Source organism: Sciurus carolinensis, chromosome 8 (genome assembly GCF_902686445.1).
Source record: "Sciurus carolinensis chromosome 8, mSciCar1.2, whole genome shotgun sequence".
NCBI classification, from domain to species: Eukaryota; Metazoa; Chordata; class Mammalia; order Rodentia; family Sciuridae; genus Sciurus; species Sciurus carolinensis.
In genome coordinates this window covers 7,192,993-7,251,658 of record NC_062220.1, presented here as the reverse complement: position 1 = coordinate 7,251,658, position 58,666 = coordinate 7,192,993, and the positions used below count along the sequence as shown (strand labels likewise).

The 58,666-nt window shown below is 44.3% G+C and overlaps 11 non-coding genes across 11 annotated transcripts; all 11 read left to right on the top strand.

Annotated features, from left to right (window-relative positions):
• Positions 1 to 1,151: 1,151 nt before the first annotated feature.
• Positions 1,152 to 1,223, top strand: Trnac-gca (transfer RNA cysteine (anticodon GCA)). The gene has a single exon. It is a non-coding gene; the product is annotated as a tRNA-Cys (tRNA).
• A 14,107-nt stretch (positions 1,224 to 15,330) lies between these two features.
• Trnac-gca (transfer RNA cysteine (anticodon GCA)) lies at positions 15,331 to 15,402 on the top strand. Its single transcript has one exon. It is a non-coding gene; the product is annotated as a tRNA-Cys (tRNA).
• Positions 15,403 to 20,865: 5,463 nt separating this feature from the next.
• Positions 20,866 to 20,937, top strand: Trnac-gca (transfer RNA cysteine (anticodon GCA)). The gene has a single exon. It is a non-coding gene; the product is annotated as a tRNA-Cys (tRNA).
• A 946-nt stretch (positions 20,938 to 21,883) lies between these two features.
• On the top strand, positions 21,884 to 21,955 carry Trnac-gca (transfer RNA cysteine (anticodon GCA)). Its single transcript has one exon. It is a non-coding gene; the product is annotated as a tRNA-Cys (tRNA).
• Positions 21,956 to 25,360: 3,405 nt separating this feature from the next.
• Positions 25,361 to 25,432, top strand: Trnac-gca (transfer RNA cysteine (anticodon GCA)). The gene has a single exon. It is a non-coding gene; the product is annotated as a tRNA-Cys (tRNA).
• A 5,966-nt stretch (positions 25,433 to 31,398) lies between these two features.
• Trnac-gca (transfer RNA cysteine (anticodon GCA)) lies at positions 31,399 to 31,470 on the top strand. The gene has a single exon. It is a non-coding gene; the product is annotated as a tRNA-Cys (tRNA).
• A 946-nt stretch (positions 31,471 to 32,416) lies between these two features.
• Positions 32,417 to 32,488, top strand: Trnac-gca (transfer RNA cysteine (anticodon GCA)). The gene has a single exon. It is a non-coding gene; the product is annotated as a tRNA-Cys (tRNA).
• Positions 32,489 to 40,261: 7,773 nt separating this feature from the next.
• On the top strand, positions 40,262 to 40,333 carry Trnac-gca (transfer RNA cysteine (anticodon GCA)). Its single transcript has one exon. It is a non-coding gene; the product is annotated as a tRNA-Cys (tRNA).
• A 10,536-nt stretch (positions 40,334 to 50,869) lies between these two features.
• Positions 50,870 to 50,941, top strand: Trnac-gca (transfer RNA cysteine (anticodon GCA)). Its single transcript has one exon. It is a non-coding gene; the product is annotated as a tRNA-Cys (tRNA).
• Positions 50,942 to 51,890: 949 nt separating this feature from the next.
• On the top strand, positions 51,891 to 51,962 carry Trnac-gca (transfer RNA cysteine (anticodon GCA)). The gene has a single exon. It is a non-coding gene; the product is annotated as a tRNA-Cys (tRNA).
• Positions 51,963 to 55,379: 3,417 nt separating this feature from the next.
• Positions 55,380 to 55,451, top strand: Trnac-gca (transfer RNA cysteine (anticodon GCA)). The gene has a single exon. It is a non-coding gene; the product is annotated as a tRNA-Cys (tRNA).
• The last annotated feature ends 3,215 nt before the right edge of the window (positions 55,452 to 58,666 follow it).

Sequence of the window (58,666 nt, the reverse complement as noted above, 5' to 3'; positions counted from 1 at the left end):
CTGACCTGCCCCTGGGACTTGAACCCAGCTGTCTGGCCTCAGAGTCGCTGTCACTCTGCTACTGCCAGCTGCTGGGAGCATGTCCTGGACTTGAGCTGTCCTGGTGTCGGTTCTTTGATGTGCCAGGATTCCTGACTCTACTCTGATTAATTCTGGATGGGCTCATTCTGCATCATTCTCCATCTGTGCCACCTGAACCTTTTCCTAGGTTGTGGTTTTGTGGAAAGGGCTCTGAACTGAGTATGGGGCCAGGAGGGTTAGGCCGGACTGGGAGGGCCCTGAGTGTGTGAGGGGGACACTCAGTCACTGGAGTTTGTGTTTGTGGGGACCTCAAAGAGGGCCCAGTATTTAGCCATGAGGCCCCTTCTAGCATCCAGTACCTCTCAGGCTGCAGCCTGCACCTGGCCCTGAGGCTGGGAGGACACAGGCTGAGGGCATTTGACGAGGGAGCCTGTGTGTGGTTAGGCAGCAGGGTAATGAGTTTCCTGTGACCCAGGCCTGGCATTTGCCCAGAGCACCTGTCCTGAAGTCCAAGCACATGGATCACAGGTGGGCTGGGTGTAGGAGTGAAAGCAATAATGAAGCCTCACCAGGATAGGAGGGAGTATAGTTTGGGGTTATAGTATCTGACTGCAGATCAGGTGGTCCCTGGTTCAAACCCAGGTTCCCCCTACTTACTCCTGTGTCAGACTTATTCTAAAAAGACCCTCATAATTTCAACTTCCTCTTTAGTATCCACAGGATAAACATTTTTACCACAACCAGCAAATGTTGAGGCTTTACTATGGGTTGTTCTAAACCCCAAATATGAATTAGAATCACTTGAAGTGTCTATAAAAGTGCCATTTCCCAGGCCCCATTCCAGACCAATTAAATCAGAACATCTTACAGGGAGAGGCTTGTCTCTTCTCTTCCTCTTTTCTACACATGGAAGGAAGACATGATTCTAAGGTGGGGACGACATTTTGGATCATGGATTGTGGGGTCTTGGTATGAAAGTCATGCAGGTAGAAGAACCAGAAGATGGTGTGTGGCCTCGTAGGAAGGATGTACCTGATGGCAGAGTGCTGGTCAGTGCACATCTGAAGGTGGAGAAATCCAGGGTGTGACCATCCAGGTTTAAGGTGCTGATTACACACTCCTAAGCAGCAGGGGGTATAGCTCAGGGGTAGAGCATTTGACTGCAGATCATGAGGTCCCTGGTTCAAATCCAGGTGCCCCCTTGCTAGAGTCTCTTTTCCATGCCAAAGAGGAAAGTTTCTGAGTAGCAAATAATAAGGAGTCGACATGGACCATGTCATCCATATTGACCCTAATCCCGTAGCCATGTCCTAGGCAGGAAGTGCAGTGTGCTCATTTGTACTCTGGATTCTGCTCAGGTGACACCTCTGTTGTCCTCTGTAGAAGGAGACAGCAAAGGGCTGGATGTGCGGCTCCTCCAGGTCACATGAGGTCATGTTCTGGCACAGGCTGTGCTATAAGGCGATGACAATGCCACTCCCTCACTGCGTGAATGTCCAGCCTTCTAAGAGATCTGTGGGGATGAGCAGCACAGCTTCCTACATAGTCAAAGTCCTCTGTGTAGGTTCTGTAGGAAGCTTCTCCTAACCCCTGGGCACGGGCTCCTTAACCCTACTCTCTCAGGACTCTGCTTAGTCTCCTATTTGGTATCTTTGCTAAATTTGCTCCTTTGTCTTCTATCCAACAAATACTCATTGCATACCAACGTTCCTGTTCCGTGTTGTGTTCAGCATTGTAGAAAGATGCAAAGGGAATGCACTTCTACCTTTTCCAGCTTGAGCAGTTTTTTTTTTTTTTTTTGTGGTAGTAGGGATTGAAACCAAGAGTGCTTAACTGCAGAACCACATCCTCAGAATTTTTAATTTTATATTTAGAGATGGGGTCCTCCTAGGTTGCTTTTGACCTCACTAAGTTGCTGAGGCTGGCTTTGAACTTGAAAACCTCCTGCCTCAGCCTCCCAAGTCTCTGGGTTTACAGGCATGTCGCCGCACTGACTGAGCACTTTTTTTCTATTGTGATAAATGTAAGTAGCTTCTCCAATCCCTCTGCATGGGCTCCTTACTCCCTACTCTCTCAGGACTCTGCTTAGTCTCCTGTTGCTTCTGTGGAAATATTATGGATATAATATAATATTGTCATGAAGATCAAGGACAATGCCTTTTTTTTCTCTGTGACTTCAAGAGGGTCCAGCACCTAAGAGGCTCCATGATCATTTGCTGAGGGAAGGAGCAATGCAGTGAAATAATGGGCCCCCTCTTGAGGCTCTCAATATGGAGAATATGGAGGAGGCTCTCCCTGGGCTTGGTACAAGGTCCACTGAAGATCAGTATCAAAGTCTGATCGCCACTTGTACACTTGCAGGAAACACTGGAGCCAGGTGTGCTCTCGAGATGCACATGTGTTGCCTCCAGCACACTCTGAGAGAGGAGGTTGAGGGGGACTCATTAAAGTTGGAGATGAAATACGTGAAGTCACATTTCAGTGGAGAAAGCTGGCAGGTTCTGTAGTTTTACCACCTTTCAGAACTCTTAGTTTATGTAACTTTTGCCAACACCATTGATGCTGCTGCAATTGTTAGTACTATGGACGGTGTAGGGACAAAACACCATTGATGCTGCTGCAATTGTTAGTACTATGGACGGTGTAGGGACAATTGCTGTTTGCTTTAGTGCCAAATCTAGTTCAAGGGTATTTATTATTTTTGCTTTTGGCAATTGCTGTCACCACCAGTATTGTTTTGTAATTGTTGGTGTTGTAGATTCCATAGGCACTGGGCACGTATTTTAATGCTGTATATTGTTTGCTTCTGTTGATAGTGTTTGTTTTTCCCCTTTTCTGTGAGGTCCAGGGATTCTACTGGCACACTACAAATTCACAGAGTAGAGGTTCTCCTGCTGAGCTACACACAGCCAGGAGGCAACAATCCTTGTTTCCCAAATAAACTAACCATGGTCAAACTTCAGTGATACTTTAAAATAAAAATAAAAGAGACAAAAATTTCAGACTAATGACTAGACATCGAGTGGAGATGACTGTGGGGGACCCACAGGTCCCACTCATAGCCATCCATTCTTCTAACAAAAATAGAGAATGAACACTAAGACTGGAAACTCCACCTAGCAGGGATTTCAATTTAGATAACTTCCATTGCCCTTTAGTATATAAAGGTGTTAAAGGAAGAAGATCAATCATAGAAGGTGTACCTAACATACCCTGCTATATGCAACACAACTCAAAAATCCAGAAGAAGAACCCCACTCTTTTCAGACCTATGAGGAAAATGGAATCCTCAAACTCTGACACAACATACACTGTATCAAAATACACTAATCATCACCAAAGAACTTGCAGGGGAAGTGTACTACAAAACCCATTTGGTAATGAAAAAATTCACATCAACATTATATTCCAGAACATTTTGGCAAGAGAGGATGGGTCCCTAAAAGGGTTAACGAATAAGAGTGTAAGAAAAATTCATCCCTATAGATTCATGAAACCCTATAGAGGAGTACAACAAATATGAAAAAAGAAGCTAAGATGTAGCTTCCTAAAATTCACCATTTACCAGCAAAAATGCCGAAGTGGATGAAATACCAGGTAAAGAATTCAAAAGAATGTTTATATAGATGATCAATGAATTCCAAGAGAATAGAGAAAAACTACTGAATGAATTAAGGAAGTCAATATAGGACATAAATGAGAAATTCAATAAGGAGACAGAGATATGAAAAAGATTCTAACAGAAATCTTGACAATGAGAAATGATTAAACGAAAGGCCAGTAGGAAGTCTAATAAAGTAGACCATGCTGAGGACAGAGTCTGAGAGCTGGAAAACAAAATGGTCAGCCTTGAACATTCAAATCATATTAAAGAAAAAAAGTGAAATAAGCTGGACGGTAATATTCAAGCACCCTGGGCAACATTAAAATTTCAAAATTAAGAAGCATTGGAATTGAAGAGTATTGTGAGATGCAGGCTAATGTTATAGATAGTATTTCTTTAGGGAAATAATAGAAAATTTCTAAAACTTAAGAATGAGATGGACATCCAGATACAGGGGGCATTCAGAATCCCATATAGATAAGATCAAAAAAGATCTTCTCCATGACGTGTTGTAGTGAAAATGAGTAACTAAGAGAAGGAGAATAGAATTCTAAAGGCCTCAAGAGAAAAATGTCAGGTCATATTTGGGATCCACCCACCAGAATTACTTCTGTTTTCTCAGTACAAACTGTAACATCAGGAAGACTTAGAACAACGTATTTCAAACCCTACGAGAAAATAGGTGTCAACCAAATAACAGTGAACCATGATCACTATCCTTCAGAATTAAAGTCAAAATAAAAACCATTCAAGATAGGCAGAAACTAAAAGAATTGTAAGCCAACACTACAGATAAATTTTAAGAAAATACTCCACATAGAAGACTTTAAAAACATTAAAGAAGACATTAAAAAAGACATTTCAGAGCTAAGAAATGAAAAAATCTCATTAGAAACTTGTTTAAAATGATAACAAGAACAAATTAAATATTAGAAATAAATAAAACTGGCATGAGTTAATAAACATCTCTCTATAATAACATTGAACGTATATGGTTTCAACTCACAATTAAAACATGGAGTTGCCTAGAGCTCCCATCTTGAAGAACTCGTAGATCACAGGTAGTCTGAGTGTGGCTGTTGGAATGGAAGATATTAATTAAGCCTCATAGACAGAGGAGGGGAGAGAGCTGAGGGGTAGAGCATTTGACTGCAGATCAAGAGGTCCATGTGTGCCAAGCTGGGAGAGGGCACAAAGGCTTGGATTCCATCTGTGCACTGGAGAACTTGGGGCAGTATATGCCTCTTTATCTGCTGTTGGTATTTATACAGTTCCTGCTTCTTCATTATTACAAGTAATTCTGCAGGGAGCATTCGAATAGAAATTATTGACCAGTTACGTGATTGTGTTCTTTGGAAAGATTTCGAGAGATGGAATTGTGAAGTTAAAGCATAAGCATACTTCTCTATCTATTCACATACCATTAATGTCTTTTGGTGAAGCTTTAAAATATTGTAAACACACACACACACTAATATATATATATATATATATATATATATATATATACATTTATTCCTAGGGATCCTATACTTTTTTAAAAAAATTTATTTTTATTGTAAACAAAAGTGATACGTGTTGTTTCTCTGTTTGTACATGAAGTAAAGGCATACCATTTGTGTAATCATACATTTATGTAGGGTAATGGTATTTGACTCATTCTGTTATTTTTTCCTCCCCCCACCCCTTCCACCCCTCTTTTCCCTCTATACAGTCCCTCCTTCCTCCCTTCTTGCCCCCCTACCACCCCCATTATGTGTCATCATCTGCTTATCAGCGAGATCATTCATGCTTTGGTTCTTCTGAGATTGGCTTATCTCAGTTAGCATGATATTCTCCAATTTTATCCATTTGCCTGCAAATGCCATAATTTTATTATTCTTTATGGCTGAGTAATATTCCATTGTGTGTGTATGTATGTGTGTGTGTGTGTGTATATATATATATATATCACAGTTTCTTTATCCATTCAACAATTGAAGGACATCTAGGTTGGTTCCACAATCTGGCTATTGTGAATTGAGCAGCTATGAACATTGATGTGACTGCATCTCTGTAGTATGCTCATTTTAAATCCTTTGGGTATAAACCAAGGAGTGGGATAGCTGGGTCAAATGGCGGTTCCATTCCAAGCTTTCTGCGGAATCTCCATACTGCTTTCCAGAGTGGCTGCACTAATTTGCAGCCCCACCAGCAATGTTTGAGTGTACCTTTTTCCCCACATCCACGACAACACCTTTTGTTGTTTGTATTCTTGATAATTGCCTTTCGAATTGGGGTGAGATGGAATCTTAGGGTAGTTTTGATTTACATTTCTCTTATTACTAGAGATGGTGAACATTTTTTCATATATCTGTTGATTATTTGTAGATCTACTTCTGTGAGGTGTCTGTTCATTTCCTTAGCCCATTTGTTGATTGGCTTAGTTGTATTCTTGGTGTAGAGCTTTTTGAGTTCTTTATATATTCTGGAAATTAGTGCTCTATCTGAAGTATGAGTGGCGAAGATTTTCTCCCACTCTGTAGGCTCCCTCATTGCATTGCTGATAGTTTCCTTTGCTTAGAGAAATCTTTTTAGTTTGAATCTATCCCAGTTATTGGTTCTTGCTTTTATTTCTTGTGCTATGGGAGTCCTGTTCAGGAAGTTTGATCCTAAGCCAACATGTTGAAGATTTGGACCTACTTTTTCTTCTATACTATGCAGGGTCTCTGGTCTGATTCCAAGGTCCTTGATCCATTTTGAGTTGATTTTTGTGCTGGATGAGAGATAGGGGTTTAGTTTCATTCTGTTGCATATAGATTTCCAGTTTTCCCAGCACCATTTGTTGAAGAGGCTATTTTTTCTCCATTGCATATTTTTGGCCCCTTTGTCTAGTATGAGAAAATTGTATTTATTTGGGTTTGCGTCCATGTCCTCTATTCTGTACCATTGATCTACCTGTCTATTTTGGTGCCAATACCATACCGTTTTGTTACTATTGCTTTGTAGTATAGTTGAAGTTCTGGTCTTGCGATACCCTCTGCTTCTCTCTTCCTGCTAAGGATTGCTTTAGCTATTCTAAGTTTCTTATTCTTCCAGATGAATTTCATGATTGCTTGCTCTATTTCTGTAAGGTACGTCACTGGGATTTTAATTGGAATTGCATTGAATCTGTATAGCACTTTTGGTAGTAAGGCCATTTTGACAATATTAATTCTGCCTATCCAAGAACATGGGAGATCTTTCCATCTTCTAAGGTTTTCTTTAATTTATTTCTTTATTGTTTTGTAGTTCTCATTATAGAGGTCTTTCACCTCTTTTGTTAGATTGATTCCCAAGTATTGTATTTTTTTTGAGGCTATTATGATTGGGGTAGTTTTCCTAACTTCTCTTTTTGAAGATTCATCACTTATGTATAAAAATGCATTGAATTTATGAGCATTGATCTTATAACCTGCAGATTTAAAGTCAAGAATCACATGATTATTTGAATAGATGCAAAAAAGCATTTGATAAAATACAGCATCCCTTCATGCTCAAAACACTAGAATAAATATAAATAGGGATAGTGGGAACATTCCTTAACATTGTAAAGGCCATCTACGCTAAGCCCATGGCCAATATCATTCTAAATGGTGAAAAACTGAAAGCATTCCCCCTAAAAACTGGGGAACAAGGCAGGGATGCCCTCATTCACCACTTCTATTCAACATTGTCCTTGAAACTGTAGCCAGAGCAATTAGACAGACCAAAGAAATTAAAGGGATACGAACAGAAAAAGAAGAACTCAAGATTATCCCTATTTTCTGATAACACGATTATACACTTAGAGGAACCAGGAAATTCCACCAGAAAGATTTTAGAACTCGTAAGTGAATTCAGTAAAGAAGCAGGTTATAAGATCCTATACTTTTTATATGATCTTACATGATATCTTCTCAAATAGCTCATTTACTTTTTTAATTCATGTGTAGAAATATATTTTATTTTATATCTTACAATTTATTGAACTTAATAAGTCAAATAACTTTTGGTTAATTTGTGTTTTCTGTGTAGATCATCATAGTATCTCTGAATATTTGGCACTTTGTTACTTCAATTTAAAAAAGTATTTTTAGTTGTAGATGGACACAGAACATTTATTTCATTTATTTATTTTTATGTGGTGCTGAGGATTGAACCCAGTGCCTCACATGTACCAGTTAAGTGCTCTACCACTGAGCCACAACCCCAGACCCTTCTACTCCATTTTCAAGTCCTTATTTATTTATGTTTTTTGCCTAATTCACGAGTTCTGGCTTTCTATACAGTGATACATTGAAACAATACTACCAGGCATCCTTGTCTTGTTTCCAGTTTTCAAGAGGATGCTTCCAGTGTGTGAGGGATGTGTATCACTAATTATGAGAGTTGCTGGAGTTTTCTTGCAGATGGATGGACTTAAAGAGAGCATTTCTTTTGTTTTAAGAAGAGGATTCTTAATAAGTGGGTTTCTTTATTTCCCTCCTTGCTCCTTCCCTTTTCAATAAAAGAGGATACTAGTGCTCCGGAGACCAGCAGGGCAGAGTGCCTGGAGAGCGTCACATGGCCGTGGCCTGGTCCTCTCCGCCAGCAAGGAGGATTGTGCCAGAGCTCTGGGGAGCGTGCATGCCTGAGTTTGGAGAACCAGACCCCAAAGCAGGAAGAGAGCTCGTCTGTCTGGTGCCTCCTTAGTTCACTGACATTTATTCTATACTTAGGTGTCTTTGCTAATTTTGCTCCTTTGACTTCTATCAAACAAATATTCATTGCATACCAACGTTCCTGCTGAGTGTTGTGTTCAGCATTGTAGAAAGATGCAAAGGGAATGCATTTCTACCTTTTCCACCTGGAGCAACTTTTTTTTTTTTGTACTAGGGATTGAAACCAAGAGTGCTTAACTGCAGAGCCACATCCTCAGTCCTTTTTGATTTTATATTTAGAGTCGGGGTCTCCCTAGGTTGGTTATGACCTTACTAAATTGCTGAGACTGGCTTTGAACTTGAAATCCTCCTTCCTCAGCCTCCCAAGTCTCTGGGATTACAGGTATGTGCTGCTGCACTGACTGAGCACTTTTTTTTAAAATTCATGTAAGAGGGGTGAGAGGGGTTGGGGGGCAAAAAAAATAACAGAAGAGCACTATTTTCTTTTCTTTATTTTAATTTGTTTTTATTGTAAACAAATGGGATACATGTTTCTGTTTGTACATGGAGTAACAGCATATCATTTGTGGAATCATACATTTACATGGGGTAATGATGTTTGATTCATTCTGTTACTTTTCCCTTCCCCCCCACCCCTCCACCACTCGTTTCCCTCTATACAGTCCCTCCTTCCTCCATTCTTGCCCCCCTCCCACCCCCCCATTATATGTCGTCATCCGCTTATCAGCGAGATCATTCATCCTTAGGTTTTTTTGAGATTGGCTTATCTCACTTAGCATGATATTCTCCAATTTCATCCATTTGTCTGCAAATGCCATAATTTTATTATTCTTTATAGCTGAGTAATATTTCATTGTATATATATAACACAGTTTCTTTATCCATTCATCAACTGAAGGACATCTAGGTTGGTTCCACAGTCTGGCTATTGTGAATTGAGCAGCTATGAACATTGATGTGGCTGTATCTCTGTAGTATGCTGATTTGAAGTCCTTTGGGTATAAACCAAGGAGTGGGATAGCTGGGTCAAATGGTGGGTCCATTCCAAGTTTTCTAAGGAATCTCCACACTGCTTTCCAGAGTGGCTGCACTAATTTGCAGCCCCACCAGCAATGTATGAGTGTACCTTTTTCCCCACATCCTCTCCAACACCTGTTGTTGCTTGTATTCTTGATAATCGCCATTCTAATTGGGGTGAGATGGAATCTTAGGGTAGTTTTGATTTGCATTTCTCTTATTACTAAAGATGGTGAACACTTTTTCATATGTCTGTTGATAGCTTGTACATCTTCTTCTGTTAAGCATCTGTTCATATCCTTAGCCCATTTGTCGATTGGGTTATTTGTATTCTTGGTGTAGAGTTTTTTGAGTTCTTTATATATTCTGGAAATTAAGCGCACTATTTTGTATTGTGATAACGTTATTAAATGAAGCAGCTTGATGACAGGGAGAAGTGGCCATGCTCTGACTGCCATTACAAGTCTCTGTGTGTCTGAGTCTTGGTCTCCTTTGCAGAGTTAGAGTTATCACGGTATTGCCACCACCTCATGTGAACCCGTGGGACACATTTTTGAGTTATATGTGGCCTTTTGATCTCAGTGTGGCCTCAGCGTTGGGTGTTTGGCCAAAGGCAAAATTTACTTCCTAGGGCCTGTAGGGCTGAGCCTCTGGACAGGGGTTTGACCACAGAGAAGAATCTCTGGTTCATCCTGTGCTGACCTTGTGGTCTGAGGCCCTTCGGATCAACTGGGGTGGCTTCATGGGTTCCAGCAGGGCCAAGAACTTGAACTATTTTATTTTGTCTTCCCTCCATTGAATTAAGATCCTGCCAGAAACCAAGAAGCAACTGAGGTGAGGAAAAGGAACAGAGGGAGGAGTCGGGGAACAAAGTCCCCCTGTCCATCCAGTGGAGTAGGACTAAGAGGTGAGATGGATGCTGGAGAAGGTTCAGGGTCTGTGGGCTTACTGAGGGGAGGAAGGAAGGAGGGAGGCAGGAGGGCAGCTCTTAGCAAAGACTTTTCAGGAAGATGCTTCTGTTATGGTTGGATATGAGGTGTCCCCATAAGCTCACCTGTGAGACAGTGCAAGAAGGTTCAGAGGAGAAGTGATTGGGTTGTGAGTCTTAAGCCACTCAGTGATTTAATCCCCTGAAAGGGATGAACTGAGTGGTAACTGAGTGGTAGGGTGTGGCTGGAGGAGACTGGAACTGGTGTGTGGCTTTGGGTATGTATTTTGTATCTGGAGAGTGGAGTCTCTCTCTGCCTCCTGATCACCCTGATGTGAGCTGCTTCCCTCTGCCACTCTCTCGGGTCATGATGTTCAGCCTCACTGCAGGCCCCAAGGAATGGAGCCAGCCTTCTATGGACTAAGACTAAGAGGCAGAGGAAACTGTTCCCCTCTGGGCGGCTGGGAAGCAAGACACCAAGAGAAAGGGCTGGGGTCCCAACACCTTCCAGGTCTTAAAGATGCCACCACCTCCCAACAGTCCACAGGGAGGGGACCACGCCTTTCCCTCATGGTCTGGTCAAACAGCAGCTCTCCCTGGAGGCTGAGCCACAGGGTCTTGATGCCTGTTCCTCTTTCTTCACAGTTAGACTGGCTTCTAGCCTCCTAGCAGGTCAAGCTCCATTCCTGTCCCCTCTTTGGGCCATTTTAGCAGGTCTTCTTATTCCTCAGGCACCTGGAGGGAGGGTGGATGGAGGAGTTAGCACCTTCCTTTGATTTTTTGTTGGCTCTGATTCCTTGAGAGCCACTGCAACTTGGAAATAAGCTGTCTGAGAACTTGGTGGGCGTGTCCCTCTGCAGAGGGTGCTCACTGCAAGAGATGGTGTGGGTGTGTTGCTGCAGGGGACCGAGGCAAGATGATGGAGGAGTCCTCAGGACTAGGTGTGACCAGTGGTCACCAACTGTGACATACCAAGGTGCTGGATGTGGAAATCTGTGGTTGGCTAGAAATCCACACAAAGTAGATGTGTCTTGACTCTTCATGTTTCTCCCCATCCCAGCGGGACCAGAAGGCCCCCTCTGCTGGGGTCAGGCAGAGGCCAGGACAGCGCAGGTGAAAGCTCTAGAAGTTGTCCAGCCTCCTCCTTCCTAATTAGCCTCTCCACAGACTCTCCCTTCCGCCCTGGGGTGGGAGGTGGGAACCTGATTTGAGAATGGGAGTAGTACTGTAATTGGAAAGATCCAGATTTGGGAAATGGTTATCATTTCTTGAAGCCGGGGCTTTGGAGAGAAAATTCAGACCCTGCAGATAGGTGAGGCCTAGGCCTGGCGACCTTGCTGAGACTCTGCACGGAGGCCCCTTCCCTCCCCCACCAGCCAGCCCCTCTTCCCAAGGGCACCCCTGCTGGGTCTCCAGGAGCTAGTGTCTCAGGCTCCATCACAGGGGGGAAGGTGTGGGGAAGACAGGGAAGCAGACTTTCCTTGGGATCTAGAAATGATCAGAGAACGAGGACCTCTGTGTAGCTGGGCTGAGGTTCTGGACGTCACTCACGCAGCTTAGGATTCAGGCCCAAGGTCCCCACCTTTCCAGCAAGAGCTCATTGAAACCCCTCCTGATCAATGGCCTAAAATGAAATAGAAACTTTGGAAGATAAAGTTGAAGCAAAATGAAATGAAAAGAAAAGGAAAGTGTAATAAAAGAGATAAAAATAATGAAACTAGAAATTGAAACCAGTTTGTGTAAAAACCAACTAACGAGCTGGGTGTGGTGGCACATGCCTGTAATCCCAGCAACTGCAGAGGCTGAGGCAGGAGGATAACAAGTTCAAGGCCAGCCTCAGCAACTCGGTGAGACCCTGTCTCAAAATAAAAATAAAAATCAAAGGAGTTGGGGATTGGCTCAGTGATAAAGTGCTCCTGGGTGCCATTCCTGATGGAAAACAAATAAACAGACAAACCAGAAACCAACTACTGAGAGTCACTGAAAGAGAAAAAGATGGGTGGACATTATTCAAGAAAATTACCCAAAATGAAAGGATGTGGGTTCCCATGAGAAAAGATCTCTGAGTACTCAGCACAAAGAATAAAAAGTGACCCACCCAAGTACATCACAGAGTACTTACAGAAGCCCAGGACTAGAAGGAAGATCTAAAAAACTTGAGGAGGAAAAAAACTGGTGACATACCAAGGACAGGGAATCACGAGGGCACTTGACTTTCAACAGCAACACTAGATCCTAGAGAAGATGAAAAACCTCTCACAGTACCAAGTTCTCTGATTTGTAACTAGAGATCTAAGCCCATCCAGACTTACACAATTGATCATCAAGATATTACACATGGTCTTAAAAAATTTGTTTCTACTTGTTACAGAAAGAAATTGTAAGATATCATTGGCCAAAAGAAGGAAGTAAATTAAGAGGCATTTGAGACTTAAGTCCTGGAAAGAGGGAGTCCTGCACAGGAGAGAAACGGAAAGGAAGAAAGTCCTGGTAAGGGTGAAGGAAGCCCCAAGGGCCTTGATGAGACTCTACAGAGCAACCAGGCAAAGCTGGATGGCTACTATCAAACAGGAAGTGGAAATGTGAATGATCTGACACTTTCACAGTGTGGAATGTTGTTTTGAAGGGTGTTTATAGGGAAATTAGAGGTTGTGGGAAAACTTAAATGTTAAAAGATGGCTAAGGAATTGAAAACATAAGGCTATCACTAACCTCAGAATAAATAAAAAGATCTACCTCAATTCTTAGTTCTGCTAAGCACTACATGAACACTATTAATAATCATCATAAAACAACATGTGAGATAATTAAACAAGAGTCGAGATACAAATACATTGGAAAGTGAGAATGGAAGAAGGCGAGTTGTATACTCATCTGCCTGAGTCAGTTAATGATATCTAAACCTGAGGAAATTAGACATAGTGTATTAAGTTTATTTTATTGATACTCACAGGGAACACATTAGAAGAAATAGCCTAAAGCTTGGGAGTGACTATTTCTGGGTGGCAGGAGAAAAATATGAAGATTTGAGGGTTTTTTACAAACAACATTTGACTTAAAATAATTGTACACCATACTTTGAAAGAAAAAAAATATGTGACATTGCTAGGGGTATAAAGGTGAAGATCGGAGTAGAACCTTCTTCTAGGTTTCCAGAGTTCCCTGGCCAGTTACAGAGGCCCTGTTTGTCCTCCACTGTGTTGTCTCTATGATGCTTCTTGGAACTTCTCCATGGTCCAAGTCAGACTGGGACGGTCAACGACTGCCATGCTTAGGGTTGGATGCATAGATCCACAGGCTGGAGAAACGTCTCCAGATGCAGGTACTGCGAGTGTCTCAGAAGCGGTTAGTCAGGATCCCTTCGAGTTGAGGTTTTGTCATGTGTAAGGTGAGGAACTCAGATGTGTCCATCCTAAAGCTCTGTCGCTGCTTCTCCCGGCTGCTGCTGTCCCCACAGACTGAGGAGCAGCTGCGTGTGCGCGTGTGCTTGCAGACGTGGGAGCAGCGATGGGTGCAGGACCCTGGGACTGGAGAGGACCTTCCTGAGGTGGGGCTGTGCAGGAGCTGTTGATGGTCTCTCCAGCTCTAGAGATAAGTAGGAACTTCCCACACGATGTCGGAAAGCTGGGAGGGAAGAGAAGGGAGAGGGTGCTGACTGGACCCTGGAGACAGCAGGGGTGTGATTCAGGCCAGAGCTGCGACAGCAGAGCCAGAGGGCGCCTGCTCAAGTGGGAGGGCCCCGCGGGCTCCTCCAATCGCAGGACCCACTGCTCATCTCCCACCTCCTTCCCTGTCATTCATTCCAGCTGGGATCCTCCAAGGACTGGAAGCGGCAGGTCAGCCCCTGCCCAGCTGCAGTGGGCATGGGTCACTGTCTCTCGACCCGCCCTGCACTCTGGTGTCCCTCATGTTCCACACATCTGGCTCCCTCCCTGCGTTTCCTGATTCCTCCAACCCTATTGGATCCTCAGAGAGAAGGCGGGGACTGTCCTGCAGAATTCTTCAGGGCTTCTCCAGGGCAGACTTCTAGGGACAGAGAGTAACCCCAAGCTGTCTCCTTCATCCTCCTGCCCACGTTAGCAGTTTGGTGCAGTAGCTTCGGGGTCAGACCTGGAGAGGCAAATCACAGCATCCAGGTTCTCTATGTAGGGAAGACATTTCCATTTGATAAACTGCTTTCTCCTCTGCATGGGTCTACCATAGGCTTGTTGGAAACTCAAAGGCCAAAAGCCTGGCTTAGATGCTGTGTTAGTCACCTCTCATTGCTGTGACCAAAAGTCCTGAGAAGAATAACTTAGAGGAGGAAAAGTTTGTGTTGGTTCATGGTTTCTAAGGTTCAATCCATGGTCCGACAACTCCATTGCTCTGGGCCTGAGGTGAGGCAGAACATCATGGTGGAAGGGCAGGCAGGGTAGAGCTGCTCAGCTTATGACAGCCAGGAAGGAGACGGGGAGTCATAAGGAGGAGGAGCCAGGGACAGCATAGGATTCCCAAGGCTCTCCCCCAGTGACCTACTTCTTCTAGCCAGGCCTCACCTGCCCACAGTCACCACCCAGTAACCCAAATTGTTAATCCATCATATGGATTAATCCACTGGTGAGGTACAGCTCTAATCTAATAATTTCACCTCTGAACATTCCTGCATTACTGCTTGAAATTTTCAGGGGACATTTCATATCCAAACCATGATGGTGCTCTAACAGGGAAGAGGGGGATTCTGCAGTGTTGTTGCTACAAATGCCAACTGTCAGAGCTCCATGACAGCATTACCTCCTTCTGTCTTCACTGAAGGAGGACAAGCTGGGGACAGCAGGAGGGCGTGGATAGTTTTGAAGACAGTTGTCCAACTTGTGGGTTAAACCAGAAAATCAATGGGAAATGGGCTGGGGGATCTGCAGGCAGCTTATCTTCTTTGGTTGGTGATCCCACTCAAGGATATGCCTGGAAAGCTGGATGTTTGTGGGAAGGTATCTTGCAAATCCAGAAGAGGTTTGGCCTCTTCTGGAAAGTCAGTAGTGAGGATGACTATAATATAACCTTGCCAAGCTGAGTATTAAAACACAAATAACATGTATTAACTAGGTGACACTGGTGTAACAGGGGGTATAGCTCAGGGGTAGAGCATTTGACTGCAGATCAAGAGGTCCCTGGTTCAAATCCAGGTGCCCCCTATTGACATGTAATTTTGGTACCTGACTCAAGTGGCCCAGAGTGAAGTTAGGAGTCCTCCATTAGTTGGAGTTTCTAGGTACAACCCTAGAGCTTCCCCCACTGGGTTGTAAAACATGGGGCCACATTGAAGTCCCCTTTTAATGTAAGACTTACCTCCTCTTCAACCCCACTATAATCACCAAGGACCCAAAGTCTACTTTGACTTGGAGTCCCACCTTGTGAATAAGGTCCACACATGGTACATCTCAAAAGCTGTCCATGGAGAGCCCTTCCCACCTCCCTTATCTCCCCTCTTCTTTTAGTTCTCCACATTCCAGGCTCACAGTCCAGAGGAAATGGAGCTTGGTTTGGTCCAGAGCTGGCCAATGCACAATGAGATGAGTTTCTGAATTCCTGGATCCCACTTGGTTGGTTAAGTCTGAGGACAAGGGCAGAGACTGTCCTAAGGAGAAGCACAAGGAGAAGTTGGAGACCTGAGGGAGGCTGAGAGTGACAGGAGAGCTGATGGGACTAATGACATGTTAAGTAACTCAGGCTGACTCCTTACTTCCTGGTGGGTGAGCAGGATCAGGGCCTCAAAGGCGGTTTCAAGGGTTCCGGACGATGAATCGGACCACCGTCAGGGATTGGTTAACAACAGTTCCGCGAACATGATCAGCTCGTGCTTGCCATATAGTCCTATGGGACTCTCGCCTGTGTGAACCCCGTGCCTTGCTGACCTTTAAGCTGATTGGTTCCCGCCTAGACCCCATCCTAAATAAAAGCTGTGTGACTTCCTCAATAAACGAGTTCCTGTTGTGACTGGTCTCCTTCACGTGTCTGATTGTCCTCCGCCAGGAGGGCTGGGAGTGGGCGGTCAGTCGGCCCTACCTATCCTGGTCTGACCTTGTTGGGGAGAGTCCCCTTCCCTGTCGCTGGTCGAGAAGGGCAAGGGGGCTTAAGACCCCAACAGAGAGCTGCCATCCAGTTAGGTCATTCCTCACTAGATGTCATCTGCTGATCAGGTGCCAGCAATGTTCATTGCATACCTCTGGTAGGAGTGGGAAGACCTCGAAAGTTCCTTGAGGTGTCCGATTTTGATTGTAAGCATTTGAACCTCCAGAATGCTGGCTACTGGAAAATAGGAGAGGAAACCACTACTCAGGGCAGGAAACATGGTGGCTATTATAAGCCAGAGGCAGAAAATATACTTGAATTTGCAGAGTTGGGGGAGGATCTTGAAGGGCATATTGTGAAATACGTGAGCTACTTGGGACAGGCTGCATTTGACAGGGTGCTACAAGGAAGATTGACTTGGGAAGAGGAAGGATTGCTGTATAAGTAGGTTTCAGAGGCCGTGTACATAGTGCAGAGATGGCACACTCAGAAAAATGAAACTCACATCGAAGGTGAGGCCATATCACTTTAGGAAAGAGACATTTCAGAGCTTTCCGAAAAGATAGACCCTCAGAGAACACACCAAACTCTGTGGCCTGAATGCCCTTTCTTTTCTTCTTTTTAATTTAATTTTTTATTTTTTTGGTACAAAGGATTGAACCCAGGGTGCTTACCCACTGAGTCACATCCCCAGTCCTTATTTATATTTTATTTAGAGACAGGGTCTTGCTGAATTGCTTAGAGTTTCAGTAAATGGCTGAGGCAGGCTGTGAACTCACGATCCTCCTGCCTCGGCCTCATGAGCTGGGATTTGAATGCCGTTTCTTAAGACCATTAAAAGAAGTAAGGTGGTACCAAGTAGATGCTTCAGTTGGAGAAAAATGTTCTAGAGAGATTAAGGGTGTTGTTCCACAGAAAATATAATGTACCCAAATATTTATAATTGAACTAGAGAGAAAGCAATACCAAGAAGAAGTATGATCATGACTTTTGGAGAATGGAATCAAATATGTAGAAAATGCACCAATTTTTTTTTTTTTAAGGGAGCTCTGTTGACAAAGGCATTAACAACTTGGACTCAGCAGCTGAGACTGTCTGAGAAGCAGAAAGACCTTCCTGGGCCTCTAACATTCCACAGATGGAAGCAAGATGAAGAGTCTGCTCCTCCACCAAGACCACATCTTCTACAACGACCTCTTCTGAAATGCACAAGAAGATGATGGGAAAATACAGATTCCCAGAGGCAGGACTGAGGGTTATGTAGAACAATGAATTGGGAGCTACCCCCAGCAGAACCAAAGTCCCGTCAGGGAACATCACTGAACAAAAGGATGCTTGTTGTTCCATGTCACTAACATTTGGGGGCTTTGTTCTGTCCCAGGATTGTGAAATGCTGGCAAACACTGAAATGGGTATCTGGAAGGGGACTCCAGGTGTAGCAAAAGGTGACAGAGGGGCATGGCCACTTCTGCCTGACAATGGAGTATGAGCCAGTACTGTGACCCTGTGTGCTTCCCATCTGGTCTGATCTTCAAATGCAAAAGTTTATTGCAGGAAGTCTGTTCCTGTACTTCTGTTTGTGGTGGGCAAGGGACAGTAATCTGGTCTTTTAAACTTGTAGATCTCTGGATTAGGGAAGCCTCCCTTGGATTCAATGTCGATCATAAGATCTTGAACTTTATAGGATGAGGCTCTGGGGCTTCGGATAGAGGTGAGTGAATTTTGCCTGAGTCTGATGGAGAGGGCAGATTGTGGCAGGTGAATGTGAGGCCAGTTCCTTGGTCATTCCTGCATGTGGCCTTCTGCCATGCGACCTTTCAGATCTTCCATTATAGAGAGGACCTACCTGCCTGCCCTGGAGTTTGGGCTCACATCTGGAACTTGTATCACCGCGGAGCTGGTGGCGTGTGAAGTAGCTTCCTAACATCCATGATTCCTACACCTGCCACCCCAGCACCCACCCTCTAGTGAACGAGGAAAGAGGAAACTTCAGCGAATTGTAGAAATTCAGATTTGGCGGATCAGGATAGAGAAGAGCCTATCAGGCAGCTGAGTGTCCTCTGGGTGATGAAGGTGAACTTGCAGTACTGTGAAATTCTTGGATGTGGTAACCCCGGTGAAAGCTGCTCAGGTGGGACCCAGTCAGGTGAGGGGGCAGTCATGGGTAGAAAATTTGTGTGGATAAAATCCTTGTTTACAATCAGGGTGCGTCCTGGAAGCTAATTCTTGATTCCAAATCTGATTTGGAATTTTGCTTAGCACTCAACCTCATCACAACCCATTTAGGACTGTGTCACTGTTATCCAGTAAAAATCACTTATTGAGTACAAGTCAGGGGCCTATTGCTACTGACCTCTGTGTCTTTTTGAAGATCTTAATTATTTGCTCTGTGAAGTTTACAGTAGAGTGACACACTGCATCAGGATCACCCAGACTGAGTTGCATCTGAGTCTGATCTTGTTCAGACTCTGGATCACCCCTAGTAATTCCGATTAGTAGCACTTTGGAGGAGAGTAAGAACTTCAATTTTGGGGGCCCAATCTCCTATTAACACCCACTATAACATCCAATGATTCTAAGTGTGAGAAAATTATGTCGTGACTTGCAACATGATGTAGATAAAGGACATTCCAGGGGTGAGCAGCATGGATGTGCAGCTGGTGCCTTCAGCCCCTGAGTGAGGGACGGAGCGGGCAGGGCTGCAGCACACACAGTGGCCAGGTGGGTGGAGCATGGCACTGTGGGAGTGTGGCCGGCTGGATGAGCTGTGGGTGAGGAGAAGGAGAGGGTGACCAGCTCTCCAGGCAGAGCACTGTGGGGTGGTGGAGGCCATAGGGAGGCCTGGACTCCCTGCAGTGAAGCTCAGCACTGGAACTCGCTCATTAGGCAAAGGTAACATCCACAGTCCAGTTGAGTAGGGCAGTGGTATAGGTTGCAAAGACCAAGGACGACACTGGTAGAAGAGACACGAGATATGACGGTCATAGGAAATGCCTGAGGGAAGGCCCAGTGGGGATGGGCTGGGCAGGTGCACCTCTGTTGCTCCTGGTGCTTCTGGAGCTTCACCAGAAGGCAGTGCCTCCGTCCCTCCTGATGCTTTGTCCAGGGGCAGTCACCTGCACCAGCACTTCCCTCCCCATGGTGCTCTGCTCTACCAGTTACTGCAGGCAGGGGGTTTATAGGCTGGGTACAGAAGCACCCTCAGCTTGGTGGCCTGGTCCCACTGTGCCAGGCACCCCAAGGAACTTGAAGTGTGTGCTAGAGAGCTGCTGCCTGCAAACAGCCCTCACTTGCCCTCATTCTCATCAACTTGAGGAAAACCTGTGCCTCCAAGATGATATGTTCTGGACATTCCGGTGGAAGTTGGCTCTCATTGTTCTCTTAACTTGGCTAGGTTTTTGGGACTGCAAAGGGGCATTTTAGGAACATGGTGTTGTCCTATCTTCCTTTTCCTTCAGGAAGACATAGCAATATCAGATCCTTTGAGAAAAGCATTTGACTGATCACAGGTCCCTGATTCAATTCCGATTCTTCCTACATACTGTTAATTTTGATCTCCGAACATGGCATTAGAAAACAGTTTCCTGACCCCTCCAGGGTCCCCTATTCTCAATCTTCCTGCAAGGAGGGACCACAGGGTGAGTAGGTGAGTTTGTTCTGCCCTTCCAGATCCTGGGGAGGGACCTCCCCAAAACCTTTCAGACCTGATGGTCTCCCATTACTTTTCTGGGGTTGGTTTCCTTTTAGATGTCATTTCTTTGAGAGAGATGAACCCTCTGTGCACACACTGAAGATCTCCATGCTGTAAGCTTGTGAGGAAATGGCTGCCCCTTCCTTTCACACTGACCACACATTGGCCATCTCTGTGTGACTCTAGAGACTGGAGATCTCTCTGTCTCCCCATTGTAAGGACTGAGTCCTGACTTCAGGTTTCTTCTGTCTGAAGCACTTAGGGATTCTGCAGATGAAGAAAATGAGGGGAGGAATAGGAGAGAAAAAGGGGCAGTTCATGCCCTGCCCAGAGCATTTGGTGCCAAGAGGCCTAGATGTGGACTCCAGTCATGACTCCTCAGCCATCAGATAGCTTTTTTTCTGGCATAATTATAACTTTTGTCATTTTCTTTCAGATCTACACATGAAAAGGCACAAATAACATAAATAGGTCCAAATGTAAGTCAGCATCATCCAGGGCACTTCTCAGAGTCACACATGATGCCGAGGTTTAAGAGTTCCCAGGGGAGAAACTAGGAGTTTTGCATTTGCCTAGAGCTAGTCCCACCCTGACCACCAAAGGGTCTGTTGAGCAGCAGGTCTGACTTCAGCAGCTCTATTTGCTACAGTAGGGGTTCCTGCTACAAATATCCATGATTTTATTGTCACTGACTCACCTGGAAACTAGGGAAGAAAGGGTACTGACCATAAGTAGAGGTGGCAGGCAGGTGTGTAGAGAGGAAGGGGCGTGGCCTAGCAGGAAGGAAGTATATGATGAAGGAAGCATATGACCCTGCGAAGTGCATGTCTCCAGGTACAGGATCCAGGGTGTGGTCATCTAGGTATAGAGTGCTTAATACGCACATGTAGCAGCAGGGGGTATAGCTCAGGGGTAGAGCATTTGACTGCAGATCAAGAGGTCCCTGGTTCAAATCCAGGTGCCCCCTTGCAAGAATATCTTTTAGAAGCCAAAGAGAAAAAATTTTAAAGTAGTAAATAACAAGGAGTCACATAAAGACCGGGTCAACCCTATTGAGAATGATCCACAGCCCTGTCCTGTGAATAGCTGTGTGTTCACCTGTGCTGTGGATTCTCACCATATCTGTGTCATGGTCTCCACGAAGACATCAGAGGGCAGGCTGTGAAGCTCTTCCAGGTCATGGCTGGTCACGCTGTGGCACAGGCTGTCCTCCAAGGCAATGACCATGAGGCGTCCTCATCACATGAACACCCAGCCTTCTGAGGTCTGTGGGGCTGAGGAGCCCAACTTTTCCTTAGGCAAATCCTCCTTGTCATTTCTCCAGGAAGACCCTCCTGATGCCTGAGCATGGCTCCTTTCTCCCTGCTCCCTCAGGCCTCAACTTAGCTTCTATCACATAAGTGGAAACATTTTGTTCCTGTGTTTTTCTCCTGTTTAGACCAAGATTGTTTGAAGAACAAGGACTGTATCTCTCCTGTCTCTCTGACCTTAACATGAACGACATAACCAGTGCCTAACAAGCTCCATGATTGTTTGTTGAGGGAATGAGTGATGGAGTGAAATAACAACCCCCTCCTTGAGGCCTTGGAGTATGGAGCAGGCTCTCCCTGGACTGTGTGTGAGGTTCCCTGAAGACCAGGACCAGCAGCTCTTGTCTGATCACTGTGTGGACTTAGGGAAATGCTGGAGTCAGGTGTGCTTTCCAGGTGCAAAGATGGTTCCCCCAGCACAGTGTGAGGAGGGAGGGGAGCTGGGGTGACTAGTTAAGGTTGGGATGAAAGAGGGTAGGGCAGACTTCAGTGGAGAAAGCTGTCAGATGCTAGAACATGCAGAGAAACCTGCAATATAAATGACAGGTAGCCTGGGTGTGGTGCCCTGGATGAAAAGGTGCTAATGAGAGGTTCCATGTAGGTGGGGGTATAGCTCAGGGGTAGAGCATTTGACTGCAGATCAAGAGGTCCCTGGTTCAAATCCAGGTGCCCCCTTCTTTACCCTCTGTCCTGTTTTGTAGCTACCTTAAACTCTTCTTCTTAGGAGGGCCCCAGTTGACGTTGGAAGACCTCCATTAATCGATTGGGAATATCAGAAATGACCTAGAGCCTCCCTCTCAGAGTTGCATGACATGGGACCACACTGATATCCATTTTATACGTATGGCCACCCTCCTCAACCCCATTATCAGCCCCTAGTGCCCATGGGCCACCTTGTCTTGGGAATCCCTCACCTCTTGAGGACAGTGTACACACAGGTCTCAGAAGCCACCTGGAGAACCCTTCCCACATCCCTGGGCCTCCCCTCTTACTCTCACTGATCCTCCCCACCTTCATCCTGGGCTCACCGGAGAAATGGTGCATGTTGGCCCAGAGCTGGCCCCTGGCTGATGAGATGTGTTTCTGCCAAGACCTTGCTGAAGGACAAGCACCAGCTGGAGGTGAACACCTGAAGGGCCTGTGTATGTCAGCAGAGTCACCTCCTTTTGGAGTAAGTTGGTCACTAGGGCCATTCCTGTGGGATTTATATTTGTCTCTGGTGACCAGAGCTCCCTCACTCTCTTTCTCTCTCCCACTCTTTCTCTCTCCTTCCTTCCTGGCTGCCATGTCTTGAGCTGCTCTCCTCTGTCACACCTTTCCACCATGATATCCCACCACATCTCAGCCCAGCATGATGGAGGCTGCCAGTCATAGTCTGAACCTCTGAAACCATGATGCAAAATGAAATTTTTGTTCTCTAAATTGTCCTTTTGAAACTTTGTTTATAGTGAAAAAAACTGTCAAAACTATCTCCACACTAGAAATACATGAAATGTCTATCAATAGTAGGATAGATAAATAAATCATGGTATAGTCAGACCATGGAACATGAAGCAGGAATTAAAAATAATGAATCATTTCCATAGTGGATAAATGTGGATGGATCTTATTGACATGAGGAGGGTGACAGAAGCCATACTCAAAAGAAAACGTAGATTGGGAATTCATGTAGATTCAGTTCCAGAGCAGGTCAACATATCCACAGGGATGGTGAGTGGTTAAGTCCTGCAAGAAGGAAAAGGGGGGAGTTCAGAGAATCCTCTTTGTGCTAGAGACTTCCTGAGTCTTGATTCAGGTGGTTACATGTGTAGGCATGTAGGTAAAAATCCATCAAGCTATAAATAAGACTCATGCACTGTACTATATGAGCTGTATTTCAATAAAAATAAATACAAATGATATTTTAATTATATTTTTACTTCATGAATGTCTCATCTGATTCATTCAAAATATGTATTTGTTCATTTTGATAGCTTTTGATCCTTAATTCAGCTTCCATTACCTCTGTATTGAGAAACTGATTTATTCTAATAATTTCACATGTGTGTTCTCTGCAGGTTGAATTCTAACGTTTATTCTTTTTCTTACTCAGTTAATGGAGTCAATTCCTGGTGAGTCTATTTGTTCAGCTAATAGTGTGTAGAAATTAGTATATGCCAGTGCTGTTGGATATTTTCAATGGATTAAGTCATCTAGTCTACACAGCAGCCCATCAAGTGTGTTCTCTTGTTCTCCCCATTTTACAGATTTTCAGCTGAGGCAAAATAGGGGAAGGGACCTATCCCTGGGGTTGAACCCAGGCTGTGTGGCTTTAGGGTCCAAGCTGTCAGCATCTGTGTCACCTGCTCCTGCCAAGCTGCTGGGAGCATGTCCCAGTTCTTGAGCTGTGTTGATGTTGGTCAGTCAATATTTAGAGATTCTTCAATGTTCCTGAAATTCTCGGAGGGGATCATTCAGCATCATTTTCTATGTGTATTAGCTAAGGAGGAACCTGGAAGGGGTAGCATTTGTTGTAGATTTTAATTTTGAGCAAGTTCCTTGAACTGAGTATTGGGTCAGAAGGACGGGGTTGGATTGTTACCAAGTGTGTTAGAATAGACCTCGATCACTGGAACGTGTTTTACTGGGGACCCACAATGATGGCCACAGCATTGGGCAGTGAGGGCCATTCTAGCAGCCAATGGTTCTCCAGGCTGCTGACTGCACCAGTCCCTGAGGCTGGGAAGACATGGGCTACAGGTATTTGAGGAGGGAGCCTGTCTGTTGTTAGCACAGTGATGAGTTTCCTCTGACCCAGGCCTGATAGCTGCCGACAGATCCCACCCTTAAGCAGCGACTCACAGGTCACAGGAGGTCTGGGTTGATGGACTAAGCATTGCAGGGACATGGTGGTGGCTGTCTGCCGCTGGGGTGGAGCTGGAGGAGTAGGCCACTGGGGACATCACTGGAGTTTAAATTTAATTCCTGGAGGCTCAACCACTGTCTCTGCGTCCTGCCTCCCATGAACTGGACACATTTCCTTTGCCACACTCTTCCTGCATGCTGTTCTGCCTCACCTTTGACCCAGGATATTGGAGTCAGATGGCCATGGACTGACCCTCTGAATTCACGAGTCGGAGATGAACTTTTCTTCCTCTAAGTGACTCTGATCAGATTCTTTGGCCACCATTCTGATTTAGATATGAGATGTCTCCCTCAGCTCCTGTGTGAGGAAATGCAAGACAGTTTAGAGGTGAAATGACTGGGTTATGGGAGCCTTAGCATGATCAGTGCCTTGATCCCCTGATAGGGCTTAACTGGGTGGTGGCTGTAAGCAGGTGGTGTGTGGCTGGAGGAGGTGGGTGGCTGGGGACCTGCCTTGGGGATGTATATTTTGCCTGTGGTGGGGGAATCTCTCTGCTTCCTGGAGTGATGTCCTGACCCACTGTCCTCCACCACACCCTTCTGCCATGATGCTCTGCCTCACCTCAGGCCCTGCAGAATGGAGCCAGCTAGTGATGAAATGAGACCTCTGAAACCATGAATGCCAAATAAACTTCTCCTTAAAATCTTACTCCTCAGGTCTTTTGGTCTCAGTGATGAAAATCTGACTAAAAGAATCACAGTAGTGAGAAGCTGACTAACATAGGCCCAGATTAAAGCCACAGCCCAAACCCGTCTATGAGTCAGATCCTGCAGGGAGCTGATGGAGGCACATGGGATCCCTGGGTCCCTTTCCAGAGTGTCGGGTTAGGAGTTCTCAGGGGGAAACCAAGAGGCTTTGCTCTTGCCCATCCCAGGCCCCACTCTCAATTCCAAAGGATCTGTTGAGCAGACAGCTCTTGTATTCTGGCTCCTCTAGTTGAGTGTGAAGGAGGTTCCTGCTGCAGACATCCATGACATTTAGGTCCCACACTCAGCCATTTTCTAGGGAGGAGGAAGGGTGCTTGTTATCCCTAGAGGTGTGTAGACAGGAAGGGGCGTGGCCAGGCCCGAAGGAAGTATTTGATGGGAGAGCACTAGCAAGTGACATCTCCAGGAGGAGCATCCTGGGTGTGTCCATGCGGGTTTAAGGTGCTTATTTCACACTCTTAAGCAGCAGGGGGTATAGCTCAGGGGTAGAGCATTTGACTGCAGATCAAGAGGTCCCTGGTTCAAATCCAGGTGCCCCCTACTCATGCTTACTTTTGACCTCCTCTCCTACACTTTGTCTCAGTTTCTACTTCTTTAGTACACACCAGGATAAATGCTATTTTTGTCACCAGCAGTCCACGCTGAGGCTTTACTGTGGTTATTTTAACCACATGCATGAATCAGAATCACCGGAACAGTCTAGCAAAGTGCCATTTCCCAGCCCCACTCTACTCCCATTTTAGCAGAACATCTTACAGGGAGAGGTGTGTCTCTTTGTCTTCTTTTTTGTTCCATGGAAGGTACTGAAATTTTAAGTGGGAGATGCCACGTTGGACATTGGAGGAGGTTTTGTAATGGAAGCCATGTGGGTTAGAATAACTGGAGAGAAGGAATGTGGCCCTGGACCCTATGCTATCCATGCCAAAACTGGACCCCCTCACTGAACTTTCATGTGAGAGAAAAGGAAACTTCTGGTTTAATTGCCTGTTAATGTGTTGTGATGATTCTTGGCTCTTTGGGTGTTCAGCATGCACAGTCAAGTCTAATCCTACACAAACACCAACTGACCCACACTCATAACTCTTTCCTCTCACGATCTTAGAACCTGCAAAGTCCTTTCTGACTCCTTTCCTCAATTCTTCCTCTTCTTCTTGCTGTTACTGAACCTATTCATTATCCTTATGTTGACCCTCATCTCCTCCATCTCTCTCTGGGCCATGATGGTAGGCAACCCTTTGGTCTCCTGTTTACGTACCTGTTATGGACCCTACAGTTGCCTCTCAGTCATGAATGTGGCTGCTTTGGGGTCTAGACCTGTGACCTCTCTGCCGTCCTCACAGCTCCCTTCTCCTTCTATGGATGAAATGCCAGTGAATATTTCTTCCATTGTGGTCTTTCTTCTGGGGTCACCCGTTTTCCTGGAGTAAAGGATAGAGTCTGATAAGTGGTGTCATGGAAATCTGTGGCAGTGTGACCTCACACAGCACCCTCTGTTAATGAGCAATCTTTTATTCCTTTCAAATTCACCGTTTCTGTATTTCCCACAGAGCCAGGCTGATAGTTTGTCTTTGTTCCAGGTGGTGAGCATCACCCTACTTCTTGGCTCTTTTTCTCTCTTGGGAAGACCAAGGCCACGTGATGTGAGGCCCTCAGCATGCTCATGCTGTTCTGTCTTTACCTCTTCCTGCCTCTCTACAAAGAGAAATAATCTGTCTCCTCCGCAGAGCACATGTTGTGTTTCTGCTCTACCCTCTGCTTTACCTGGGATTTGACTTCATGACATGGATTGGGTTCCACACATGTGAAGGACCAAGGAAAACTTTCTAATGGAAGAGTATTGGTGACAGGAGAGTACAGAGGTCAGAGAGACAGATCTTGCTGGGCTGTGCCAGTCAGTGTGTGTCAACTTATGCAAAGGGGTCAATTTTATCATCTTTTTTTTTTTTTTTCCAGAATGGGGGTTATGTATCAGGGGTAGAGAATTTGACTGCAGATCAAGAGGTCCCTGGTTCAAATCCCAGTCCCCGCTTCTGGTATCTCTTTCCACCTTCCTGATTTAGCAGTCTCCTTCCTAGAAAGGTCTTTGGTCATCTTCCCCACTGTCGCCAGACTGTGCTGGCTTCTCAGGTGTGCCTCCTCTGCATGTTGGGGAGGTATGCTCACTCCTCTCCACAGTGTATCACCTGTGTCCGTAGCTAGTGCTCACCTTGAGCTTGGAGACGTTTCTGTACCTCTCCACAAGCAACAGCACTCTCCACTCCCTATGCAACGTGCTCGTCCAAATGTCTCAGTCCCTGCAACCAAGAGACAGAAATCACAGAGCTGTTTTTAGCAGGGACATATTCTAGAGAGAATACTGAAAAAATAGGCAAAGGAGGGTAAGAATCAAAGGTGAAAAATAAACCTCTAAATATCCACTGACTTTTGGGACCCCATAAGGAACAATTTTGTAAGTAGGACCCCCCGTGAATCTGGGTTTCAGCCCTGAATGAGGAAAGTGTTTTCGTGGTGAGTTTCCTGGCTGCCCTAGCTACTTGGGGGCACAGCCACTAGGCAAGCACCACATTTCTTTAGGGGTCATGGTGAGACACTGGCAAATGAGACCTGAAATGCAATGTCCTTGAAGGGCATTGGAACCAGGCTTCTGGGGAAGTAGATGAGGCTGGTGGGCTGGGGGTGATGATCATGGGTCTGGCAGGGACTTCGAGGTCAGTGAGGGTCTTCATTCCCTGGGTATGTGCCTGGCAAGAGCAGCAGCCATGTGTGTGTGACACGGAATATCCAGCGGCAGGAGGCAGGGAAGCAAAGCACACGGGGGCAGTGGAGTAGAGGGCCCTCTCCTGAACACCCTTCAGTGCCCCTCTAATCACAGCTATCAACATGCTGCTCATGGGAAGCAGCCCCACAGCAAGAACCAGTTGAGGAAAAATGAGAAACTCCAAAGTTTTCCAGTAAAGCATGAGCCCCAACACAGACCAGATTAGCTGTGGCTTGAATGCCCTTTCTTTTTTTATTTAAACATTTTTTTGATTCATTGTACACAAATGAAGTACAACTTTTCTTTTCTCGGGTTGTACAAGATGTAGAGTCACACCATCTGTGTGATCACACAAGTATATAGGGTGATGGTGTTTATCTCATTCCACAATCTTTCCTTCCCCTGCCTCATCTCCTCCCTTCATTTCTCTCTACACAGTCCAATGTTCTTTATAAAAGAAAACATTCCACCTTTGGTTTTTTGGGATGAGTTTATTTCACTTATAATGATATTCTTCAACTCCATCTGTTTACCTGCAAATGTGATAATTTCATTCTTCTCTATGGCTGAGTAATATTCCGTTTTGTATACATACCACATTTTCTTTATCCCTTCATTTATTGAAGATCATCTAGATTGGTTCCACAATCTAGCTATTGTGAATTGAGGTGCTATAAACAGTGATGTGGCTGTGTCACTGTAGTATGTGTTGAATGCCCTTTCTTAAGACCACTAAAATCATTAAGGTGGTGCCACGTATGCATTCTCAGTTTGTCCAAAGTGTTCCTAGGACAGGCACAGGAATGTAATGTGCCGAAATACTTATAACTGAGATATGAAAGTGATGTCAAAATGATTTGTGATCATGGCTTTTGGAAAATGGAATTAAATACATAGAAAATCCACCTGTTTTTTAAAACATGACTGTTTTGAAAAAAGCATTAGCAACTGGAAGTAAAAGACCCTGGAACTGTGTGAGCAGTGAAAAGATCTCTGGGCTTCTCTTCTCTCCACGGGGGAAGCAAGCTCAGCAGGCTGGCTGCTCAGCCACCAAGGGAGATATTTACCATTGACTTCTTCAGAAATTGCAAAGGAGAATGATGGAAAGGGAGGGTTCTCTGAAGGTGGAGCCAAGCAGGCTTTTATACAGAATTTCTGAATTGGTGCCACTCCCCGTTAACAAAGGAGGGCCCAATCAGGGAGCCTTCCCCAATCCTGGATGTGTGTTATCGGTGTCACTGAGTTTGAAGTGGTTATTTATGTATAATCATTGCTAATTTGCTTGAAAATATTGAAATTGTTATCTAGAAGTGAGTTCCAACTGTAGCACCAGATTTAAAAATGGCAAGGCCACCTCTCCTGGTAATTTGAATTTCTGTGAGGTTTTTGTAATTCCAGTTTTTCCAATCTTTGTGCTGTAATTTTCATTGAAGAAAGTCTGTTTTAGCACTTCCACTGTGTTTGGGATTTGCAATGCATAAAAATACTGTCTTTTAAGTTCACAGATCTCTGATACAGAGAAACCTCACCTGGATCTACATAGATCCTTGGATCTCATTGGCAGATCCCACGTGTTGTGAGGCAGTGTCGCAGGAGTGGCTGACACAGCCCTGACCCTGCCTTCCTCCCTTCAGTGTATCCCACCTTCTGAGTGAGGGGAGGGCTCAGAATTCCACTTACTGAAGGAATGGAGAATGAGCTCACAGCAAGACTGGAGGAAAGTGCCCTCTGGGGCCTGTAAGGTTAACACTGGCCTATGGGGGTCCCTAGTCTGGTTGTGGTGCATGGGCAGTTGCCATCAGGTAGGAAGGAATAACACTCTCAGAGCACCATGGAGTCCTGAGGTGTGGGGACACAGGTGACCCATGCTAGTGGGGAACCCATTCAGTCAAGGGGGTGTAGCTCAGGGTGGAGCATTTCACTGCAGACCAAGGGTTCCTTTTGTGAATCCAGGTGTCCCCTCTGGCATGTTCCTTTGTGACAAAGCTCCCTGGCCTCTCCTCTGGTCAATGTGCTCCTTCCTGTTGGCCCTCAGCACCACCCTTCCTAAGACTCGTGTCAGCTTTGTCTGGGCCGTCAGTTACCTGGCAGAAGGCAGGCTGCTGTGGTCAGGGGTCTCTGAAGATAGTCCTTAGTTGCTCTGCAAGGTTGACAGTGTGGAGGGACGTCATTGCTGAATGAAGGTTACCGAACTGAATGTACATCAGAAGTACCAGCTGACCTTGCTAAAGAGAGAGATCTCCCTTCATCTTTCTGATTAGTTTAGTTTGGAATCTTAGAACTTAAATTTTGCAGTGAAGGATCACAATCCCTTGCTTGTGTCCATCCTAACATCCAACAATTCCAATTGACTGGAAAATGGTATTGGGGAACTTACACTTGGCTAGGTTTTTGTGAATGGGAAGGGACATTTTAGGAATATGGTGTACTATCTTCCTTTTCCTTAAGGATGACATAGCAACAGCAGATCCTTTGAGAAAAGCATTTGACTGACCACAGGGTCCTGAATCAAATTCATATTCTTCCAACCTACGCTTATTTTTGATCTCTGAATATGGCATTAGAAGACTTCTTCCTTGGAGCTGTGGTTATGGTTCAGCAATAGAGTGCTCGCCTAGCTCATGTGAAGCACTGGGTTGGATCCTCAGCAACACCTAAAAATAAAGGTGTCCATCTACAACTAAAAAAAAAAAGAAAAAATAAAAGTAGAGGGAGAGTGTTTTCTGATTTCTTCAGGGTCCCCTAATTCTCAATCTTCCTGAAATGAAGGAACACATCGTGAGTAGGTGAGTTTGTTCTGCCCTCCCAGATCCTGGGGAGGGACCTCCCCACAAAGTCCTTCACACCTAATCTGATCTCCTATCACTTTTCTTGAGTGGCCATTTATTTTGTGTTGGTTTCCTTGTTAAATGTTATTTCTTTGAGAGAGATGAAGCCTCTGTGCACATGTTGAAGATCTCCATGGTGTGAGCTTGTGAGGAAATGGCTGTCCCTTCCTTTCACACAGATCATACATTGACCATCTCTGTGTGATTCTAGAGACTGGAGATCTCTCTGACTCCCCATTGTGAGGACTGAGTCCTGACTTCAGGTTTCTTCTGTCTGAAGCACTTAGGGATTCTGCAGATGAAGAAAATGAGGGGAGGAATAGGAGAGAAAAAGGGGCAGTTCATGCTCTGCCCAGAGCATTTGGTGCCAAGAGGCCCTAGATGTGGACTCCAGTCATGTCTCCTCAGCTATCAGATAGCTTTTTTTTCTGGCATAATTGTAACTTGTCATTTTCTTACAGATCTGTACATGAAAAGGCAGAAATTACATAAATATCTCCCAAAGGTAAGTCAGCATCATCCAGGGCACTTCTCAGAGCCACACATGATGCTGAGGTTTAAGAGTTCCCAAGGGAGAAGCTAGCAGTTTTGCATTTGCCTAGAGCTAGCCCCACCCTGACCGCCAAAGGGTCTGTTGAGCATCCAGCTCTGACTTCAGCAGCTCTGTTTGCTTCTGAAGGGTTCCAGGTGCAAACATCCATGATTTTATTGTCACTGACTCACCTGGAAACTAGGGAGGGAAGGCTGCTGGCCGTAAGTAGATGTGGCAGGCTAGTGAGTAGACAGGAAATGGCGTGTCCTAGCAGGAAGGAAGCATATGATGAAGGAAGCATATGACCCTGTCAAGTGCTCATCTCCAGGTGGAGGTTGCAGGTTGTGGCCATCCAGGTAGAAAGTGCTTATTACACAAATGTACAGCAGGGGATATAGCTCAGGGGTAGAGCATTTGACTGCAGATCAAGAGGTCCCTGGTTCAAATCCAGGTGTCCCCTTGCAAGAATCTCTTTTAGATGTCAAGAAGAAAAAAATTTCAAAGTAGAAAATAATAAAGAGTCACACAATGACCATGTCATCCATATTGACACTTACTCCACAGCCCTGTCCTGTGAACAACTATGTGTTCACCTGTGTTCTGGATTCTCTCAGGTCATATCTGTGTCATCCTCTGCAGAAGAAGACAGCAGAGGTAGGGTGTGAGGCTCCTCCAGGTCATGACTGGTCATCTGTGTCACAGGCTGTCCTCTAAGACATTGACCATGAGGCTCCCTCATTGCATGGACTCCCAGATTCTGAGGTCTGTGGGACTGAGGAGCCCAACTTCTCCTTAGGCAAATCCTCCTTGCCACTTCTCCAGGAAGACCCTCCTGATGACTGAGCAGGGCTCCTTTCTCTCTGCTCCCTCAGGCCTGTACTTACCTTCTGTTACATGTGTGGAAACCTTTTGTTCCTGTGTTGTTCTCCTGTTGGACCAAGACTCCTTGAGGTTCATGGAGTGTGTCTCTCCTGTCTCTCTGACCTCAACATGGACGACAAGGTCCAGTACCTGACACGTTCCACGATTGCTTGTTGAGGGAATGAGTAATGGAGCGATATAATGAGCCCCCTCTTTGAGGCCTAGGAGTATGGAGGAGGTTCTACCTCAGCTGCTTGGAAGGTTCACTGAAGTCCAGGACCAGAAACTCTCATCTCTTTGTGGACTTAGGGAAATTCTGGAGTCAGGTGTGCTTTCCAGTTGCAAAGGGATTTCCCCAGCACAGTGTGAGGAGGGAGGAGAGCTGGGATGACTAGTGAAGTTTGGGATGAAAGAGGGTAGGGCAGACTTCAGTGGAGAAAGCTGTCAGATGCTAGAACATGCAGAGGAACCTGCAATATAAATCACAGGTAGCCTGGGTGTGGTGCCCTGGATGAAAAGGTGCTAATGAGAGGTTCCATGTAAGTGGGGGTATAGCTCAGGGGTAGAGCATTTGACTGCAGATCAAGAGGTCCCTGGTTCAAATCCAGATGCCCCCTCATTTACATACTATCCTGTTTTTGTAACTACCTTAAGTAGTTTCTTTAGGAAGGCTCCACATGACATTAGAAGACCTCCATTAATGGATTGTGGATTTTGGAAACCAAAAAGCCTCCCTCTCAGAGCTGCATGATATGAGACCACAGTGATATCCATTTTATGCATAGGGTCAACCTCCTCAACTCCACTATCATCCCTAAGAGCCCAAGGGCCACTTTGTCTTGGGAATCCCCCACCTCATGATAATAGTAAGCATACAGTAGGTCTCAGAAGCCACCTGGAGAGCCCTTCCTTCCTTTCTGGACCTCCCCTCTTATTTGGACTGCTCTATACCCCACCTTCATCCCATGCTCACAGGGAGAAATGTTGCATGACCCAGAGCTGGTCAGTGCGATGATATGTGTTTCTGAATACCCAGATCCCTAATTCTCAAGTTTATGTTGAGGGATAGAGGCCAAGACCTTACTAAAGGACAAGCACCAGCTTCGAGTGAAGACCTGAAGGCTGCTGTGCATGTCAGCAGAGTCACCTGTTGCACAAAACTCAGTGAATGTCATCCGCTGAGCAGGTATCAGCCATGTGTAGTGCTCAGGGTTAAGAGGATGCGTTGCACCTTGTCCACTTCTGTCAGCTGTAGGAAAATCGCCAAGGTTCCCTTGGGGTGTCTGATATTGACTCCACGTGGCAGAACCTCCAGGATGGTCACTAGGGTGAATGAGTTTACTCTCCCTGATAAGTTGCCGAACTTCTGCAGTGTCTAACTGTATGAGTCAGCACAATGGGTGCTGTTGGTAGTAGTACTGCTTTACAGTGTGTGTGTGTGTGTGTGTGTGTGTGTGTGTGAATTGAAAGCACTGAGAACAATGCCAAATACTCCAGCACACATGTATTAAATGTCCTAGTTAAAAGAATTTTGCTAGATTAAAAAAATAAAACCAACACACTATATCTTCTTCACTGAAAACACATCTGCACCAAGGATACAAACATGTTAAAAATAAAAAGACAGATATGTGTAGCACACAGTGTACCTTCATTATTACTAGACAACATCATTTTTGAGGCAAAAAGCATTACCACGTGCTATAGATTGAATCTGGAACGTCCCTGAAAACCACACATTTAAGTCCTAGTTCTCAGATTGGTACTATGGGAAGGTGGTGAAAACTTAAGAGGAGAGGCTTAGCGTGAGGTTTCCTGTAGTGGGCTATGTCCTTGAAAGGAATATTGTGTCCCCAGCCCCTTTTTCTTCCTCTCATTCATCACATTCCATCCATGATGTGAATGATTTCCCTTTGCTATGTGTTCCTTGCTATGAACAAGGAACTGCCTGATCATGGGCCCCAAAGCAAAGAGACCAAGTGACCAGGGACAGAAACTTCAAAACGATGAGAGTGAAAACATTTTTCCTTTATAAAATTGATCTCAGGCATTTGTTAAAGTATCAGAAAACTGACTAACACTAAGAATAGAAAGAGTCATTCTATATTGTTGAAAAGGTCAACTAATCAAGAATGAAGAGCAATTCTTAATTTGGTGAATCTATAACAGCTTCAAACACACAGAACAAAGGTTAATCAAAGTGAAAAGAAGAAATGGACAAATTTCCATTGGATCCCTTAATGAGAGGTCTTAAACACTCTGTCTTGTGAAATGATACCCAAGATTTAAACATGATTAATAAACGTGACTGAATTAAAGTGTAATATTCTTTCACTTAAAGGCAAAATATGCATTTTTCAAGTGCACGAGCAATATTGATAAAATGAGTGTACTGAACCATAAGGCAGTTTTATAATATCCACAGTATTAAAATCATAAAGATTATTTTCTGATCAAAATAAAATTAGAGGCCAGGGTTGTAGCTCAGTGTTAGAGCACTTGCTTAACACATGTGAGGCACTGAGTTTTATCCTAAGTATCACATGAAAAAATAAATGAAATAAAGGCATGGTGTCTATCTCCAACTTTAAAAAAAGGAAAAAAAATAAAATTCAACTGGGAATCATTAACATCAAATAGCTAGAAAAAATGAGATTTATAAAATTCTTATGTTTAAAAACTAAAATTTGTACTTCTAAACAACCGTGGATCAAAGAAGAAGTTATAATAGGCATTAGGAAATATTTTGTACTAACCGATGGTGATGAAAATACTAGATATTAGAACTTGTGAGTTGCAGCAACAGCACTACTTAGAGGATAATTTATAGCCTTAATTCACCTACAATAGAGTGAATAGAAAAAGTGAAAATAAACAAACTGTTTTTCTCAACAAAGGTACAAATGGAATGGTAAAATTAAATCCAAGGAAAAATTAAGGAAGAATTAAAGAGAAGTAGAAAATAAAGAGGATCAATGAAGCAAAAGTTGTTCTTTGAAACAAATAATAAAATTGATAATTCAGGCAAGATTAACAAAGTGAAAACAGAAAACCTTCATAGCCAACATGACATTTTTTAGAAAGGATGCATTAGCATAATTTCCAAAGACATTGAAATGCTTGTACCATGATAAAACAAGCCAATTTGACTATGAAATATAATATTAGATGGCATAGAAACATTTGTGGAAAAATGTAATTTGCATGAAAATGGAGAAATTCTTTGCTAGATGATCTTGCTTCTCTCTCCCTTCTCACTAATCTCTTTTAGTTTAGTAGGACTGATCTTGTTCAATGGAAAATACAATATCTGAGCTGACAGAGGTCCTAGCATAGCTACTTCCTAAGCAGTTGATGGCCCAGCTTCACACTGTCTTGTCTATTGATAGGCCTTTCCTTCCCCAGAAGTCTTCCACTGTTGTGTGGTCCCTCTGAGCTTGCCTGTAAGTACATGAGGTGGGATGTACCTTCTGGCAGACTTGCTAGGATGTGTCCAGCCCAAGAAATGTTTCCTTGAAATAAAGGACGATTCATGGAAGTGTAGGTGCCATGGTGCAGTTTGCCACTACTCCCCAATAAATTCTATTTACACCTAATCTTTGATGTTTGTCTGCACCTGTGGCTTTGTTTTACAAAATCAACTCAAGAAGAAATGGAACTCATGAATAATCCAACAACTGTTGAAGACTGAAATTGAAATTGAAATCATAGTGAAATTTTTTTGTCTTAAATAGCAATCAGGCATATACCTCATGAACACATGACTGCATGACCTATGTGATCCTGCAGTGAATGTGGTGGTCTCAGCCCTGTTCTGCGAGGTTGAGAAAAAGGGTAATTGCTGGAGCATGATGTTGGTTGTGTATAAATCAATTATCCATAAACGTATCTACTCAATAAACACACAAGACCAATACTCTTTTTAAATGAGAGGGGGCCTGATGGGTGTGGCCCTACCAGCTCTGGCCTCCAACAACATGGAGTCACCCAACTATCTTATTTACAGACACCCAGGTAAAGGGGGCCAAGACTGCAAGAAGCCTCTTCTGTGATGGACAGGATAAGGTGGAGTTGGGGAGCCAAATTCTTAGGGGGACTATTCCAGAAGGAGACAGGAGCCACACCCACACACCTTCCTGGCAGTTAGTAGAAGCCAGACATCAGCGTCCGATGGCTCAACCTAGTCTGATTAGGTAAGATAGTCTGGCTAGATGAGGATGGATTCCCACATGTATAATCAGAAAAATGAGAGATTACACTCTATTTATGCACGATCTATCAAAAAGTGTAAATGCATTCTACTGTCATATACTACTAATTAACAAATAAATAAAAAATTAAAAAAGAAAAAAATAGCAAACTCTCCATTGTAGTTTCAACTCGTGTTACACTAAACATTTCAGAATGAAATAGTGCAGGTCTGAAACAAAAACTTTGTGAAAACAAAAGTAACCCAAAATCCTGGGTAGATTTTGGTCTGATTTTGGTCCCATTCTTTCTTTGTATGTTCCTATTCCTTCCTCTTGGAATGAGATGTTTAATCTGGCCCATTGTATCTTGTACTTGATTTTAATTTTAAAGGGACTCAGAGCCAAGAGTTTGCTTTGAGTCTCAGAGGAGACATTGGATTTGGACTTTTGAATAATTCTGGAACTGTTAAGACTGTGGGGACCCTTAGAGATGAACTAAATGCATTTTGCACTTTGAGGTGGTCATAATTTTTTGGGGGCAAGAAGTGGATTGTTTTGGGTTAGGTATGAGGTATCCCCTGCAAGCTCCTGAGTTAGGTCAGGAAATAAAATGATTAGATTGAGAAGCTGTAACCTAATCAGTCCATCCTGGGGTGAATGGACTGACTTGGTGGTAGCTGTAGGCAGATGAGTCAGGCAGGAGGAGGTGGATCTCTGTGGGGACACTCTGAAGGGTTCCTCTTCCCTCTGGTCCCTTCCTCTCTGTCTTTGCTCCCTGACTTCCACGTATGGAGCAGCGCTCCTCCTCCACACTCTTCCACCATATGTTCTGCCTCACCTTGGGTTCAGAGCAAAGGAATTAGTGCACCATGGACTGAACCTATGAAGAAATGAGCCAAAATAACCTTTTTCTCTATTAAGCATGTGAAAGAATGCCCACAATGCATTCCTTCCCAGGAAGATGTCACCATGTTCTCAGCACAATAGTAAAAATGGAAAAAACTAAGGTTTCCACATGTTGGTGAGGATGCACAACCACAGTAACACTCACCCTACTGGTGGTAATGGAATCTGGTTGAACCCCTTTAGACAGCAGTCTGGCATTTTCTATGTCAAAAATATGAGTACCCTATCACTTAACTATATGAGAATCCTAGTACTTAGCCATATGAGATCCCTACTACTTAGCAATATGAGTACCTCTTAATTAGCCATATGAGAATGCTACTATTAGCAATATGAGTACCCTACTACTTAGCAATATGAGTACCTCTTAATTAGCCATATGAGAACCCTACTATTAGCAATATGAGAACCTCTTAATTAACCATATGAGAACCCTACTATTAGCAATATGAGTACCCTACTACTTAGCAATATGAGTACCCTATCCCTTAACTATATGAGAACCCTACTGCTTAGCAATATGAGAACCTCTTACTTAGCCATATGAGAACCCTACTTCTTAGCAATATGAGAACCTCTTACTTAGTCATATGAGAACCCTACTACTTAGCAATATGAGTACCTCTTACTTAGCCATATGAGAACCCTATACTTAGCAATATAAGTACACTATTACTTATCTCTGAGTACCCTAGTACTTAGCAATATGAGAACCCTACTTCTTAGCAATATGAGTACCCTATTACTTAACTATATGAAAACCCTACTACTTAGCAGTATGAGTACCTCTTTCTTAGCCATATGAGTACCCTACTACTTAGCAATATGAGTACCCTACTACAGAGCAATATAAGTACTCTATTACTTAACTGTATGAGAACACTACTACTTAGCAATATGCGTATCCTACTATTTAGCAATATGAGTACCCTACTACTTAGGAATATGGATGCCCTATTCCTTCCTATATCCCTACATGTAGACCTCAGAGGGCATCCATGTACATACAACAATGTTCATAGTAGCACTTTCTCAATAACCCCTTTTACAGTATAGCTAAAATGTGTCCCCAAAATCTCACATGTAATACAATTAAAGAATGTTAAGAAGTGAAGGATGAGATTGTGAGAGCACTAACCAGTCAGTGGATTAATCTGCTGTATGGATTAACTGGGTGGTAACTCTGGGTGGTAACTCTGAAAGAAGTCAGTCACTGGTATTGTGCCTTTGGAGTTTTAATTTTGCTCCTGGAGAGTGGATTCTGTGTCTGCTTCCTGAGTGTGATGTCCTGAGCTGCTTCCCTCTACTACACCATAGCTAGGATGTTCTGCCTCTGTTGGGTCCAGAGGAATGGAGTTGGCTGACCACGGAGTGAACCTCTGAAAATGGAAGCCAAAATAAACTTTCCCTCCTCTGAATTCTTGTCAGATCTATGGGTCAAAGAGAGGAAAAGCTCACTAAAACAGCTCCATACTGGACAAAGATGAAATTTCCATCGATAGCAGGATAGATAAATCAAAAGTACTTGATCATAACACAGAGTACTAAGCAGGAAGCTAAATAACAGATTATTACCATAGGGAACAAGTGTGGATGGCTCTCGTTGACATGAGGTTGGGTGAAACAAGCCAGACCCAGAAGAACCAATAGGGTGTGACTACATGGAGATACAGCTGCAGAGCAGGGCAACTCATCCACGGGGATGGTCCTGGGAGGACAAAGCAATAGGAGGGAGTCCAAGGAGCCCCTGAGTGCTAGAGAAGGAAGGTGTCTTGATTCAGGTGGTCACAAGTGTGCATGCGTGAAAATCCATCAAATTGTACATAAAGACTTATACACTTGACTGTACTTCATACACGTGATTGCAGTTCACTTTCACGTAAAATACTCTGACTTATCTAATAGTTTCCTACGTGGGGTCTTTGCAGGTTGAGCTCCAGTGTTATTCTCTCTCCACTCAGTGAATGGTGCTGATTCCTGGTGAGTCTGTTTGTTCTGCAGACAGTGGGTAGAACTGAGTTCGTGCCAGTGCTGTTTGGAGTGCTTCACGTGGATTTTCACCTATCCTGCAAAACATCCCCTCAGGGGGAGACAACTACTGTCCCCATTTTACAGGTTTGCAGTGGAGGCACAGGAGGGGGACTGACCTGCCCCTGGGACTTGACCTCAGCTGTCTGGCCTCAGAGTCACTGTCACCCTGCTACTGTCAGCTGCTGGGAGCATGTCCTGGACTTGAGCTGTCCTGGTGTCGGTTCTTTGATGTGCCAGGATTCCTGACTCTACTCTGATTAATTCTGGATGGGCTCATTCCGCATCATTCTCCATCTGTGCCACCTGAACCTTTTCCTAGGTTGTGGTTTTGTGGAAAGGGCTCTGAACTGAGTATGGGGCCAGGAGGGTTAGGCCCGCTGGGAGGGCCCTGAGTGTGTGAGGGGGACACTCAGTCACTGGAGTTTGTGTTTGTGGGGTCCTGCCAAGAGGGCTCAGCATTTAGCCGTGAGGCCCCTTCTAGCACCCAGTGCCTCTCAGGCTGCAGCCTGCACCTGGCCCTGAGGCTGGGAGGACACAGGCTGAGGGCATTTGAAGAGGGAGCCTGTGTGTGGTTAGGCAGCAGGGTAATGAGTTTCCTGTGACCCAGGCCTGGCAGTTGCCCAGAACTCCTGTCCTGAAGTCCCAGCTCATGGGTCACAGGTGGGCTGGGTGTAGGAGTGAAAGAAATAATGAAGCCTCACCAGGATAGGAGGGGGTATAGTTTGGGGTTATAGTACCTGACTGCAGATCAGGTGGTCCTTGTTTCAAACCCAGGTTCCCCCTACTTACTCCTGTGTCAGACTTATTCTAAAAAGACCCTCATAATTTCAACTTCCTCGTTAGTACCCACCAGGATAAACATTTTTACCACAAGCAGCAAATGTTGAGGCTTTACTATGGGTTGTTCTTAACCCCAACTATGATTTAGAATCACTTGAAGTGTCTATTAAAATGCTATTTCCCAGGCCCCACCCCAGACCAATTAAATCAGAACATCTTACAGGGAGAGGCTTGTCTCTTCTCTTCCTCTTTTCTACACATGGAAGGAAGACATGATTCTAAGGTGGGGACGACATTTTGGATCATGGATTGTGGGGTCTTGGTATGAAAGTCATGCAGGTAGAAGAACCAGAAGATCGTGTGTGGCCTCATAGGAAGGATGTACCTGAAGGCAGAGTGCTGGTCAGTGCACATCTGAAGGTGGAGAAATCCAGGGTGTGACCATCCAGGTTTAAGGTGCTGATTACACACTCATAAGCAGCAGGGGGTATAGCTCAGGGGTAGAGCATTTGACTGCAGATCAAGAGGTCCCTGGTTCAAATCCAGGTGCCCCCTTGCTAGAGTCTCTTTTCCATGCCAAAGAGGAAAATTTCTGAGTAGCAAATAATAATGAGTCAACATGGACCATGTCATCCATATTGACCCTAATCCTGTAGCCACGTCCTAGGCAGGAAGTGCAGTTTGCTCATTTGTACTCTGGATTCTGTTCAGGTGACACCTCTGTTGTCCTCTGTAGAAGGAGACAGCAAAGGGCTGGATGTGGGGTTCCTCCAGGTCACATGTGGTCATGCTCTGACACAGGCTGTGGTATAAGGCGATGACAATGCCACTCCCTCACTGCATGAATGTCCAGCCTTCTAAGAGATCTGTGGGGATGAGCAGCACAGCTTCCTACATAGTCACAGTCCTCTGTGTAAGTTCTGTAGGAAGCTTCTCCTAACCCCTGGGCAGGGCTCCTCACTCCCTACTCTCTCAGGACTCTGCTTAGTCTCCTGTTGCTTCCATGGAAATATTATGGAAATCATATATTATGGTCATGAAGATCAAGGACAATGCCTTTTTTTTTCTCTGTGACTTTAAGAGGGTCAGCACCTAAGAGGCTCCATGATCATTTGCTGAGGGAAGGAGCAATGCAGCGAAATAATGAGCCCCCTCCTTGAGCCCTTGGACTATGGAGGAGGCTATCCCTGGGCTTGGTGCAAGGTCCACTGAAGATCAATACCACACTCTGATCACCACGTGTACACGTGCAGGAAACACTGGAGTCAGGTGTGCTCTCGAGATGCACATGTGGTGCCTCCAGCACACTCTGAGAGAGGAGGTTGAGGGGGACTCATTAAACTTGGAGATGAAATATGTGAAGTCACATTTCAATGGAGAAAGCTGGCAGGTTCTGTAGTTTTACCACCTTTCAGAACTCTTTGTTTCTATAACTTTTGCGAACACCATTGATGCTGTTGCAATTGTTAGTACTATGGATGGTGTAGGGAAAATTGCGTGTTTGCTTTAGTGCTAAATCTAGTTCAAGGGTATTTATTATTTTTGCTTTTGGCAATTGCTGTCACCACCAGTATTGTTTTTGTAATCGTTGGTGTTGTAGATTCCATAGACACTGGGCACATACTTTAAGGCTGTGTATTGTTTGCTTCTGTTGATAGTGTTTGTTTTCCCCTTTTTTGTGAGGTCCTGGGATTCTACTGGCACACTACAAATTCACAGAGTAGAGGTTCTCCTGCTGAGCTACACACAGCCAGGAGGCAACAATCCTTGTTTCCCAAATAAACTAACGATGGTCAAACTTCAGTGATACTTTAAAATAAAAATAAAAGAGACAAAAATTTCAAAATAATGACTAGACATCAAGTGGAGATGACTGTGGGGGACCCACAGGTCCCACTCATAGCCATCCATTCTTCTAACCAAAATAGAGAATGAACACAAAGACTGTGGAAACTCCACCTAGCAGGGATTTCAATTTAGATAACTTCCACTGCCCTTTCGATATACAAAGGTGTTAAAGGAAGAAGATCAATCATGCAGGGTGTACCCCACATACCCTGCTATATGCCACACAACTCAAAGATCCAGAAGATGAACCCCACTCTTTTCAGACCTATAAGGAAAATGGAATCCTCAAACTCTGAGACAACATACACTGTATGAAAATACACTAATTATCACCAAAGAAATTGCAGGGGAAGTTTACTACCAAACCCATTTGGACATGGAAAAATTCACATCAACATTATATTCCAGAACATTTTGTCAAGAGAGGACGGGGCCCTAAACGGGTCAATAAAGAAGTGTGTAAGAAAAATTCATCCCAATAGATGCATGAAACCCTATGGAGGAATACTAGAAATATGAAACAAGAAGCTAACATGTAGCTTCCTAAAATTCACCATTTACCAGCAAAAATGCCGAAGTGGATGAAATACCAGGTAAAGAATTCAAAAGAATGTTTATATAGATGATCAATGAATTCCAAGAGAATAGAGAAAAACTACTGAATGAATTAAGGAAGTCAATATAGGACATAAATGAGAATTTCAATAAGGAGACAGAGATATGAAAAAGATTCAAACAGAAATCTTGACAATGAGAAATGATTAAACGAAAGGCTAGTAGGAAGTCTAATAAAGTAGACCATGCTGAAGACAGAGTCTGAGAGCTGGAAAACACAATGGTCAGCCTTGAACATTCAAATCATATTTTAAAAAAAAGTGAATTGAGCTGGATGATAATATTCAAGCACCCTGGGCAACATTAAAATTTCAAAATTAAGAAGCATTGGAATTGAAGAGTACTGTGAGATGCAGGCTAATGGTATAGATAGTATTTCTTTAGGGAAATAATAGAAAATTTCTAAACCTTAAGAATGAGATGGACATCCAGATACAGGGGGCATTCAGAATCCCATATAGATAAGAACAAAAAAATATCTTCTCCATGACATGTCGTAGTGAAAATGTGTAACTAAGAGAAGGAGAATAGAATTCTAAAGGCCTCAAGAGAAAAATGTCAGGTCATATTTGGGTTCCACCCACCAGAATTACTTCTGTTTTCTCAATACAAACTATAACATCAGGAAGACTTAGAATAATGTATTCCAAACCCTACAAGAAAATAGGTGTCAACCAAATAACAGTGAACCAAGATCACATCCTTCAGAATTAAAGCCGAAATAAAAACCATTCAAGATAGGCAGAAACTAAAAAAATTGTAAGCCAACAGTATAGAAAAATTTTAAAGAAATACTGCACACAGAAGACATAAAAAACAAACCCCAGAGCTAAGAAATGAAAAAAATCTCATTAGAAGACTAGTTTAAAAATGATTACAAGAACAAATTAAATATTAGCAATAAATAAAACTGGCGTGAGTTAATAAACATCTCTCTATAATAACATTGAACGTAAATGGTTTCAATTCACAATTAAGAAAATGGAGTTGCCTAGAGCTCTGATCTTGAAGAACTCGTAGATCACAGGTAGTCTGTGTGTGGTTGTTGGATTGGAAGATATTATTTAAGCCTCATAGACAAAGGAGGGGAGAGAGCTCAGGGGTAGAGCATTTGACTGCACATCAAGAGGTCCATGTGTGCAAAGCTGGGAGAAGGCACAAAGGCTTGGATTCCATCTGTGCACTGGAGAACTTGGGGCAGTATATGCCTCTTTATCTGCTCTTGGTATTTATACAGCTCCTGCTTCATTATTACAAGTAATTCTGCAGGGAGCATTCAAATAGAAATTATCGACTACTTACGTGATTGTGTTCTTCGGAAAGATTTTGAGAGATGGAATTGTGAAGTTAAAGCATATGCATATTTCTTTATTTATTTACATACACTTTAATGTCTTTTAGTGAAGCTTTAAAATATTGTAAACACACACACACAAACACTAATATATAGATATACTTTTATTCCCAGGGATCCTATATTTTTTTAAAAAAAATTTATATTTCTTGTCAACAAATGTGATATATGTTGTTTCTCTGTACATGAAGTAAAGGCATATACCATTTGTGTAATCATACATTTATGTAGGGTAATGGTGTTTGATTCATTCTGTTATGTTTTTCCTCCCCCGACCCCTTCCACCCCTCTTTTCCCTCTATACAGTCCCTCCTTCCTGCATTCTTGCCCCCTCCCACCCCCATTATGAGTCATCATCTGCTTATCAGTGAGATCATTCATCGTTAGGTTTTTTTGAGATTGGCTTATCTCACTTAGCATGATATTCTCCAATTTCATCCATTTGCCTGAAAATACCATAATTTTATTATTCTTTATGGCTGAGTAATATTCCATTGTGTGTGTGTGTGTGTGTGTGTGTGTGTGTGTGTGTATATATATATATATATATATATATATATATATATATATATATATCACAGTTTCTTTATCCATTCAACAACTGAAGGACATCTAGGTTGGTTCCACAATCTGGTTATTGTGAATTGAGCAGCTATGAACATTGATGTGGCTGTATCTCTGTAGTATGCTCATTTTAAGTCCTTTGGGTATAAACCAAGGAGTGGGATAGCTGAGTCAAATGGCGGATCCATCCAAGCTTTCTGAGGAATCTCCACACTGCTTTCCAGAGTGGTTGCACTAATTTGCAACCCCACCAGCAATGTATGAGTGTACCTTTTTCCCCACATCCTCGCCAACACCTATTGTTGCTTGTATTCTTGAAAATCGCCATTCTAATTGGGGTGAGATGGAATTCTAGTTTAGTTTTAATTTGGACTTCTCTTATTATTAGAGATGTTGAACATTTTTTCATATATCTGTTGATTGTAGATCTTCTTCTGTGAGGTGTCTGTTCATTTCCTTAGCCCATTTGTTGATTGGGTTATTTGTATTCTTCATGTAGAATTTTTTGATTTCTTTATATATTCTGGAAATTAGTGCTCTATCTGAAGTATGAATGGTGAAGATTTTCTCCCACTCTGTAGGCTCCCCCTTCGCATTGCTGATAGTTTCCTTTGCTGAGAGAAAGCTTTTTAGTTTGAATCTACCCCATTAATGATTCTTGCTTTTATTTCTTGTGCTATGGGAGTCCTGTTAAGGAAGTCTGATCCTAAGCCGACATGTTGAAGATTTGGACCTACTTTTTCTTCTGTAAGATGCAGGGTCTCTGGTCTGATTCCGAGGTCCTTGATCCATTTTGAGTTGAGTTTTGTGCAGGATGAGAGATAGGGGTTTATTTTCATTCTGTTGCATATGGATTTCCAGTTTTCCCAGCACCATTTGTTGAACAGGCTATTTTTTCTCCATTGCATATTTTTGGCACCTTTGTCTAGTATGAGAAAATTTTATTTATTTGGGTCTGTGTCCATGTCCTCTATTCTGTACCATTGATCCACCTGTCTATTTCGGTGCCAATACCATACCCTTTTTTTTACTATTGTTTTGTAGTGCAGTTGAAGTTCTGGCATTGCAATACCACTTGCTTCACTCTTCCTGCTAAGGATTGCTTTAGCTATTCTAAGTTTCTTATTCTTCCAAAAGAATTTCATGATTGCTTGCTCTATTTTTGTAAGGAACATCCTTGGGATTTTAATTGGGATTGCATTGAATCTGTATAGCACTTTTGGTAGTATGGCCATTTTGACAATATTAATTCTGCCTATCTAAGAACATGGGATATCTTTCCATCTTCTAAGGTTTTCTTCAATTTATTTATTTAGTGTTCTGTACTTCTAATTATAGAGGTCTTTCACCTCTTTTGTTGATTGATTCCCAAGTATTGTATTTTTTTTTTGAGGCTATTATAAATGGGATAGTTTTCCTAACTTCCCTTTCTGAAGATTCATCACTTATGTATAAAAATGCATTGGATTTATGAGCATTGGTCTTATAACCTGCAGGCTTAAAGTCAAGAATCACATGATTATTTGAATAGATGCAGAAAAAGCATTTGATAAAATACAGCATCCCTTCATGCTCAAAACACTAGAATAAATAGGGATAGTGGGAACATTCCTTAACATTGTAAAGGCCATCTATGCTAAGCCTATGGCCAATATCATTCTAAATGGTGAAAAACTGAAAGCATTCCCCCTAAAAACTGGAACAAGGCAGGGATGCCCTCGTTCACCACTTCTATTCAACATTGTCCTTGAAACTCTAGCCAGAGCAATTAGACAGACCAAAGAAATTAAAGGGATACGAATAGAAAAAGAAGAACTGAAGCTATCCCTATTTTCTGATAACATGATTATATATTTAGAGAACTAGGAAATTCCACCAGAAAGCTTTTAGATCTCGTAAGTGAATTCAGTAAAGTAGCAGGTTATAAAATCCTATACTTTTTATATGATCTTACATGATATCTTCTCAAATAGCTCATTTATTTTTTTAATTGATGTGTAGAAATATATTTTATTTTATATCTTACAATTTATTGAACTTAATAAGTCAAATAACTTTTGGTTAATTTGTGTTTTCTATGTAGGTCGTCATAGTATCTCTGAGTATTTGGTACTTTGTTACTTCTATTTAAAAAAGATTTTTTAGTTGTAGATGGACACAGAACATTTATTTCTTTTATTTATTTTTATTTGGTGCTGAGGATCAAACCCAGTGCCTCAAATGTACCAGTTAAGTGCTCTACCACTGAGCCACAACCCCAGACCCTTCTAATCCATTTTCAAGTCCATATTTTTTTATGTTTTTTGCCTCATTCACGAGTTCTGGCTTTCTATACAGTGATACATTGAAACAATACTACCAGGCATCCTTGTCTTATTTCCAGTTTTCAAGAGGATGCTTCTAGTGCATGAGTCATGTGTATCACAAAGTATGACGATGGTTGCTGGAGTTTTCTTGCAGATGGATGGACTTAAAAAGAGCATTTCTTTTAAGAAGAGGATTCTTAATATGTGGGTTTCTTTATTTCCCTCCTTGCTCCTTCCCTTTTCAATAAAAGAGGATACTAGTGCTCAGGAGACCAGCAGGGCGGAGTGCCTGGAGGGCGTCACGTGGCCGTGGCCTGGTCCTCTCCACCAGCAAGGAGGATTGTGCCAGAGCTCTGGGGAGCGTGCATGCCTGAGTTTGGAGAACCAGACCCCAAAGCAGGAAGAGAGTTCGTCTGTCTGGTGCCTCCTCAGTTCATTGAAATTTGTTCCACACTTAGGTGTCTTTGCTAATTTTGCTCCTTTGACTTCTCTCCAACAAATATTCATTGCATACCAACTTTGCTGCTCCGTGTTGTGTTCAGCATTGTAGAAAGATGCAAAGGGAATGCATTTCTACCTTTTCCACCTGGAGCAGTTTTTGTTTTTGTTTTTGTTTTCTTGTACTAGGGATTGAAACCAAGAATGCTTAACCGCAGAGCCACATCCTCAGTCCTTTTTAATTTTATATTTAGAGACAGGGTCTCCCTAGGATGCTTATGACCTCACTAAATTTCTGAGGCTGGCTTTGAACTTGAAATCCTCCTGCCTCAGCCTCCCAAGTCTCTGGGATTACAGGTATGTGCTGCTGCACTGACTGAGCACTTTTTTTTTTTAATTCATTTAAGAGGGGTGGGAGGGGTGGGGGGGAATAACAGAAAGAGCATTACTAAAGATGGTGAACATTTTTTCATATGTTTGTTGATTGCTTGTACATCTTCTTCTGTGAGGTGTCTGTTCATTTCCTTAGCACATTTGTTGATTGGGTTATTTGTATTCTTGGTGTAGAGTTTTTTGAGTTCTTTATATATTCTGGAAATTAAGAGCACTATTTTCTTTTGTGATAACGTAATGAAATGAAGCAGCTTGATGACATGGAGAAGTGGCCATGCTCTGACTGCTGTTACAAGTCTCTGTGTGTCTGAGCCTTGGTCTCCTTTGCAGAGTTAGAGTTATCACGGTATTTCCACCACCTCATTTGCCCCCGTGGGACACATTTTTGAGATATATGTGACCTTTTGATCTCAGTGTGGCCTCAGCGTTGGGTGTTTGGCCAAAGGCAAAGTTTACTTCCTAGGGCCTGTAGTGCTGAGCCTCTGGACAGGGGTTTGACCACAGAGGAGAATCTCTGGTCCATCCTGTTCCCACTGTGCTGACCTTCTAGTCTGACGCCCTTCGGATCAACTGGGGTGGCTTCATGGGTTCCAGCAGGGCCAAGGACTTGAACTATTTTATTTTGTCTTCCCTCCATTGAGTTAAGATCCTGCCAGAAACCAAGAAGCAACTGAGGTAAGGAAAAGGAACAGAAGGAGAAGACGGGGAACAAAGTCCCCCTGTCCATCCAGTGGAGTAGGACTAAGAGGTGAGATGGATGCTGGAGGAGGTTCAGGGTCTGTGGGCTTACTGAGGGGAGGAAGGAAGGAGGGAGGCAGGAGGGCAGCTCTTAGCAAAGACTTTTCAAGAAGATGCTCCTGTTATGGTTGGATATGGGGTGTCCCCATAAGCTCACCTGTGAGACAGTGCAAGAAGGTTCAGAGGAGAAGTGATTGGGTTGTGAGTCTTAAGCCACTCAGTGATTTAATCCCCTGACAGGGATGAACTGAGTGGTAACTGAGTGGAAGGGTGTGGCTGGAGGAGACTGGAACTGGTGTGTGGCTTTGGGTATGTATTTTGTATCTGGAGAGTAGAGTCTCTCTCTTTGCCCCTGATCACCGTGATGTGAGCTGCTTCCCTCTGCCACTCTCTCCTGCCATGATGTTCAGCCTCATCGCAGGCCCCAAGGAATGGAGCTGGCCTTCTGTGGACTAAGACTAAGACCTCTGAAACCGTGAGCCCTCAAATCAACTTTTCCTCCCCTGTAATTGTGTTGCTCAGATCCTTTGAGTCACACCAACCAAATAGCTGACTAAAACACCCTCAGAGACAAGATGGAGAGGTTGAGCAGAGCAGGCATCTGGGGGAAAATATGGGGAGGGGTGTTCTGTTTGGAAAAAGAAGACCGAAAGAAGCTAATTTGCTGGGAGGCATCTGAATTAGTGGCTGATCTTGTTCAGACTCTGGATCACCCCTAGTAATTCTGGTTAGTAGCACTTAAGAGGAAAGTAGGAACTTCAATTTTGGGGGCCCAAACTCCTACTAACACCCACTATAGTATCCAATGATTCTAAGTGGTGGAAAATTTTGTTGCGACTTGCACCATGATGTAGATAAAGGACATTCCAGGGGTGAGCAACATCGATGTGCAGCTGGTGCCTTCAGCCCCTGAGTGAGGGACAGAGGGGGCAGGGCTGCAGCACAGACAGTGGCCAGGAGGTGGAGGAGGGCACTGTGGGAATGTGGCCGGCTGGATGAGCTGTGGGTGAGGAGAAGGAGAGGGTGACCAGCTCTCCAGGCAGAGCACTGTGGGGTGGTGGAGGCCATAGGGAGGCCTGGACTCCCTGCAGTGAAGCTCAGCACTGGAACTCGCTCATTAGGCAAAGGTAACATCCACAGCCCAGTTATAGGGCAGTGGTATAGGTTTCAAAGACCAAGGACGACACTGGTAGAAGAGACACGAGGTATAAGGGTCATAGGAAATGCCTGAGGGAAGGCCCAGTGGGGAGGGGCTGGGCAGGTGCACCTCTGTTGCGCCTGGTGCTTCTGGAGCTTCACCAGAAGGCAGTGCCTCCATCCCTCCTGATGCTTTGTCCAGGGGCAGTCACCTGCACCAGCACTTCCCTCCCCATGGTGCTCTGCTCTACCAGTTACTGCAGGCAGGGGGTTTATAGGCTGGGTACAGAAGCACCCTCAGCTTGGTGGCCTGGTCCCACTGTGCCAGACACCCCAAGGAAATTGAAGTGTGTGCAAGAGAGTTGCTGCCTGCAAACAGCCCTCACTTGCCCTCATCCTCATCAACTTGAGGAAAACCTGTGCCTCCAAGATGATATGGTCTGGACATTCCGGTGAAAGTTGGCTCTCATTGTTCTCTTAACTTGGCTAGGTTTTTGGGACTGGAAAGGGGCATTTAGGAACATGGTGTTGTCCTATCTTCCTTTTCCTTAAGGAAGACATAGCAACAGCAGATCTTTTAGGAAAGCATTTGACTGATCACAGGTCCCTGATTCAATTCAGATTCTTCCTACATACTGTTAATTTTGATCTCTGAACATGGCATTAGAAAACAGTTTCCTGACCCCTCCAGGGTCCCCTAATTCTCAATCTTCCTGCAAGGAGGGACCACAGGGTGAGTAGGTGAGTTTGTTCTGCCCTTCCAGATCCTGGGGAGGGACCTCCCAAGAACCCTTCAGACCTGATCTGGTCTCCCATCACTTTTCTTGAGTGGGCATTTCTCTGGGGTTGGTTTCCTTTTAAATGTTATTTCTTTGAGAGAGATGAAGCCTCTGTGCACAAGTTGAAGATCTCCATGCTGTGAGCTTGTGAGGAAATGGCTGCCCCTTCCTTTCACACTGACCATACATCGACCATCTTTGTGTGACTCTAGAGACTGGAGATCTCTCTGATTCCCACCTCTGAGGACTGAGTCCTGACTTCAGGTTTCTTCTGTCTGAAGCACTTAGGGATTCTGCAGATGAAGAAAATGAGGGGAGGAATAGGAGAGACAAAGGGGCAGTTCATGCCCTGCCCAGAGCATTTGGTGCCAGGAGGCCTAGATGTGGACTCCAGTCATGACTCCTCAGCTATCCGATAGCTTTTTATCTGGAATAATTATAACTTCTGTTATTTTCTTTCAGATCTACACATGAAAAGACACAAATTACATAAATAGTTACAAATGTAAGTCAGCATCATCCAGGTCACTTGTCAGAGCGCCACACATGATGCCGAGGTTTAAGAGTTCCCAGGGGAGAAACTAGAAGTTTTGCATTTGCCTAGAGCTAGCCCCACCCTGACCACCAAAGGGTCTGTTGAGCAGCAGCTCTGACTTCAGCAGCTCTATTTGCTTCTGAAGGGGTCCAGCTGCAAACATCCATGATTTTGTCACTGACTCACCTGGAAACTAGGGAAGAAAGGGTACTAACCATAAGTAGAGGTGGCAGGCAGGTGTGTAGAGAGGAAGGGGCGTGGCCTAGCAGGAAGGAAGTGTATGATGAAGGAAGCATATGACCCTGTCAAGTGCATGTCTCCAGGTACAGGATCCAGAGTGTGGTCATCTAGGTATAGAGTGCTTAATACACACATGTAGCCGCAGGGGGTATAGCTCAGGGGTAGAGCATTTGACTGCAGATCAAGAGGTCCCTGGTTCAAATCCAGGTGTCCCCTTGCAAGAATCTCTTTAGATGCCAAAAAGAAAAAGTTTTAAAGTGGTAAATAACAAGGAGTCACATAATGACCATGTCATCCATATTGACACTTAATCCACAGTCCTGTCCTGTGAACAGCTGTGTGTTCACCTGTGCTGTGGATTCTCTCACCATATTTGTGTCATGGTCTCCAAAAGGAGACAGCAGAGGGCAGGCTGTGAAACTCTTCCAGGTCATGGCTGGTCATGCTGTGGCACAGGCTGACCTCCAAGGCAATGACCATGAGGTGTCCTCATTGCATGAACACCCAGCCTTCTGAGGTCAGTGGGGCTGAGGAGCCCAGCTTTTCCTTAGACAAATCCTCCTTGTCACTTCTCCAGGAAGACCCTCCTGATGCCTGAGCAGGGTTCCTTTCTTCCTGCTCACTCATGCCTTTACTTAGCTTCTGTCACATGTGTGGAAACATTTTGTTCCTGTGTTTTTCTCCTATTTTGACCAAGATTGAGGAACAAGGAGTGTATCTCTCCTGTCTCTCAGACCTTAACATGAATGACATATCCAGTGCGTAACAAATTCCATGATTGTTTGTTGAGGGAATGAGTGATGGAGTGAAATAACGAGCCCCCTCCTTGAGGCCATGGAGTATGGAGCAGGCTGTCCCTGGGCTGTGTGTGAGGTTCACTGAAGACCAGGACCAGCAGCTCTTGTCTGATCACTGTTTGTGGACTTAGGGAAATGCTGAAGTCAGGTGTGCTTTCCAGGTGCAAAGATGGTTCCCCCAGCACAGTGTGAGGAGGGAGGGGAGCTGGGGTGACTAGTTAAGGTTGGGATGAAAGAGGGTAGGGCAGACTTCAGTGGAGAAAGCTGTCAGATGCTAGAACATGCAGAGAAACCTGCAATATAAATGACAGGTAGCCTGGGTGTGGTGCCCTGGATGAAAAGGTGCTAATGAGAGGTTCCATGTAAGTGGGGGTATAGCTCAGGGGTAGAGCATTTGACTGCAGATCAAGAGGTCCCTGGTTCAAATCCAGGTGCCCCCTTCTTTACCCTCTGTCCTGTTTTGTAGCTACCTTAAACTCTTCTTCTTAGGAGGGCCCCAGTTGACGTTGGAAGACCTCCATTAATCGATTGGGAATATCAGAAATGACCTAGAGCCTCCCTCTCAGAGTTGCATGACATGGGGCCACACTGATATCCATTTTATGCATAGGGCCACCCTCCTCAACCCTATTTTCATCCCCTAGTGCCCAAGGGCCACCTTGTCTTGAGAATCCCTCACCTCTTGAGGACAGTGTGCACAGAGTAGGTCTCAGAAACCACCTGGAGAACCCTTCCCACATCTCTGGGCTTCCCTTCTTACTCTCACTGATCCATACCCCACCTTCATCCCGGGCTCACAGGGAGAAATGGTGCATGTTGACCCAGAGCTGGGCCCTGGGTGATGAGATGTGTTTCTGCCAAGACCTTGCTGAAGGACAAGCACCAGCTGGAGGTGAACACCTGAAGGGCTGTGTATGTCATCAGAGGCTCCTCCTTTTGGAGTAAGTTGGTTACTAGGGGCATGTCTGTGGGATTTATATTTGTCTCTGGTGAACAGAGCTCCCTCAGTCTTTCTCTCTCCTGCTCTTTCTCTCTCCCTCCTTCCTGGCTGTCATGTCTTGAACTGCTCTCCTCTGCCACACCTTTCCACCATGATATCCTACCACATCTCAGCCCAGCATGATGGAGGTGGTCAGTCATAGTCTGAACCTCTGAAACCATGGTGCAAAATGAAATTTATGTTCTCTAAATTGTCCTTTTGAAACTTTGTTTATAGTGAAAAAAAACTGACAAAACTATCTCCACACTAGAAATAAATGAAATATCTATTGATAGTAGGATAGATAAATAATTCATGGTATAGTCAGACCATGGAACATGAAGCAGGAATTAAAAATAATGAATCATTTCCATAGTGGATAAATGTGGATGGATCTTACTGACATGAGGAGGGTGACAGAAGACATACTCAAAAGAATACGTAGAGTGGGAGTTCATGTAGATTCAGCCCCAGAGCAGGTCAACACATCCACAGGGTGGTGAGTGGTTAGGTCCTGCAGGAAGGAAATAGGGGAGAGTTCATAGAATCCTCTTTGTGCTAGAGACTTCCTGAATCTTGATTCAGGTGGTTACATGTGTAGGCATGTAGGTAAAAATCCATCAAGTTATACATAAGACTTATGCATGGTACTATATAAGATGTATTGGAATAAAAAGAAATACAAATGATGTGTTAATTAAATTTTTAGTTCATGAATGTCTCATCTGATTCATTCAACAATATGTATTGTTCATTTTGATAGCTTTTGATCCTTAATTCAGCTTCCATTACCTCTCTGATGAAAGACTCTGATTTATTCTAATAATTCTAATAATTTCACATGTGTGTTCTCTGCAGGTTGAATTCTAATGTTTATTCTATTTCTTACTCAGTAAATGGAGTCAATTCCTGGTGAGTTTATTTGTTCAACTAACAGTGTGTAGAACTTAGTATGTGCCAGTGTTGTTGGATATTTTCAATGGATTACGTCATCTTGTCTACACAGCAGCCCATCAAGTGTGTTCTCTTGTTCTCCCCATTTTACAGATTTGCAGCTGACGCACAAGGAGAGGAAGTGACCTTTCCCTGGGAGTTGAACCCAGGCTGTGTGACTTTAGGGTCCAAGCTGTCAGCATCTGTGTCACCTGCTCCTGCCAAGCTGCTGGGAGCATATCCTTGAGCTGTGTTGGTGTTGGTCAGTCAATATTTAGAGATTCTTCAATGTTCCTGAAATTCTTGGAGGGGATCATTCTGCATCATTCTCTATATGTATTAGCTAAGGAAGAAGGTGGAAGGGGTAGTATTTGTTGTAGCTTTTAATTTTGAGCAAGTTCCTTGAACTGAGTATTGGGACAGAAGGACAGGGTTGGTTTGTCGCCTAGTGTGTTAGAATAGACCTCAGTCACTGGAAAGTGTTTTAGTGGGGACCCACCATGGTGGCCACAGCATTGGGCAGTGAGGGCCATTCTAGCAGCCAATGGTTCTCCAGGCTGCTGACTGCACCAGTCCCTGAGGCTGGGAAGAGGTAGGCTATGGGCTTTTGAGGAGGGAGCCTGTCTGTTGTTAGCACAGTGATGAGATTCCTCTGACCCAGGCCTGGTAGCTGCCGATAGCTCCCACCCTTAAGCAGCGACTCACAGGTCACAGGAGGTCTGGGTTGATGGACTAAGCATTGCATGGACTAACTGGGTGGTAGCTGTAAGCAGCTGGGGTGGAGCTGGAGGAGTAGGCCACTGGGGACATCGCTGGAGTTTAAATCTAATTCCTGGAGGCTCAACCACTGTCTCTGCGTCCTGCCTCCCATGAACTGGACACATTTCCTTTGCCACTCTCTTCCTGCATGCTGTTCTGCCTCACCTTTGACCCAGGATATTGGAGTCAGTTGGCCATGGACTGACCTTCTGAATTCATGAGTCCGAGATGAACTTTTCTTCCTCTAAGTGACTCTGATCTAATATTTTGGTCAACATTATGATTTAGATATGAGGAGTCTCCCTCAGCTCCTGTGTGAGGAAATGCAAGACAGTTTAGAGGTGAAATGACTGGGTTATGGGAGCCTTAGCATGATCAGTGCCTTGATCCCCTGATAGGGCTTAACTGGGTGGTGGCTGTAAGCAGGTGGTGTGTGGCTGGAGGAGGTGGGTGGCTGGGGACCTGCCTTGGGGTGTATATTTTGCCTGTGGTGGGGAATCTCTCTGCTTCCTGGAGTGATGTCCTGACCCACTGTCCTCCACCACACCCTTCTGCCATGATGCTCTGCCTCACCTCAGGCCCTGCAGGATGGAGCCAGCTGGCCATGAAATGAGACCTCTGAAACCATGAATGCCAAATAAACTTCATCCTTAAAATCTTACTCCTCAGGTCTTTTGGTCTCAGTGATGAAAAACTGACTAAAAGAGTCACAGTAGTGAGAAGCTGACTAACACAGGCCCAGATTAAAGCCATAGCACAAACCATCTGTGAGTCAGATCCTGCAGGGAGCTGCTAGAGGCACATGGGATCCCTGGGTCCCTTCCCAGAGTGTCGGGTTAGGAGTTCTCAGGGGGAAAGCAAGAGGCTTTGCTCTTGCCCATCAGAGGCCCCATTCTCACTTCCAAAGGGTCTGTTGAGCAGACAGCTCTTGTATTCTGGCTCCTCTAGTTGAGTGTGAAGGAGGTTCCTGCTGCAGACATCCATGACATTTAGGTCCACACTCAGCCAGGTACTAGGGAAGAGGAAGGGTGCTTGTTATCCCTAGAGGTGTGTAGACAGGAAGGGGCGTGGCCAGGCAGGAAGGAAGGGTTTGATGGGGGAGCACTAGGGAGTGACATCTCCAGGAGGAGTATCCTGGGCGTGTCCATGTAGGTTTAAGGTGCTTATTTCATACTCTTAAGCAGCAGGGGGTATAGCTCAGGGGTAGAGCATTTGACTGCAGATCAAGAGGTCCCTGGTTCAAATCCAGGTACCCCCTACTCATGCTTACTTTTGACCTCCTCTCCTACACTGATGTCTCAATTTCCACTTCTTCTTTACTACACACCAGGATAAATGCTATTTTTGTCACAAGCAGTCCATGCTGAGGCTTTACTGTGGTTATTGGAACCCCAAGTATGAATCAGAATCACCAGAACAGTCTAGCAAAGTGCCATTTCCCAGCCCCACTCTACTCCCATTTTAGCAGAACATCTTAGAGGGAGAGGTTTGTCTCTTTGTCTTCTTTTTCTGTTCTATGGAAGGTGGTGAAATCTTAAGTGGGAGACGCCACGTTGGACATTGGAGGAGGTTTTGTAATGGAAGCCATGTGGGTTAGAATAACTGGAGAGAAGGAATGTGACCCTGGACCCTATGCTATCCGTGCGAAACCTGGACCCCCTCACTGAACTTTCATGTGAGAGAAAAGGAATCTTCTGGTTTAATTGCCTGTTAATGTGTTGTGATGATTCTTGGCTCTTTGGGTGTTAAGCATGCACAGTCAAGTCTAATCCTACACAAACACCAACTGACCCACACTCAGAGCGAACTGAGAACCTGCAAAGTCCTTTCTGACTCCTGTCCTCAATTCTTTCTCTTCTTCTTGCTGTTAGTGAACCTATTCATTATCCTCATGTTGACCCTCATCTCCTCCATCTCTCTCTAGGTGCCAAGATGGTAGACAACCCTGTGGCTCTCCTGTTTGTGTACCTGTTATGGACCCTACAGTTGCCTCTCAGTCATGAATCTGGCTGTTGTGGGGTCTAGACCTCTGGCCTCTCTGCCGTCCTCACAGCTCCCTTATCCTTCTATGGATGAAATGCCAGTGAATATTTCTTCATTTGGGGTCTTCCTTCTGGGGTCATCCGTTTTCCTGGAGTAAAGGATAGAGTCAGATAAGTGGTGTCATGCAAATCTGTGGCAGTGTGACCTCACACAGCACCCTCTGCTAATGAGAAATCTTTGATTCCTTTCCAATTCACCGCTTCTGTATTTCCCACAGAGCCAGGCTGATAGTTTGTCTTTGTTCCAGGTGGTGAGCATCACCCTACTTCTTTGCTCTCTTTTCTCTCTTGGGAGACCAAGGCCACGTGATGTGAGGCCCTCAGCATGCTCATGCTGTTCTGTCTTTACCTCTTCCTTCCTCTCTACAAAGAGAAATAATGTTACTCCTCCTCCCCAGAGCACAGTTTGTGTTTCTGCTCTGCCCTCTGCTTTACCTGGGATTTGACTTCATTACATGGATTGGGTTCCACACATGTGAAGGACCAAGGAAAGCTTTCTAATGGAGGGGCATTGGTGACAGGAGAGTACAGAGGTCAGAGAGACAGAGCTTGCTGGGCTGTGCCAGTCAGTGTGTGTCAACTTATGTAAAGGGGTCAATTTCATCATCTTTTTTTTCTTTTTTTTTTTTCAGAATGGGGGTTATGTATCAGGGATAGAGAAGTTGACTGCAGATCAAGAGGTCCCCAGTTCGAATCTCAGTCCCCGCTTATGGTATCTCCTTCCACCTTCCAGATTTAGCAGTCTCTTTCCTAGAAAGTTCTTTGGTCATCTTCCCACTCTCCCCAGACTGTGCTGGCTTCTCAGGTGTGCCTCCTCTGCATATTGAGGAGGTATGCTCACTCCTCTCCACAGTGTATCACCTGTGTCCGTAGCTAGTGCTCACCTTGAGCTTGGAGACGTTTCTGTACCTCTTCACCAGCAACAGCACTCTCCACTCCCTATGCAACGTGCTCGTCCAAATGTCTCAGTCCCTGCAACCAAGAGACAGAAATCACAGAACAGTTTTTAGCAGGGACGTATTCTAGAGAGAATACTGAAAAAGTAGGAAAAGGAGGGTAAGATTCAAAGGTGAAAAATAAACCTCTAAATATCCACTGACTTTTGGGACCCAATCAGGAACAATTTTGCAAGCAAGACTCCCCCCTGAATCTGGGGTTCAGCCCTGAATGAGGAAAGTGTGCTTGTTTTGAGCTTCCTGACTGCCCTAGCTACTTGGGGGCACAGCCTCCAGGCAAGCACAACATTTCTTTAGGGGACATGGTGAGACACTAGCTAATGAGACCTGAAATGCAATGTCCTTGAAGGGCATGGGAACGAGTGTTCTGGGGAGGTAGATGAGGCTGGTGGGCGGTGGGTGATGATCATGGGTCTGGCTGCGACTTTGAGGGCAGTGAGGGTCTTCATTCCCTGGTATGTGCCTGGCAAGAGCAGCAGCCATGTATGTGTGCACCACAGAATATCAAGCAGCAGGAGGCAGGGAAGCAAAGCACACGGGGCAGTGGAGTAGAGGACCCTCTACTGAAACACCCTTCAGTGCCCCTCTAATCACAGCTGCCAACATGCTCATCATGGGAAGGAGTCCCACAGCAAGAACCAGTTGAGGAAAAATGAGAAACTCCAGAACTTTCCAGTAAAGCATGAGCCCCAACACAGACCAGTTCAGCAGTGGCTTGGATGACCTTTCTTTTTTTATTTAAAAAATTTTTTTGATTCATTGTACACAAAAGAAGTACAACTTTTCATTTCTTGGGTTGTGCAAGATATAGAGTCACACAATCTGTGTGATCATACAGGCATATAGGGTGATGGTGTTTATCTCATTCCACAATCTTTCCTTCCCCCCGCCACCTCTCCTCCCTTCATTTCTCTCTACACAGTCCAATGTTCTTTAATCAGAGAAAACATTTCACCTTTGGTTTTTTTCGGATGAGTTTATTTCACGTATAATGATATTCTTCAACTTCATCTGTTTACCTGAAAATGTGATAATTTCATTCTTCTCTATGGCTGAGTAATATTCCATTTTGTATACATACCACATTTTCTTTATCCCTTCATCTATTGAAGATTATGTAGGTTGGTTCCACCATCTAGCTATTGTGAATTGAGCTGCTATAAACATTGATGTGGCTGTGTCACTGTAGTATGTGTTGAATGCCCTTTCTTAAGACCACTAAAATCATTAAGGTGGTGCCAAGTATGCATTCTCATTTTGACCAAAGTGTTCCTAGGAAGGTCAAAGGAAAGTAATGTGCTGAAATACTTATATTTGAGATATGAAAGTGATGTCAAAATGATTTGTGATCATGACTTTTGGAAAATGGGATTAAATACATGGGTTTCCTATGTATTTAAAACATGGCTGTTTTGTCTAAAGCATTAGCAACTGGATGTAAAAGACACTGGGACTGTGCGAGCACTGAAAGATCT